Consider the following 72089-nt stretch of genomic DNA (forward strand, 5'->3'; position numbering starts at 1 on the left):
CATTGCGTTGAAAATTACTGAGTTAATGCATACGACAAAGCTTCAGCGTTTTTTATATCTATGAAAAACCTTCAAACACTTAATGATTTGTTGAAAATAATGGCGGGTAAATTCTATCGGTCTGTGTCAGTCAGGACGCATTACCTTGAGATTGATAAAAGCTTCTGTTGTTTATGCTCAACGATTCTCTAGAGATAAGATTTGTTTACATTTTTGTATGAAAAACAGAAACACATTGTTGTAGATAGTTAGTAAACAATGGGTAATATTTGAAGGTATTAAAATGAAGTAGTATTAGGTACTAGTGTAACTTTGAACCAATAATTAGTTGCAGTAGCTAGTAATCGTATCTAGTAGTAGTTGTAGGTGTTACTAGTTGGTAGCAGTAGTAGTAGATACTAATTTTAGATAGTAGTTGTAGGTAGTAGTAGTCAGTAGCAGTAGCAGGTAGCAGTAGAGTTTTGTTAAATTCCAATATGTTCGCCACACTGCTAAACCCAATTATTTGTTGTAAAGACTCTGCTCCTTTTAACTTTAGATTCCTTTGGATTTACCTCTTTCCGATGCTCTATGTAATATCGTTACGGTAATCTCATTTTAGAACGTGGACAGAACAATAGGTAATCAAAAATATTAACACAGGATTACTGAACGCGGTAAATTTGATCCAAGAAGACATTATAATGAACGTTTTTGATTTCTGTTTGCTTGAGGTGCTCTGGTAACCTACTTGCAATGTTCAATAGTTGAATTTATCGGAAGCATTTACTGAAGATGCCTTTCGCTATTGTTTAATATTTCAGTCGCAGCACGCAATATCCATTATTGCTATTACCAATACGCAAACAAGACTTTTACATTTCTGAAGCTGTTTCTAGCAACACCCCACAGATCCATAGTTTGTGTTTGTTCTTGCTTAATTGAAAGAGTGGCTATTTAACTTTTGAAAATTTTAGCGCTTTTTACAGTTCCAGCGCAAACTACTCTTCTTTTACATCATTGCACTTTCTGTCTGATTCAAGCTCTTGATGAATTCCTCTCATTCTACTTTATTTAACTAAAATTTCAGCTGCTCCTGCATATCATAGTTTTCCCATCAACTTTTTCGGTTTTTTACAGAGCTTATTCTTTTTAATTAGCTCAATTTTTGGTTTTTCTCTCAACTATTCATCTCATATATATTTTTCCTGTAAATAATCTTGCTCATTCCTAGAAGGGTAGCTGTAGTGTAGAGAAATCTTTTTCAAAAGAGCATGCTCAGAATACTAAAAAGTTGTTTTTGTCTTGTGTTGCAACATTTTATCATTTTCCTGCCAAGGATTAAAATACTAAGAGCATTAATTTCTTTTCCTTCTGTAAAAAATCTTGATGGTTTTTAATATGGTAGATAGATAGGTGTAAAAAATTCAATTTCCAAAAAAACATGCTCAGAACATCAAAAAAATTTTATCTTCCTCGGTTGTCAGACTTTGCCAATGTTCAAAGGACAGAGTTTATCAACGCTGAATGTGAAAAACTGTTTGCAAGATATAATATTATATGATCGTGGAGACAAACAACAACATTCTTCTAGGCAATTAAATTGATCTCCAGAGACTTATCACCCTCTCTCTCTCTCTCTCTCTCTCTCTCTCTCTCCCTCTCTTTCTCTCTCTCTCGTCTGACTTACAGGCATATAAATACATAAATAAATAAACACATTCAGACATATATACATATATTCCACTGTATACATGTAGAAAAAGATACACACATAAAACCAAGAACGTCTTGACATGTACACACATTTACAATTTCGACACAAATACATAAATTTCTGCTTACAATCATACAAACATATTACTAAACTTAAGCACAGTTATATTTATTATTAAACAAATATACACTTTCATAAATACTTTTATTATTATATACATGAATACGCATAATTTTATACATAAAATTTTCAGTCTTTCCTTTCTTTCAACTGTTCATTCATACATAAAAAGTACAATTTTGAGCACATGCAAGCAAATATACGGACTTGTTTTGATAGAAACATACATAGTTACAAATGTATATAAAATAAACAAAGACAAGCTTTCCACATCATACTGCACATTTGCAAAAGTATTGTCAACAAAAACTGCTTCTGACTGCTCCTTGACTTATTTCAGACTTCTTCGGAAACTGAGTTATTTGGTCCTACATGGTTGAACAAAATGAAGTCCACAAAAATCTCTTTTGAGTGCTCTTTCATAGCGCAAAATCCATTTCAGACCATTTTAGGACTTCAAAAAATTCTTGAGCAAAAAATTTTTGAAAATTATTTAATTTTTTCCAAGAGGCCTTAAAAGAAAATTTTTAGTTCTTTGGAAAATGAGTTTTTGTCGTTGAGCAAATGAGGAACTGCTCTGGGTTGCCTTAACGCCAGCACAGCAGCGACCGTTAGCTGCCATATGACTGGAGGAAGGGGGGTCCGGATAACACCCCTGCAAAGAACTTTACCACCGAAAAACTGATTTTTTCTCAGGGAAATCCAATTTTTATTTAAGTTTCAATAGTATCATAAGAAAAATCTCTCAGACTGGTGAAGCTTAAACAAAAACTTGATTTCACTGAGAGAATATCAGTTTTTCGGTGGTAAAGTTCTTTGCAGGGGGGTGTGTCCGGACCCTCCCCCTCCAGTCATATGGCAGATAAGCATACTAATATCTATTCTAAATTCGTGCTGAATTATTACTGAAAATAAAAATCTCTCTGAAATCGTTCTGATTCAGTACTGATATTCTTTGAGCGTTAGGTATGGATTCACTGATTTTGGCGTTTTTGGCATAGATCTTGAAAGGCGCAGCTAGCTTCCAAACGTATATCTTCAAAAGTTTGTTTTTCTAAGCGTACATACAGATTTTTGGCGCTACTTAGCGTAGATTGTATTTAAGTTTGTTGTATCTAAGCATTGATAATTCATGTTTTTCTTTTTCAAATAAACCTGTACTAGACATTTTTTTTGCAAACTAACTGTTTAGTCCCTTAGAGTCAGTATTAAACAAAAAAATTCCAGAAAAAAAAGAATTTATCTTAATACCATAAAGATTGATTATGAAACTGATTATGGAGAAAATTGCAACTTCTTTTAATGAAATCAAAATTTTTCAAATAAACGTATTTTGACCAAATTTTTTGCAGATATACTGTTCGCAGAGCATCTTCTATTGATCTTGCAAAGCTCGTATTATACGAAAAATCCCAGAAAATTGCAACATTTCATATAACCATCAGGACCCGTTGAAAAAATTTATTATAGAGGATTTTGAATCTTCATTAGCACAACAACTTTTTTCAAATAAACGTAATCTAGCAAAATCTTTTGCAAAACTACTTTTCACTTTGCCCCTGCAGTCAGTACTAAAACCAAAGTGCCAGAGAAAAAAACAATTGTGACAATGCCACAAAGACTGATTATGAAACCGATTATAGAAAAACATTGCAATTTTTTTCAAAAAAAAAACATTTTTTTTCAATTGAACCTACTCTTACCAAATGTTTGCAGGTTCTCAGTCCACAGATCACACAGTCCACAGATCTTTATGAAGACAATTTTTTTGCGAATTGACGTATTCTAGACTAATATTTTTCATATTCCAGGAACTCTACCAAGAGCCAATATCAAATTGTTTTGCAATACCAGTATATATCCACAAAGACGCTATTCCTTTATTTCGGCTGGAGATGATGGCGTTTTGTTCCAAAAACTAGATAAACCGCTCAAAATATTGATGCAAACATTTTGTCTCACTGCTGGGCTAAAAAAATACATTTTTTTATCCTGATTCAGAGACAATTCAGAAACGCTTTCTGAATTTTCTGATTCAGTGGAAATTCGGAGATCTCAGAATTTGACTTTTGCTCTGATTCAGAAAAGCTTCAGAACCCATGGAGAAACCATTGTGAAATCGCGCAGAAGTAGTATTGAAAGTCAGAATGTCTTTGAAATCTTTCTGATTCGGTACTCATGTTCTCTGAGCTTTATATACGGATTAACTAAATTTGAGGTTTTTGGCGTATATCTTGAAAGGCGTAGCTCGCTGTTGGTATGCAAGCGCATACCATTAAAGGTTTCGTGTTTCCAAGCGTATTTACAGATTTTGGTGCTACTGAGCGTAGGTTGCATTGAAGTTTGGCGTATCTAAGCATAGATATTATGTATCTTAACGGCTTCTATGCTTCAGCTTTTAATAAACTGGACCCTTAAGTTATAGCGTTTTTAGAATCTTACACAAGTAAGCAAATTTTTCGATGTTCTGAACATATTTCTCACCTGCTTCTTATATGAAAAACTGAAATAAGCAAATCACTTTTGATTAACTCAACTGCAGACAATATTAGGACTTAAACAGATTTTTATTTTTTTTCAGAAAACTTTGAATTTTTCAAAGGTCTGAGGGTTCTGTTGTCTGAGATGTTTTTCTTCCGGCAAAAAATGATAAATGATTTATCCGTCAACTTAACACTGGTTTCTCCTCCACTGATTAAATTTAACCAAAATGATAGATTTGCGTTGTAGAAACCTTTTTGTGCGGGGGGGGGGGTTTGGATTCGCCCCCATTCTGCAGTCAAATGTCAATATAAAATATACCGCTGACAAACGGGCCTTTACCAGACCAAAACTGACATCTTTGACCTAAAAACCAAAAATATAGAATTGTTATGATATATTATGAGGGTTCAAAAAAGTTTGCGAAGGAACCATTTTCGAGCTCTTATTGGTCACATCAAGAATAAACGTAATAGCCCGCATTGGCATAATTGAATTAAAAGTCGATTTCGTTGCGATTTTCTTTTTAAAAAAGGTTATTAACAAAAAACGTTCTACGGCATCAATCAGGGATATTTTTAACGATATAAATCCTCTTAAATCTATTTAATTCCGTTGGAAAAATGGATTATAATATTTTTGAAAAACCTATGAAATGGATTCAAATTTGAGCTACGAAAACTCCATTAAATCAATAGTTACTCCGCTCAGTGAAAACTGTTATATAGTTTTAAGTTTAAATCAACAATTCATGTATATTGAAATTTTTAATTTAACATTTCGAGCCCATCAGTTTTCTATCAGTTTCAGTTCATCTACATCATGCAGTACCATCGCAACAGTAATTCTATCGGCTCAACAGGTACTCATATGAAGAAAACGAAGATGTGCATCTAAAATAGAGAACAAAATGCTTCAGAATCTTCAAAAAATTTTCAAATAAATTAAAATTAGCAAAATTTTTGGATAAAATTATAAACTATACCTACATAGAAGAAGTCAAATGTAGATTTAATGTGCTCATTCTTTGAAATTGATTTTGGACTCTATTAAAATTTGGCAAACCCAACAAAAATGAATTGAACGTGAACTCACCGAACAGCAGAAGAACCATATAAACTCGAAAGCTCAGATTGTTTGAAGTGTCATATATCACATAAAATAATCGTTGCTTGAAAATGCTCAGCTATGTCATTAGGTTAACAAAACAGAAAAACAGAAAACAGTCTTTATAACATAACGCATAACAAGTCGCTAAATCACCGTCTCTATAAAACTTTCTGACTTGGATTAAAACAAGGAGTCTCGGAAATGTGCGGACGCACAAATTCTTCCGACCCCGATGAACCAAATTCTTGACCTAACTGGCAAGATGGAGAGACATATTATTCGACCTAATTTCGACTAATTTTTGTAAATTCGTCGAACTTTTTTCGGCTAATATAGTCGTTTTCTTAGAATAAATCGTTGAATAACTTTCGTTTTTTTTCCAAAAGTGCTGACTTACTGTTGTCCAGGTTTTTTTGGAGATCGTTTGTCTGAAATCAAGGATAATGGAATTAGTTGATTTGAAACCTAAAAAAACCAAATTGAATTAACTCATTTTTAGGCTTTTGGTGTTGATTTGGGCTGTTACTTGTTGTAAAGAAATCTGGAAACTCTGAAACAAATCTCAATTTGAATCTGGAAAGCAAACAATTTGAAGCCAAAAAATGTAGAGCCAAATTTGTTGACTTGAGATTACAAACCTCTGTAAACGTTTGCCTGAATTCAAGGATTACTGAATTAGTTGAAGTAAAACCTAAAAAAACCAAATTGAATTAACCCATTTTTAGTTTTTTGGTGTTGATTTGGACTGTGATTGGTTCTAAAGGAATCGGGAAACTCTGAAACAAATCTCAATTTGAATCTGAAAAAAGCATTGTGAAGCCAAAAAATGTAAAGCCAGAAAGTTGAATTGGAATTACAAACCTCCGTAAAGGACGAAATCAAGCGTGGTTGTGATGTGTTTTAGCAGTTGTGTAGCAGTTGTGTTTTCGCACAGCTAAATTTTGCTCAATTCTGATAGGCTAAAAATCGGTCGCGAGAAAATAAGACAACACTTAAATTGCTTTAAATCTGTTTAAAATTTTTTTGCTATCGTAGTTGCACGCTTCTTAAAATATACCCCATATATTCGAAAATGTAGTCTTAGCCTAAGAAAATCTCAATAAAATCGATTGCTTGCTTAAGTTTTACAAACCGTGAGGGAACCCCGCTTAGAGTTAACAGACATTTTAGTGATTACAATGATCTCTACTCAAACTGGCAGCGGAGTTAATGGCTCAAATGGCGCTCAATACGAGTTTATAATCAATTTTATTCTATATCCGATGATCACAGATCAATACAGCTATTGTTCTTTGGGTTATCTGGACAACGGGGAAGAAGATCAGCGGACGATAGGAAAGTAAGTAGTTATAACCAATTAACTTTTCTGGGTAGCAGCTAAGGTTATTTTTGACATATGAAACGTCGGCTGTGGCTACAAATCCAGTATACCCTAGTAAAACGCGAAATGAAACCTTGCAAGAATCTTGCAAGATTTTGAATTCACTTGGAAGACGATGCCATATTAGTAGTATCCATATCTGCCATGTTACTGGAGTGGGGGGGTCCGGACCCCCCCTACAAAAACTCTCACCACCGAAAAACTGATTTTCTCTTAGTGAAAGCAAGTTTTTTGGTTAAGTTTCGCCAGCCTGAGAGAAGTTCTTGGGTTAAGTTGACTGGCGAAACTTGACTGACCAGCCCACCCAGGCCACCACATTATAACCAGGCCGAACCCCCCCAGACTCATAAAAGAATCATTGCACACCCATTACAACAGGTATATCGAACCATACCTTGATGAAACTGAAGATAAAGACAAGATAACATCCAAAGAATACCGAAAGATTCTGAAGAACATGCATACAACAGAAGTCAAAGACGCCATCAACAACTATGAGCCGTCCAGGGTACTTGCCACTGCTGCCCCCATGAAGATACATGACAGTGAGAAAACACTCCCCAGAGGCAGTAGAAGGCAACTCGCGCAACTCCGCTCTGGTTTCAGTCCGCTTCTCATGACCTACTCGGCTAGGATCAACAATGATGTGTCTGAGACGTGCCCCGACTGTAAACGAGAGCCACACACAACACAACATCTTCTTAAGTGCCCGATGAAACCCACCAATCTCTCCGTGAAGTCACTTTGGACAAGACCTGTGGAAGCAGCTAAATTTCTCTCGCTCCCACTCAACGACAACACCGCAACATCGGACTGAGGCAAATAACAACAACAACAACTGGCGAAACTTAACCAAAAAACTTGCTTTCACTAAGAGAAAATCAGTTTTTCGGTGGTGAGAGTTCTTGTAGGGGGGGGGGGGGGGTGTCCGGACCCCCCGCCCTCCAGTAACATGGCAGACACCGGCTGCTCCAATGTGTATTTCAGAAGAAAGAATGCGTAGTACTGAGTGCTTAGACTATGGTTATAGCCTGTTGTAGTAACTTTAATTTTTTTTATCTTTGAGACCATGAGAGGCATACTTGAAAAACTTTGAAAAATTTTCAAATTTTTTTTCGAAAAATTTTCAAAGTTTTTCAAAGTCCTAAAATGGTCTGAAATGGATTTTGCGCTATGAAAGAGCACTGAAAAGTGATTTTTTGTTGACTTCATTTTATTCACCTATGAAGTATGGGGGGTCGAAACATACAAAAATTTCCTTATTTTTCTGAAAAAAATTCTTTGAAGCCCTAAAATGGCATGAAATGGATTTTTCGCAATGAAGGAGCTTTCAAAAATGATTTTTGTGGACTTCATTTTGTTCAACCAAATAGGACATGAAGTACTCAGTTTTTGAAGTAGTCTGAAAGAAGTCAAAGAGCAGTCAGAAGCAGTTTTTGTTGACAATACTTTTGCAAATGTTCAGTGTGATGTGGAAAGCTTGGCTTTATTTTTTTTATATACATGTGTAACTATGTATATTTCTATCAAAACAAGTACGTATATTTGCTTACATGTGTTCAAAATTGTAATGTTTATGTAGGAATGAACAATTGGAAGAAACGAAAGAATGAGAGTTTTATTTATATAATTATTCGTATTCATGTGTATAATGAAAGTATATATGAAAGTGTATATCTGTTTATAAGTAAATATAATTGTGCTTAAGTTTAGTAATATGCTTCTATGAGTATAAGCTGAAGTGTATGTCTGTGGGTAGAATTGTAAATGTGTGTATATGTCAAGACGTTCTTTTTTTATGTGTGTATGTTTTTCTATATCTATACAGTGAAATGTATGTATATATGTCTGAATGTGTTTATGTATTTATGTATTTATATGTTTGCAATCCGATGAGAGAGAGAGAGATAGAGAGAGGGAGAGAGATAGAGAGAGGGGGGAGATAAGTTCCTGGAGGGCAATTTAATTGCCTTGAAGAATGTTGTTATTTGTCTCCACGATCCAATAATATTATATCTTGCACACGGATTTTGACCTTCAGCGTAGCTAAACTCTGTCCCATTAAGCATTGGCAAGCAAAATGTCACAAACGAAGACGACAACAAGTTTTTGATGTTCTGAGCATGCTTTGTTGAAAACTGAATTTTCTACACCTATCTAGCTACCATATTAAAAACTATCAAGATTTTTTACGAAAAAAAAATTCATGCTCTTTGTCTTTTAATCCTAGGCAAGAAAATGATAAAATGTCGCAACACAGAAGACAAAAACAACTTTTTGATGTTCTGTGCATGCTTTGTTGAAAACTGAAATTTCTTCTCCTATCTAGCTACCGTAATAAAAAACTATTAAGATTTTTCTTAAAAAAAAACAAATTCATGCTCTTTGTCATTTACTCCTTGGCAAGAAAATGATAAAATGTTGCAACACAGAAGACAAAAACAACCTTTTGATGTTCTGGGCATGCTTTTTTGAAAACAAATTGCTCTATACGCATTCAGCTACCCTTCTAGGATTGAGCAAGATTATTTACAGGAAAAAACTATTTGAGATAAATTGTTGAGAGATAAACAATGAATTGAGCTAAGTAAAAAGATTAAAATCTGTAAAAAACCAAAAAATTTGGTGGAAAAACTATGATATGCAGGAGCAGCTGAACGTGTTAGTTAAATAAAGTAGAATGATAGGAATTCATCAAGAGCTTGAATCAAACAAATAGTGTAATGATGTACAAGAAGAGTAGTTTCCACTGGAACTGTAAAAATAGCTAAATTTTCAAAAGTTAATTAGCCACTTGATCAATTAAGCAAGAAAGAACACAAGCTTTGTATCTGCGGGGGGTTGCTAGAAACAGCTTCAGTAGCGAATAAGTCTTGTTTGCGTATTGGGAATAACACTAACGGATAATGCGTGCTTTGACTGAAATCTTAAACAAAAGCGAATCGCTTCTTCAGTAAATGGTTCCAGCATACTGAATATACATATACTCAACTATTAAACACTGGAAGTAAAATATCAGAGCGAGCACCTCAAGCCAATAAAAATCGAATGAGTTCATTATTGTTCTTTCTTGAATCCAATTTTCTGTGCATTCAGTAACCCTGTGTTAAAATTTTGGATTACTTATTGTACTGTCGACGTTTTAAAATAACGTCACCGTAACGATATTTGATAGAGCATCGGAAAGAGTAACACCCAAAGGAATTTGAAATTTAAAGCGACAGAGTCTGTATAACATATTGGGTTATGAAACCTGGGGAACATTTCGGAATTGAACACAACACTACTGCTACCTACTACTGCTACTGCCTACTACTACTATCTACAACTACTATCTACAATTAGTACCTACTACTACTACTGCTACCTACTAGTACTACCTACAACTACTACTAGATACTATTAATATCTACTACAACTACTTATTGGTTCTAAGTTACACTAGTGCCTACTACTACTACTTCCTTTTAATACCTTCAAATGTTACCATTTGTTTACTAACTATCTACAAAAAGCTGTTTCTGTTTCTCTAAAAAAATGAAAACAATTCTTATCTCTAGAGGAGACTCGCTGAGCATAAACAACAGAAGCTTTTCTCTATCTCAAGGTAATGTGTCCTGACTGACACAGACCGATAAAATTTAGCCGCTAATATTTTCAACAATTCATTAAGTGTTTGAAGTTTTTCCGAAGATATAAAAAACGCTGAAGCTATGTTGTATACGTTAACTCAGTAATTTTCAACTCAATGTTAATTTCTTAATTAACAATTAAGAAATCCATGGTATTGTATATCAAGTGGTACTTAATTAATTAAATCAAGGTAGGGTTTTATTGTTTAGCGAACCAGTCTAATTTTTAGGAGTTTTTTTTGATATGTTCTTTTTTTGAAGTGCAACTTTTTTTATACTTTATTCAAAAATTGCTTGCTTCAAAAATTCTATAGTGTGCACCTTAATGGAAACAAACACTTTACAACGTACCTACATTATCAAGAAAAAACAGGTTTTACACTATATAGTTGTTTTCGTATGTTTATTCAGAGCCACCTGTTGTTTCAGTTGTCAGGAATTACACAAATTTTCCGAATCCCTACGTTTCAAAAACTTGTATAGACAGAAAACTGCTGGGATAGCTTGCCAGAAGGACAATGCGTTTGTTGAGTTTGATGTTAACCTTAGCTTCGGCTCACGATGTGTTCAAAGCTGAGACTGTAATTGTGAACTTGCTATGCATCAAAAGTTTAGCGCTACATGATCTTGCAATTTTTGTTATATTAACTTCTTCCTAATTTGTTAAATTTCATTTGGTCATTGTTTATCTGAAGCAAAATTCTTCTTTATTAGTGTTCAAAACACAACCGGAGACAGTATGGCTTTGGATAAGCAAGTAGAATAAAAATGTGAAACATGGTCGATCACTTTACCTAAAAGTAGAACCATTGTGTTCGATTTCGAGTTTGTGATTTAAACAGTATTCGAGGATAATTGACTTTTAAGAAAAAGGCTTCTTTTTTAGTATTCAAAACTCAGAGGCGGCATGGATTTCGATAAGCAAGTTTATTAAAATGGTGATTTTGGTCAATTGCTCTACAGAAAAATGGAAGTCTTGAGTTTGTGTTTGAATTTTTGATATAAAAACACTATTCAAGGATAATTGACTTTGAAGAAAGGTTACTTTTAGTATTAAAAACACAAAAATCGGTGACCGCTTAACTTTGAATTACCAAATATAATAAAATGCGAAAACTTGGCCTATCCCTCTAATTTAAAGTCAAAGTTTGAGTTTGAGTTTGAGTTTGTGATCTAAAAATAGTATTCAAGGGATAACTACGTCATAATAGTTGTTATGTTATATAGTTGTGAACGCAAAACATTTGAAATACGTTCTCACAATCTATTTAGACTACAGCTATATATGTGTCAAAAAAGTGAAGGAGACCTTCTGGTTTTAGTAAGCTTTTTGATAAAATTTACTATATTATATAGACTATATTCACGTGGTCTATTATGCAATCTTTACTGCACGACTTCTGCAAGCATTCTAAGCTGAAGATTATAATTTTGCATTGTTCTATAGAAAAAAACAGAAAAAACACAAGATTTTCCTGGTGCTAGGAAAATTGGCGGACAGGTCGTTTAGCCGACAAGGAAAAAATGAGAAATTTAGACGACAGTTTTTATCTTAATTGGTAATAAAAGTCTAATTGGTTTATAAATCAGTAGTTCGGTTGTGATAGATTCATATCAACTCCCACAGACCGTTGAGGCATGACCATGGCCCGCGAGGCATGGCCAGATGCGGTTAAATGCAGTCCAGCCACGTAAAGCCCTCCGTTACACTAGTTGATGAAAAAACTAAGGTATACTTGTCCGCTTACAGAATAGTGTTTTAAATTGGCCAATCACAGCTTCAGAATAAGATTTATTGCTCATTTTACTTAAATTGTCGGTAAAAATGTTCATTTTTTTGGTGTGTTGACATATTTTACCAGTAATTTTTGAAAAGATAGGTCAGTGCAACTCTTTAAATGATTAAATTTCTCTGAAGAATATTCGGCTAATGAACAATAAATATTGTAAAATAACTAATGTGGAGATACCTTTAAGTCATGGCCACATTAAGTAACAGTTAACACAACTAATTTTGATTTTTGCTACCATAAAAACCAACAACACAGACAGTAGAAATCAGATTAGGAGCTTCGATACCATAGTCAAAGTGACAAGTATACTTCTACATTCATTTGGCCGATTTGGAAAATTTCCAGTGTTAAAACCCTGTAACCCATAGTGCATCAAGTTCAAAGTTTAAAGTATTCAAAATTTTTGGAAATTAGTGTTTCACTTTTCTATGTGGTAATATTGTATTATAATACTAGTATTCTTGGCTTTGTGTACTTCGTTTTGATGTTATCTTTCCAAAAGGGTTTCTATGTTTTCAAACGTTTGTTTGTTATGGATCCTATGAAGAGTCGATTTGAGTTCTTTCAACTGAGTCAAAGACAAAAAACAACTGTCAAAAGGCAAATCCTGATTATAGAGGCAATTGAGCTAATAAGATTTCCAGATTTTTTAATGCAGTATTTTAATTTCCTCTGAGCTTAAAAATTGTGAGAAATAAGTTAAAATGTCTCTTGGAAAAAATCTCCAGGTGGAATTTTACTACTGCGTGTTTTGCTTATTGCCACTATTGTCAATAGAGACCATTGTAATTTAACATGATTTTTGTCCTCATGAAAATTTGTAGCCTCTATAACAATAAATGGTTGAATCATTATGTACATGAAAAAGTTGTTTTTCAAGAGTAATCATATAGCAAAACCTTAATTTTCAATAAAGCTTTATTGATCGGCAATTTACGCTATGAAAATGAATCAGCGGTCTCACAGGTAGTATGAAAATACTTTTTTTTCATGGCGCTCAAAAAAAGGAAACCTCTAACAGAACTGCAAAATTAACAACGGTAAGAAAAGAAACGCTTTTTAATGTCAACTTTGCTTTTAATTTGAAAGACTTAATATAAAACAATGCCTAGCTGAAATAAAAAAAAGACTTAGATTGTGCAAAGCAAAAATTTATAAGATGTCCTTGTCAAACAAATATTTATGTACAAGCTGATTTTTCCTTACTCCTTTAACAAATTTGTTTTTTTACGACCTCAATAGTTTGCCTTGAGAAAACTCATAGGAGAACGGAGAAGTATTCACTTCTTGCATCTATTGGAACTTTCGTTGTGATACGTTAAATGCTTACTATTCATGATACCATAGCTTTATGGATTAAAGAAGTTTTAAGTTCGCGTTAATGAATACTTAGGTTTTAAATTTTTATGAGTTACTTGAATAACATTCTGAAATACTTCAAATTGACACATAGCTCTAAAAGCTACTGAAGGAATTCTGTGAAAACCAAATGTTCTAAGAAAAACACAAGTCGTTGCACATGTATACAGAAAACAGTAGTGCATACTTACGTCTATGGTTCAAATTGAGCCTTTGAGCAAAACATTTTTGTTATCTACTAACGTTAGCAGGGAACTTCTTATCGTTCCTTACAATAAACCACGTCAATACTATGCAAAATCAAAAGTATTATACAAATAACTTAATACTAAACGTACGACATAGAACCAGTTACTATATAAACTAGAAGCAATTGTAACCGTGAAAATCAAACAATAAGGCCAATAGTTGAGTTTAAATGTATTTGATTTGTCCATTGCTTTTTCCATTGTTTTATATAAGTTAACGTTATTTTGTTCAAATTCAGCACAGTGGGGGGTCGAAATGTACTCCCAAATAAAGAATGGCAAGCCTATGTACTCACTCTCTATTTATCACAAGTTTTGCTGCAACACAGTAGAGTACATGTATATATACGCCTTCTTGATCAGAGACAAGCGAATACTTAAGCAAACTAATAAAAGTGCTTTTAGCTGAAAATATTATGCAACAATTTTGCAGAGAAGACTGAACTTCTCATACGCACAGTGCAATTCCTCAGCTTCATACGTAGCAATCAGATCAAAACCTTGAAATGTTAATGTCTGAGGTACTTAGGAGAAACTTCAATTCTTTTTACAACTGAAAAGGAATAAGAATTAGTCTAACTCATTTAACAACTGAGTTCTCCTCGAAAAGTTATAGGTCTTCATTGGAAACTATTTGGCTAATTAGGCTAATAGAACGAGTGCTAACATTCCAGCGAACGGCTTATATTTACTTTTAACTGAATGAATTGCTTCTCAAATTAATATTTTAGCGTTTTCATTCTTGACTTGTATTTCATTCAGTTAGTGTGTGCCAGAATCCAAACTCAACTGCCGGTTTATAACCTATAATGTATCATATCCTAACGCAATTTGAAGGCTCATTTCAGCGCACAATTGTCTATCAAACCCGTTATGAAAACAATATTGCCTTTATACAACAAAGGAAGGGCAGCTCAATTTCAAGCTGGACTACCTTCGATCATTGTCTCATACCCAAAAAATTTATTGACTTTTTTACTACATTACCTAATATAACCGAAGAGGAAGACTTTATCAACAACTCAACCCCCTCAGAAAGGGGAGTAACTTCTCAGAATATACCTAATCCTTTGACTTCTGACATATGGTCACTTCCTATGGACATAAAGAGGATCTTGCGCAGTTATGATTTCGAAAGTATGCCACTCTTCAGGAGCCATGAAGAATATTTCGCTGCTTTAGAAGGTTTGGAAAATATGTGGAAAAAGCTCGAATCATGCAAAATTGAAACAAAACTAACCACCATTCACGATAAAATTGATCATACAACATCATCCACACCCTATGATAACAGAAAGACTGTGATATCTTCCATCTTAGAACGATTCCCTAGTCTTCTTGAAGAAAACTCGAAAATTGAAGAAAACTTCCAGAAACTTAGCACTGAGCCATCGGCTAACAATGCTCTACGAAAAAGGAGCCAATCTCGTGTTGTTGGAGGATGTGTAATTCACAGTGGAAATTTTCCAAAAAGAATGAGATTCGATGAAAATGTGAGGTGTTCATGCGGCAATAACAACTAGAACTGAAAAATTCTTGTCGATTAAAGCTTATGAACTAGACGTTGGTATCCAGTATTTTCCATTTATAACCTGTTATTTTGAAATGCTGTGCTTTATTAAAATCCGTTGTGTATGCTTATTATCCAAATTTTAGTAGTTGAAAAACCACTACTTTAAACTAACGTATGTTGGTTGAACATTATCCAAGTCAGAGAAACAGGAAACAGGCTTCGACCTGTTTAAAGAACTAGAAAGTCAGAAATTTGTTGTAGAGTAGGATCCCCAAACCGTAGATTATTGTTCTGAAATATTGAAATGGATACGCGCAAGAGTCGACGTTATAAAGAGCTGACGTTAGAATACGCCGCAACTTGTTTTGATTTAAGTAGAGCCGAAACCAAAAAGTTGCCCTTAATTACCCTAAATTGTTAGTTGATTATTAAAAAAGTACCTGAGTGGGTTAATTGGTCTCATGTTCGGTTATGATAGTTTCATATCAAGTCCCAACAGCCGCTGAGGCATGGCCATGGTCCGCGATGATTTCAAGATAATTATTTTTTTTTAATTTGCTTTCAGTGTCTTATGCTAGAAGATACTAAATATTATTTTTTCCAATACTCGAATGTAGTAGTCTCATTTAAGAGCCAAATTAATTTATCGCAAAATTTACTGTAAATTATCAACTTATAATTTAAATAAAATGTCGGTTCTCTTGAATCGGCTCTTTTCACTTCGGCTCTCTTACAAGTCACGGGTTTAAACAAAAAATTCAACATGACCACTTGCTTTTTATGAATAAAAAAACCTATATTGTGAGAAGTTCAGTCTTCTCTGCAAAATTGTTGCATAATATTTTCAGCTAAAAGCAACTTTTATTAGTTTGCTTAAGTATTCTCTTGTCTCTGATCAAGAAGGCGTATATATACATGTACTCTACTGTGTTGCAGCAAAACTTGTGATAAATAGAGAGTGAGTACATAGGCTTGCCATTCTTTATTTGGAAGTACATTTCGACCCCCCACTGTGCTGAATTTGAACAAAATAACGTTAACTTATATAAAACAATGGAAAAAGCAATGGACAAATCAAAGACATTTAAACTCAACTATTGGCCTTATTGTTTGATTTTCACGGTTACAATTGCTTCTAGTTTATATAGTAACTGGTTCTATGTCGTACGTTTAGTATTAAGTTATTTGTATAATACTTTTGATTTTGCATAGTATTGACGTGGTTTATTGTAAGGAACGATAAGAAGTTCCCTGCTAACGTTAGTAGATAACAAAAATGTTTTGCTCAAAGGCACAATTTGAACCATAGACGTAAGTATGCACTACTGTTTTCTGTATACATGTGCAACGACTTGTGTTTTTCTTAGAACATTTGGTTTTCACAGAATTCCTTCAGTAGCTTTTAGAGCTATGTGTCAATTTGAAGTATTTCAGTATGTTATTCAAGTAACTCATAAAAATTTAAAACCTAAGTATTCATTAACGCGAACTTAAAACTTCTTTAATCCATAAAGCTATGGTATCATGAATAGTAAGCATTTAACGTATCACAACGAAATTTCCAATAGATGCAAGAAGTGAATACCTCTCCGTTCTCCTATGAGTTTTCTCAAGGCAAACTATTGAGGTCGTAAAAAAACAAATTTGTTAAAGGAGTAAGGAAAAATCAGCTTGTACATAAATATTTGTTTGACAAGGATATCTTATAAATTTTTGCTTTGCACAATCTAAGTCTTTTTTTTATTTCAGCTAGGCATTGTTTTATATTAAGTCTTTCAAATTAAAAGCAAAGTTGACATTAAAAAGCGTTTCTTTTCTTACCGTTGTTAATTTTGCAGTTCTGTTAGGGGTTTCCTTTTTTTTGAGCGCCATGAAAAAAATAATATTTTCATACTACCTGTGAGACCGCTGATTCATTTTCATAGCGCAATAAAGCTTTATTGAAAATTAAGGTTTTGCTATATGATTACTCTTGAAAAACAACTTTTTCATGTACATAATGATTCAACCATTTATTGTTATAGAGGCTACAAATTTTCATGAGGACAAAAATCATGTTAAATTACAATGGTCTCTATTGACAATAGTGGCAATAAGCAAAACACGCAGTAGTAAAATTCCACCTGGAGATTTTTTTCAAGAGACATTTTAACTTATTTCTCACATTTTTTAAGCTCAGAGGAAATTAAAAAACTGCATTAAAAAATCTGGAAATCTTATTAGCTCAATTGCCTCTATAATCAGGATTTGCCTTTTGACAGCTGTTTTTTGTCTTTGACTCAGTTGAAAGAACTCAAATCGACTCTTCATAGGATCCATAACAAACAAACGTTTGAAAACATAGAAACCATTTTGGAAAGATAACATCAAAACGAAGTACACAAAGCCAAGAATACTAGTATTTTAATACAAAATTACCACATAGAAAAGTGAAACACTAATTTCCAAAAATTTTGAATACTTTAAACTTTGAACTTGATGCACTATGGGTTACAGGGTTTTAACACTGGAAATTTTCCAAATCGGCCAAATGAATGTAGAAGTATACTTGTCACTTTGACTATGGTATCGAAGCTCCTAATCTGATTTCTACTGTCTGTGTTGTTGGTTTTTATGGTAGCAAAAATCAAAATTAGTTGTGTTAACTGTTACTTAATGTGGCCATGACTTAAAGGTATCTCCACATTAGTCATTTTACAATATTTATTGTTCATTAGCCGAACATTCTTCAGAGAAATTTAATCATTTAAAGAGTTGCACTGACCTATCTTTTCAAAAATTACTGGTAAAATATGTCAACACACCAAAAAAATGAACATTTTTACCGACAATTTAAGTAAAATGAGCAATAAATCTTATTCTGAAGCTGTGATTGGCCAATTTAAAACACTATTCTTTAAGCGGACAAGTATACCTTAGTTTTTTCATCAACTAGTGTAACGGAGGGCTTTACGTGGTTGGACTGCATTTAACCGCATCTGGCCATGCCTCGCGGGCCATGGTCATGCCTCAACGGTCTGTGGGAGTTGATATGAATCTATCACAACCGAACTACTGATTTATAAACCAATTAGACTTTTTTTACCATTTAAGATAAAAACTGTCGTCTAAATTTCTCAGTTTTTCCTTGTCGGCTAAACGACCTGTCCGCCAATTTTCCTAGCACCAGGAAAATCTTGTGTTTTTTCTGTTTTTTTTCTATAGAACAACGCAAAATTATACTCTTCAGCTTAGAATGCTTGCAGAAGTCGTGCAGTAAAGATTGCATAATAGACCACGTGAATATAGTCTATATAATATAGTAAATTATATCAAAAAGCTTAGTAAAACCAGAAGGTCTCCTTCACTTTTTTGACACATATATAGCTGTAGTCTAAATAGATTGTGAGAACGTATTTCAAATGTTTTGCGTTCACAACTATATAACATAACAACTATTATGACGTAATTATCCCTTGAATACTATTTTTAGATCACAAACTCAAACTCAAACTCAAACTTTGACTTTAAATTAGAGGGATAGGCCAAGTTTTCGCATTTTATTATATTTGGTAATTCAAAGTTAAGCGGTCACCGATTATTGTGTTTTTAATACTAAAAGTAACCTTTCTTCAAACTCAATTATCCTTGAATAGTGTTATTAGATCAAAAATTCAAACACAAACTCAAGACTTCCATTTTTCTGTAGAGCAATTGACCAAAATCACCATTTTAATAAACTTGCTTATCGAAATCCATGCCGCCTCTGAGTTTTGAATACTAAGAAAGAAGCCTTTTTCTTAAAAGTCAATTATCCTCGAATACTGTTTAAATCACAAACTCGAAATCGAACACAATGGTTCAACTTTTAGGTAAAGTGATCGACCATGTTTCACATTTTTATTCTACTTGCTTATCCAAAGCCATACTGTCTCCGGTTGTGTTTTGAACACTAATAAAGAAGATTTTTGCTTCAGATAAACAATGACCAAATGAAATTTAACAAATTAGGAAGAAGTTAATATAACAAAAATTGCAAGATCATGTAGCGCTAAACTTTTGATGCATAGCAAGTTCACAATTACAGTCTCAGCTTTGAACACATCCTGAGCCGAAGCTAAGGTTAATATGAAACTCAACAAACGCATTGTCCTTCTGGCAAGCGATCCCAGCAGTTTTCTGTCTATACAAGTTTTTGAAACTTAGGGATTCGGAAAATTTGTAATTCTTGACAACTGAAACAACAGGTAGCTCTGAATAAACATACGAAAACAACTATATAGTGTAAAACCTGTTTTTTCTTGATAATGTAGGTACGTTGTAAAGTGTTTGTTTCCATTAAGGTACACACTATAGAATTTTTGAAGCAAGCAATTTTTGAATAAAGTATAAAAAAAGTTGCACTTCAAAAAAAGAACATATCAAAAAAACTCCTAAAAATTAGACTGGTTCGCTAAACAATAAAACCCTACATTGATTTAATTAATTAAGTACCACTTGATATACAATACCATGGATTTCTTAATTGTTAATTAAGAAATTAACATTGAGTTGAAAATTACTGAGTTAACGTATACAACATAGCTTTAGCGTTTTTTATATCTTCGAAAAAACTTCAAACACTTAATGAATTGTTGAAAATATTAGCGGCTAAATTTTATCGGTCTGTGTCAGTCAGGACACATTACCTTGAGATAGAGAAAAGCTTCTGTTGTTTATGCTCAGCGAGTCTCCTCTAGAGATAAGAATTGTTTTCATTTTTTTAGAGAAACAGAAACAGCTTTTTGTAGATAGTTAGTAAACAAATGGTAACATTTGAAGGTATTAAAAGGAAGTAGTAGTAGTAGGCACTAGTGTAACTTAGAACCAATAAGTAGTTGTAGTAGATATTAATAGTATCTAGTAGTAGTTGTAGGTAGTACCAGTAGGTAGCAGTAGTAGTAGTAGGTACTAATTGTAGATAGTAGTTGTAGATAGTAGTAGTAGGCAGTAGCAGTAGTAGGTAGCAGTAGTGTTGTGTTCAATTCCGAAATGTTCCCCAGGTTTCATAACCCAATATGTTATACAGACTCTGTCGCTTTAAATTTCAAATTCCTTTGGGTGTTACTCTTTCCGATGCTCTATCAAATATCGTTACGGTGACTTTATTTTAAAACGTCGACAGTACAATAAGTAATCCAAAATTTTAACACAGGGTTACTGAATGCACAGAAAATTGGATTCAAGAAAGAACAATAATGAACTCATTCGATTTTTATTGGCTTGAGGTGCTCTGATATTTTACTTCCAGTGTTTAATAGTTGAGTATATGTATATTCAGTATGCTGGAACCATTTACTGAAGAAGCGATTCGCTTTTGTTTAAGATTTCAGTCAAAGCACGCATTATCCGTTAGCTATTTTTACAGTTCCAGTGGAAACTACTCTTCTTGTACATCATTACACTATTTGTTTGATTCAAGCTCTTGATGAATTCCTATCATTCTACTTTATTTAACTAACACGTTCAGCTGCTCCTGCATATCATAGTTTTTCCACCACATTTTTTGGTTTTTTTACAGATTTTAATCTTTTTACTTAGCTCAATTTATTGTTTATCTCTCAACAATTTATCTCAAATAATTTTTTCCTGTAAATAATCTTGCTCAATCCTAGAAGGGTAGCTGAATGCGTATAGAGAAATTTGTTTTCAAAAAAGCATGCCCAGAACATCAAAAGGTTGTTTTTGTCTTCTGTGTTGCAACATTTTATCATTTTCTTGCCAAGGAGTAAATGACAAAGAGCATGAATTTGTTTTTTTAAGAAAAATCTTAATAGTTTTTTATTATGGTAGCTAGATAGGAGAAGAAATTTCAGTCTTCAACAAAGCATGCTCAGAACACCAAAAAGTTGTTTTTGTCTTCTGTGTTGCAACATTTTATCATTTTCTTGCCTAGGATTAAAAGACAAAGAGCATGAATTTTTTTTTCGTAAAAAATCTTGATAGTTTTTAATATGGTAGCTAGATAGGTGTAGAAAATTCAGTTTTCAACAAAGCATGCTCAGAACATCAAAAACTTGTTGTCGTCTTCGTTTGTGACATTTTGCTTGCCAATGCTTAATGGGACAGAGTTTAGCTACGCTGAAGGTCAAAATCCGTGTGCAAGATATAATATTATTGGATCGTGGAGACAAATAACAACATTCTTCAAGGCAATTAAATTGCCCTCCCGGAACTTATCTCCCCCCCCCTCTCTCTATCTCTCTCCCTCTCTCTATCTCTCTCTCTCATCGAATTGCAAACATATAAATACATAAATACATAAACACATTCAGACATATATACATACATTTCACTGTATAGATATAGAAAAACATACACACATAAAAAAAGAACGTCTTGACATATACACACATTTACAATTCTACCCACAGACATACACTTCAGCTTATACTCATAGAAACATATTACTAAACTTAAGCACAATTATATTTACTTATAAACAGATATACACTTTCATATATACTTTCATTATACACATGATTACGAATAATTATATAAATAAAACTCTCATTCTTTCGTTTCTTCCAATTGTTCATTCCTACATAAACATTACAATTTTGAACACATGTAAGCAAATATACGTACTTGTTTTGATAGAAATATACATAGTTACACATGTATATAAAAAAAATAAAGCCAAGCTTTCTACATCACACTGAACATTTGCAAAAGTATTGTCAACAAAAACTGCTTCTGACTGCTCTTTGACTTCTTTCAGACTACTTCAAAAACTGAGTACTTCATGTCCTATTTGGTTGAACAAAATGAACTCCACAAAAATCATTTTTGAAAGCTCCTTCATTTCGAAAAATCCATTTCATGCCATTTTAGGGCTTCAAAAAATTTTTTTCAGAAAAATAAGGAAATTTTTGTATGTTTCGACCCCCCATACTTCATAGGTGAATAAAATGAAGTCAACACAAAATCACTTTTGAGTGCTCTTTTATAGCGCAAAATCCATTTCAGACCATTTTAGGACTTTGAAAAATTTTGAAAATTTTTCAAAGTTTTTCAAGTATGCCTTCATGGTCTCAAAGATAAAAAAAATTAAAGTTACTACAACAGGCTATAACCATAGTCTAAGCACTCAGTACTACGCATTCTTTCTTCTGAAATACACATTGGAGCAGCCGGTGTCTGCCATGTTACTGGAGGGCGGGGGGTCCGGACACCCCCCCCCCCCCCTACAAGAACTCTCACCACCGAAAAACTGATTTTCTCTTAGTGAAAGCAAGTTTTTTGGTTAAGTTTCGCCAGTCAACTTAACCCAAGAACTTCTCTCAGGCTGGCGAAACTTAACCAAAAAACTTGCTTTCACTAAGAGAAAATCGGTTTTTCGGTGGTGAGAGTTCTTGTAGGGGGGGGGGGTCCGGACCCCCCCCCCTCCAGTAACATGGCAGATATGGATACTACTCATATTTATTTTTTTGCAACTCAGTTTAATAATTCCATTAAGCCAAAAATTGCAAAATCTTTCTTATCAAAACTTCTTGTGGGGGAAATACACTATAAGGGAAGTTAATGAACTAATTCAAAACAGTAATTTAGGAAATTTTTTGCTCGTTAATTGGCACTGAAAGTAAGTTTTAGTTAATACTAATTGAAACTACTAACGAAACTGAATTGCTAATTTTGGAGAAAAAATAAAACACCCTTCCAAATGAAATCAAAATCTTGAGAGACTCTTGCAAATTATGATTTTTTGCATAACCAGGGTAATTTTTCCATAGGGAAAAATTCTACTGTTTAATCATTTCGGATGGCCAAACTATTAACTCTGGATTGTACACCTATATAGAAATTGATTTTAATGTTAAAAGTCACAAATTATGAGCACCAATGTGTATAACCTGGCTGGTTTTAGGGCGTATCTAATTTTTGCTCATATACATAAAACGCAAAAAGTATACAAAAATCGTTAGAAACAGTTCTGGAAAAATATGAGAAAGCGCTCCAAAATGTTTAGAGAAAGCACAACTTTCAAATTAGATTTTTTAGCCAATTGCTCCAAAGTGATGATTTTATTTATAGGAAACTTTTTTTTTGTAACAAATTTCGGTCGCAGAAAAGATTTTTTGTAAACATTTTCAGTTACAGAACAGATTTTTTTAAACTAATTTTAGTTACAGAAAATATTTTTTGTTACTAATTTTAGTTACAGAAAAAAAATTTCGCAAGAAAAGATTTAATGGATACTAAGTATGAAAATAGCCACACTGATAGCCCTTTCTGAATTCTTTAGAGGGGGGAGGGTTGCAATTTTAAACAGAAATATCGTACTTTTTAATCAGTGGCTAATCAAATTCGTAGGAGATCCCAAAGTGTAGCCGGCCAATCGTTCAGAATAAGTTCAGAAATAAAAGTAGCTGGAGAAACGAAAACATGGCGTCCAATTGACCATCAAAATTGGCTCTAGAACAAAGAAAAAACCTGATCCTCAGCCAAACGAAATGCCAAAATCACAGAAAAGCCTGAAAAACGCAACAAATGGCTCTGGAAAAAGTAAAAATACTCAACGAATATCCAAAATATGCCCAGAGAACGCGGAAACCTCAATTTTAAAAAATTTCAAACAAATGAGGGTCCGTTACTTTTTTGCTGCAAAAGATGGACAACTATTTTGCTAGAATTTCTGCATATCAATAAAGAGAATGCATAACAATTATATTCGAAGTTTACGCATAAGCTGGACAGAGGAGCTCCGAATGTTGACCGTGCTTTTCTTACCTCTTAATTGAGAACATAATTTTGATGTTTAATGCAAAAAATGGCATTTACACAGCCAATACCTGCCTTCAGAAAAATAGAACTTAACTCATTTATCTAGACGCAACTCTTCAGTACAGAGTATTGCGATAATAATTGCACTACGGGATCGTTTGTCTGATTGCAGAGTTGTGCTCGGCACAAAAATCAGAAATCTCTTATCAACAAAATGAAACACGCATTTGCAGGGCGGAATAGATGAATGATTTCTAGTACAGCTTATTAGAATGTCACAGTATTATCGTTCATAGAAATCAGCTCATTGTACACCTGCAATTTATGCAAAAATCTTGAAATCAACGAATTATTGTTACGAGTCGAAAAAACCGACAAATTTTTTAAAATGAGTCCGCAATATTTTTAAAATTATCCGAAAACGAATCCTGTAAAAAGCAAAACATTGCTGGCAAATCGTCAAAAGACAGCCGAGGTAATGAGGCAATAAGTTGTTTTCCATCACTTTTTTCCAAACTAGACCTAGAGAAGGCACTGGAAGAACTTTTATATTATTTTAGTTAAATGATGAACTTGAAATTTTCCATTAAGAGAAAAAGTTGAAAGTTGATTTCGACAAAAATTATGTAACAGAAACCAGAACTAAAAATTGCCACGCTATTACCACTTCTGGAAATCATCCGGGGGAATGGGCAGGAATTTCATCAGATTTTCATCAGGAATTTCAACTTAGTCAGAGGACGCACATATTGAAACTTTTTTTGGCTATTCCTGAAAAAAAATATATGAATTTAACAAATTTCATTTACATTGACCAAAATTGCAGTTCCGAGTTGTACTTTCAACCCGGGTATATCAGTCGAAATTTAGTGAAATTTAGTTTCGTTAAACGCTTAAAATGTACAAATTAAGTGCGTGTAAAGCAAATTTCAGATGGAAAACTTTTTAAACATGGTCTGAAAATATAAGGCTGCCAAACAATCTTCACAGAGATGTAATGAGAACATAGCAGAAAATTGTCCAAATTAGGTAACTAGTTTTTTGATAAGTTAAAGCCAGAGCTCAGCGTTTTTCTGCTAGAAAGCAATCAAGAGAACCATGCAAGAAAGCAATGAAAGATATGTTTGTCAATAATGATGTATAAGAAACAAAATACTTTACATCGCCAAGCTTTTGGATCTTTTTGAAGCAACTAAAGAGATCGCGCGACAAGTTCAACCGAATCCCCTGAAACTTAAGAATTTTTGTCATGTAAGATATTGCAAATTTCTTACAAAATTCTCTTATAAGTACTTATACGATTAAGCGTCGCCTGACTAAGACTTTGTAAGACAATTTATCAGGTCTAGCACAATTAAAATTTTTATCAGTTCTGATAAGATCTCACACGATAAAAGTTCATTTGTGTCAGATCTTACAAAATAAAAATTCTGCCCTATAAGATCTTACACGATAAAAGATCTGCCTGACAAAAATGTTTATTGTGTATGATCTTAAACGAGTCGTATAATATCTTTTAAGATAAACATTCAGAGAGCTACGACTCATCTTTTTGATAAGGTTTGTATCAGATCCTATAAGATATTATACTGTAAGAAATTCTTTAATTATGACATGTTCTTCATATTGAAAAATATTCAGGGATACTTTCAAGCAGTAGCCAAAAAACTACAGCATGCAATACTTAAGTGTCCGAGCAACAAAGAGAAAATTATCTTATATTGTCATTTGAGACTTATAAGATATTGTGTAAAAAAGTTATTCGAGTGTTAGGGACTTTTTCTGAGGCAGTAACTACCAAACTAGGCTGTAAAAATTTCTTCAAAGACCAAAACTATCTCGGACAGCTAAGTTTAGCCATAGTATAAAAATGCGCTGAAAAAACGTGCAGAAGTTTATGAGTTCGATTTTAATCACACGTATAAAAACGTTTTAGGAACCGACAGAACTTCATATAAACTTGGCGTGCAGGTGACAGTAATGCTATATCGGGCCAGCCCTGCTATGTGTCTAGGCTGAGTGTTTTTTGTGGGTACTTTGGCAACACTCGCGTATAAATCTAAGAACAGACAAAACTTTGTTTTCATTCTCTTTTTCTGCCTGTCGGAAAAAACCCTTGAATGAGTACGGAAACTACGCATGATAATTTCAGGATCTCGGAAGCGATATTTTGGCAAATCTTAGTTTAATCTGGCGTCGACTTGGTAATGATACACTGGAGTCCGCGATCTGGCGTAAAGCCAGGGTTTCAAGTCAACGGAGGGTTTGACTGGTCTCCTAAATTTCTGATTGGTCAGAGAACCCAGTATACAGATTTCTATCGGTTGCTTTTATTTTAACAATTCGACTCTGATTTTCAAAGGACCGATGTCTATTACCCCAACATGTGGCAGTGCCCGTCTCATGAATCTTCTCCCGCCTTCGTTCTGGATGGCATCTCCGAGCTCTATCCATACATCAGCATAAAGAACATGGACCAGAATGGCTGGCGTCCTACCGAAGTGAGTTCAGTATACGCCGCCAATTTTACATTTTTTTTAAAAAAAATAAATGTTTTCAAAAACCTCTGCATTTTTTCATATTTTTTCAAAATTAAAAGTACCGGAGTGTGTGAACGAACAATAATGGCAATCAGAAGATGTCTGCTTCGGTCTTAAAAACCTTCCGTATTATCATTCCATGAAACGTATTTATGAATAAACGTAGAAATTATTCGCCCGTACCTAAGGCTCAGTGACAATCAGTACTGGTTCAGAACATGTTCAGAGAAATTTCAAGTTTAAGTACTGATTCGGAACATTTTCAGAGAATTTTCAAGCTTAAGTATTGATTCAGAAGGATTTCAGAACCAACTGTAACGTGATTTCGGAGTTTCTCTGAATTAGAGCAAAACTCAGTAAATTATTCTTTGTTCTTCTGAATCAGAGGATAATTCAGAATGAATCACTGATATAGCTCTGAATCAGAAAAATTCAGAGCAAAATGTGACCTGAATTAGACTCTGACTCAGTACTGAATTTGCCTGACAGTTAGGTACGGGATAAAGGGTGGAAACTTGTAAGGGCTTGTGCTTGTATGATAAAGTTACAAGGACTTGAAATTGTTTTGCGGAAAAGCTCGTCAGACGATACTTCTCGTTACAAGAGCTTGTAATATAATAAGATATAATAACGAGATCCAATACAAAAACTATCCCGTATCGACCCGGGGATATCAGCTCACTAGCGAGCTCAGTGGGAGAGAGACACATGTTTCTAGATAACTTAACTAGCCTTTAACTCTAGATTAAAGAATTTATTTTTTTGAATTTAAGATAAAGATTGACTAATTTCAGCTGAAAATTCAACTGAACAATATGGTAGAGGCAACATACGCAGGAGGCGACAACATTACGTTCGCAATCAACCGACTGGGTGTTCAGGGATGGTTACCCTTCAAATCGGTCCAAAAGGTTGGAATAATGCCTTATTGGCGGAAAGATCTCAATCTATTTTAAAAAGTTTAACTTGTTTTAGTTTACAAAATATCATTATGGTTCAATCATTGACACATAATGTCTTAGTTAGAACAGCAACAGGCAATTAGTACACTTAACTAGCTTATGGAAACCGAACTCGCTCAAAAGTTTACTGCTTTCATAATGCAGTTCTTAAAATAAATCTGGGCATTTTTTTTTATAAGTGTACCCTATTTCAAATTTGATTATTTAAAAAACCAAAAAAGTATCCATATAATTTAGATTGAGGTCAAACGTGGTTGTAAATTATTCTCAGGCTCAAGCATTGACTTAAAATTGAAAAAAAAATCATGTATCATAATTGCAAAATTATAATAAACAAATGGTTTTTCTACCCATCCTGAGACTCCGTTACAAATTTATTAAGAATTGATAAAAAAAGGAAGGCTGCTAATGCGGATAGCAGGAAAACAAAATTGTTCTTAAGAGGAGACAAAAAATGGAAGGAGTATAACAGTGAAATGAGATCAAAGATTTTCAGAAGAAGAGCAGAAAAGATTTTCACAACCCGGACTGCACTGAATTCTTTTTTCAGCGCTGAATCATGATAACTTTTCTTCTGAATTTTGTCCTGCCAAGTATCATGATCATGTCAGAAATTACGATGATCAGAGTAAAAATTCAGGACAACCAAGTTTCTCTGAATTTGTTCTGAACTACATGACAAAATCAGACTGGCATTACTGACAAGAACAAAATTCCAGCCTGAAAAAAATTTCGGAAAGAAACTCAGCAAGCCTTATTTAAATGAGTTTCAATAAAGTTGCTCAATAAATTCTCAAAATCTTAAAAACTAAGCGAAAAAGTTGTTTGTCAAAGTGAACAATTCAGTTTTACTGTAAATATAAACGCTATCTACTCATCTCACAAGCTGTATCTCAACAAATCTTTATTTTCTGAGTATAAAATACGCCTTGTGCCGAACCCTAAGTAATCTAAAGATGAAGTAAACTGACAAAAATACAGCTAGTCACTTATGTACAGCTTCATTTTCGTAGCCTCAAAGCTCGTTCATCGGCTCGCCATAGTCAAACTGTATTATAGCTGTAATTTTGGTTTAACTAACATATCTTTCAATAAAAGTCAATTCGGCTCGCTTGACCGACACCAAATTTGAAAAATGGAAAAAATTGACTAGTTGAAATTGAAAGAATAAAAGAATTAAGAAATTGAAATGTGCGCGAGGCTTGTTGGTGGAAGCAGCATAAGCATAAATAAACAATAAAGGCGAGTTAGGAACATTTAAACATCTCCAAAACTTTCTCTGCTTTTATCACAAATAGATCTCTAAGGTGCTAAAAGTAACTAAAAATTCCCTGAACAATTTACAATTTTCCATTTCCCGAGTTGAGAATTTCGTCGGATTCAAACATAAGAAATCACGGTTTTCGTCGCTTTTACTTCGCCAAAACCGATCAAAGCCCTTACGTTTTTTTCGTCGTTTTGATCGGTTTTCGTCGGTATTTAAACATAAGAAGCGTCGGTTTTCGTCGGTTTCAAAACGTAAGAAGCGTCGGTTTTCGTCGGTTTCAAAACGTAAGAAGCGTCGGTTTTCGTCGTTTTCCAAACGTAAGAAGCGTCGGTTTTCGTCGGTTTCAAAACGTATGAAGCGTCGGTTTTCGTCGTTTTCCAAACGTAAGAAGCGTCGGTTTTCGTCGGTTTCAAAACGTAAGAAGCGTCGGTTTTCGTCGTTTTCCAAACGTAAGAAGCGTCGGTTTTCGTCGTTTTCCAAACGTAAGAAGCGTCGGTTTTCGTCGGTTTCAAAACGTAAGAAGCGTCGGTTTTCGTCGGTTTCAAAAGGTAAGAAGCGTCGGTTTTCGTCGTTTTCAAAACGTAAGAAGCGTCGGTTTTCGTCGGTTTCAAAACGTAAGAAGCGTCGGTTTTCGTCGGTTTCAAAACGTAAGAAGCGTCGGTTTTCGTCGTTTTCCAAACGTAAGAAGCGTCGGTTTTCGTCGGTTTCAAAACGTAAGAAGCGTCGGTTTTCGTCGGTTTCAAAAGGTAAGAAGCGTCGGTTTTCGTCGTTTTCCAAACGTAAGAAGCGTCGGTTTTCGTCGGTTTCAAAACGTAAGAAGCGTCGGTTTTCGTCGGTTTCAAAACGTAAGAAGCGTCGGTTTTCGTCGGTTTCAAAACGTAAGAAGCGTCGGTTTTCGTCGGTTTCAAAACGTAAGAAGCGTCGGTTTTCGTCGTTTTCCAAACGTAAGAAGCGTCGGTTTTCGTCGGTTTCAAAACGTAAGAAGCGTCGGTTTTCGTCGTTTTCCAAACGTAAGAAGCGTCGGTTTTCGTCGGTTTCAAAACGTAAGAAGCGTCGGTTTTCGTCGGTTTCAAAAGGTAAGAAGCGTCGGTTTTCGTCGTTTTCCAAACGTAAGATGCGTCGGTTTTCGTCGGTTTCAAAACGTAAGAAGCGTCGGTTTTCGTCGGTTTCAAAACGTAAGAAGCGTCGGTTTTCGTCGTTTTCCAAACGTAAGAAGCGTCGGTTTTCGTCGGTTTCAAAACGTAAGAAGCGTCGGTTTTCGTCGGTTTCAATACGTAAGAAGCGTCGGTTTTCGTCGGTTTCAAAACGTAAGAAGCGTCGGTTTTCGTCGGTTTCAAAAGGTAAGAAGCGTCGGTTTTCGTCGTTTTCCAAACGTAAGAAGCGTCGGTTTTCGTTGGTTCCAAAACGTAAGAAGCGTCGGTTTTCGTCGGTTTCAAAACGTAAGAAGCGTCGGTTTTCGTCGGTTTCAAAACGTAAGAAGCGTCGGTTTTCGTCGGTTGCAAAACGTAGGAAGCGTCGGTTTTCGTCGTTTTCCAAACGTAAGAAGCGTCGGTATTCGTCGGTTTCAAAACGTAAGAAGCGTCGGTTTTCGTCGGTTTCAAAACGTAAGAAGCGTCGGTTTTCGTCGTTTTCCAAACGTAAGAAGCGTCGGTTTTCGTCGGTTTCAAAACGTAAGAAGCGTCGGTTTTCGTCGGTTTCAATACGTAAGAAGCGTCGGTTTTCGTCGGTTTCAAAACGTAAGAAGCGTCGGTTTTCGTCGGTTTCAAAAGGTAAGAAGCGTCGGTTTTCGTCGTTTTCCAAACGTAAGAAGCGTCGGTTTTCGTTGGTTCCAAAACGTAAGAAGCGTCGGTTTTCGTCGGTTTCAAAACGTAAGAAGCGTCGGTTTTCGTCGGTTTCAAAACGTAAGAAGCGTCGGTTTTCGTCGGTTGCAAAACGTAGGAAGCGTCGGTTTTCGTCGTTTTCCAAACGTAAGAAGCGTCGGTATTCGTCGGTTTCAAAACGTAAGAAGCGTCGGTTTTCGTCGTTTTCCAAACGTAAGAAGCGTCGGTTTTCGTCGGTTTCAAAACGTAAGAAGCGTCGGTTTTCGTCGGTTTCAAAACGTAAGAAGCGTCGGTTTTCGTCGGTTTCAAAACGTGAGAAGCGTCGGTTTTCGTCGGTTTCAAAACGTAAGAAGCGTCGGTTTTCGTCGGTTTCAAGACGTAAGAAGCGTCGGTTTTCGTCGGTTTCAAAACGTAAGAAGCGTCGGTTTTCGTCGGTTTCAAAACGTAAGAAGCGTCGGTTTTCGTCGGTTTCAAAACGTGAGAAGCGTCGGTTTTCGTCGGTTTCAAAACGTAAGAAGCGTCGGTTTTCGTCGGTTTCAAAACGTAAGAAGCGTCGGTTTTCGTCGGTTTCAAAACGTAAGAAGCGTCCGTTTTCGTCGGTTTCAAAACGTAAGAAGCGTCGGTTTTCGTCGGTTTCAAAACGTAAGAAGCGTCGGTTTTCGTCGGTTTCAAAACGTAAGAAGCGTCGGTTTTCGTCGGTTTTAAAACGTGAGAAGCGTCGGGCGTCGGTTTTCGTCGGTTTCAAAACGTAAGAAGCGTCGGTTTTCGTCGTCTTCCAAACGTAAGAAGCGTCGGTTTTCGTCGGTTTCAAAACGTAAGAAGCGTCGGTTTTCGTCGGTTTCAAAACGTAAGAAGCGTCGGTTTTCGTCGGTTTCAAAACGTGAGAAGCGTCGGTTTTCGTCGGTTTCAAAACGTAAGAGGCGTCGGTTTTCGTCGGTTTCAAAACGTAAGAAGCGTCGGTTTTCGTCGGTTTCAAAACGTAAGAAACGTCGGTTTTCGTCGGTTTCACAACGTAAGAAGCGTCGGTTTTCGTCGGTTTCAAAATGTAAGAAGCGTTGGTTTTCGTCGGTTTCAAAACGTAAGAAGCGTCGGTTTTCGTCGGTTTCAAAAGGTAAGAAGCGTCGGTTTTCGTCGTTTTCCAAACGTAAGAAGCGTCGGTATTCGTCGGTTTCAAAACGTAAGAAGCGTCGGTTTTCGTCGTTTTCCAAACGTAAGAAGCGTCGGTTTTCGTCGGTTTCAAAACGTAAGAAGCGTCGGTTTTCGTCGGTTTCAAAACGTAAGAAGCGTCGGTTTTCGTCGGTTTCAAAACGTGAGAAGCGTCGGTTTTCGTCGGTTTCAAAACGTAAGAAGCGTCGGTTTTCGTCGGTTTCAAGACGTAAGAAGCGTCGGTTTTCGTCGGTTTCAAAACGTAAGAAGCGTCGGTTTTCGTCGGTTTCAAAACGTAAGAAGCGTCGGTTTTCGTCGGTTTCAAAACGTGAGAAGCGTCGGTTTTCGTCGGTTTCAAAACGTAAGAAGCGTCGGTTTTCGTCGGTTTCAAAACGTAAGAAGCGTCGGTTTTCGTCGGTTTCAAAACGTAAGAAGCGTCCGTTTTCGTCGGTTTCAAAACGTAAGAAGCGTCGGTTTTCGTCGGTTTCAAAACGTAAGAAGCGTCGGTTTTCGTCGGTTTCAAAACGTAAGAAGCGTCGGTTTTCGTCGGTTTTAAAACGTGAGAAGCGTCGGGCTTTGGTTTTCGTCGGTTTCAAAACGTAAGAAGCGTCGGTTTTCGTCGTCTTCCAAACGTAAGAAGCGTCGGTTTTCGTCGGTTTCAAAACGTAAGAAGCGTCGGTTTTCGTCGTTTCAAAACGTAAGAAGCGTCGGTTTTCGTCGGTTTCAAAACGTGAGAAGCGTCGGTTTTCGTCGGTTTCAAAACGTAAGAAGCGTCGGTTTTCGTCGGTTTCAAAACGTAAGAAGCGTCGGTTTTCGTCGGTTTCAAAACGTAAGAAACGTCGGTTTTCGTCGGTTTCACAACGTAAGAAGCGTCGGTTTTCGTCGGTTTCAAAATGTAAGAAGCGTTGGTTTTCGTCGGTTTCAAAACGTAAGAAGCGTCGGTTTTCGTCGGTTTCAAAAGGTAAGAAGCGTCGGTTTTCGTCGTTTTCCAAACGTAAGAAGCGTCGGTTTTCGTCGGTTTCTAAACGTAAGAAGCGTCGGTTTTCGTCGGTTTCAAAACGTAAGAAGCGTCGGTTTTCGTCGGTTTCAAAACGTAAGAAGCGTCGGTTTTCGTCGGTTTCAACACGTAAGAAGCGTCGGTTTTCGTCGGTTTCAAAACGTAAGAAGCGTCGATTTTGCGTCGGTTTCAAAACGTAAGAAGCGTCGGTTTTCGTCGGTTTCAACCGACAAAAACAGTCGAAAACCGACGCCTTTTACAAGCAAAACCGACTATTTCAACAAAACCGACAAAAACCGACAAAAACTGTCAAAAACCGACGCTTCTTACAAGAAAAACCGATGAAACCGACGAAAACCGACAGAAACCAACGCTTCGTACGTCGTTTTTGTCGGTATTTCTCAACACGGGTTACATTTGCGTTGAGCAACAATTTTTCTTGACTGAGTTTTTATCAAGCTGTTGAGTGCCACTCTTGAATTCTCTTTCATAATGAAGTGAAAAGAAGTAACTATTCGTAAGTCCCTGATCTTCTTGTGGAAGCTGCTGCACTATGAGAACTGTTTGCTTTTTGTAGACTGGGTATAATCGATTACTGCTATGAGTCATTCTTTTGCTCTTCAGAATATAACAACAAGAACCTTATACAAAAATAAATTAAAAATCTAATATCAATTTTCGAAAACACGAAGTTTCAAAGTTTTTTTCGAGAGATTTACTAAATATCACAAATGAACATTTTTACAAATACCCAGCTTGCCCGAACTTGGAAAACTTGGTAAGGCCGTAGTACGGCACCGTATAAGTCTTTGATCAAAACCGTACTAGGATCTTGTTAAGTTTTCTACGGGCCGTAGTAAGGCCGTACTAAGATTTCTAAGGTACCGTACTAAGGCCGTACCAAGATTAATAAGGTGCCGTACTAAGGCCGTACCAAGATTAATAAGGTTTTAAAGGTGAAATAATAGCTGGAAAATTGTCGGAAAAGGCTCCAGTCAAGTTGAAAAACCGACTTTTTGAGACTTTTCCAGTATGTTCTGGGTTTGTTTCTCTCCTCCTTATCTCAACCGGGCTGGGGACCGGCTATGGCGGAGTTACAAACAAACAACTATAGGAGATTTTGAGCAGAGCATTCGGTATAAAAAAACCGGGCTCAAGCTCCATCTCCAAAAATAAAACAAATTAAAATAAATCAAATTAAAATAAAACAAATTAAAATAAAACAAATTAAATCACCTCAACTAAGAGTCGAACTTTTTTTCTATACATGCTAAACCAAAAATTCTTTTTGCACCTGGACCCACACAAAACCAGGGAATACTAGGTTGCTTTTGGTTATCTTTCGACAACTCTAAGACCCGATTGCAAAAAAAAGACGTTTTAAAATAAAATATTTAAATAAGCGAAAAACCTCAACTAAGAGACGAACTTTTTTTCGATAAAAGCTAAGCCAAAAATTCTTTTTGCACCTTGACCCACACAAAAATTGGGACTCCTAGGTTGCTTTTGGTTAGCTTTCGACAACTCTAAGACCCGATTGCCAAAAAAAGACGTTTTAAAATAAAATATTTAAATAAGCGAAAAACCTCAACTAAGAGCGAACTTTTTTTCGATAAAAGCTAAGCCAAAAATTCTTTTTGCTCCTGGACCCACACAAAATGTGGGACTCCTAGGTTGCTTTTGGTTAGCTTTCGACAACTCTAAGACCCGATTGCCAAAAAAAGACGTTTTAAAATAAAATATTTAAATAAGCGAAAAACCTCAACTAAGAGCGAACTTTTTTTCGATAAAAGCTAAGCCAGAAATTCTTTTTGCTACTGGACCCACACAAAATGTGGGACTCCTAGGTAGCTTTTGGTTAGCTTTCGACAACTCTAAGGCCCGATTGCAAAAAAAGACGTTTTAAAATAAAATTTTCAAATAAGCGAAAAACCTCAACTAAGAGACGAACTTTTTTTCGATACAAGCTAAGCCAAAAATTCTTTTTGCACCTGGACCCACACAAAAACAGGGAATGCTAGGTTGCTTTTGGTTAGCTTTCGACAACTCTAAGACCCGATTGCAAAAAAAGACGTTTTAAAATAAAATATTTAAATAAGCGAAAAACCTCAACTAAAAACGAACTTTTTTTCGATAAAAGCTAAGCCAAAAATTCTTTTTGCACCTGGACCCACACAAAAGGTGGGACTCCTAGGTTGCTTTTGGTTAGCTTTCGACAACTCTAAGACCCGATTGCCAAAAAAAGACGTTTTAAAATAAAATATTTAAATAAGCGAAAAACCTCAACTAAGAGCGAACCTTTTTTCGATAAAAGCCAAGCCAAAAATGCTTTTTGCTCCTGGACTCACACAAAATGTGGGACTCCTAGGTTGCTTTTGGTTAGCTTTCGACAACTCTAAGACCCGATTGCAAAAAAAGACCTTTTAAAATAAAATATTTAAATAAGCGAAAAACCTCAACTAAGAGCGAACCTTTTTTCGATAAAAGCTAAGCCAAAAATTCTTTTTGCTTCTGGACCCACACAAAATGTGGGACTCCTAGGTTGCTTTTGGTTAGCTTTCGACAACTCTAAGACCCGATTGCAAAAAAAGACGTTTTAAAATAAAATATTTAAATAAGCGAAAAACCTCAACTAAGAGCGAACTTTTTTTCGATAAAAGCTAAGCCAAAAATTCTTTTTGCACCTGGACCCACACAAAAATTGGGACTCCTAGGTTGCTTTTGGTTAGCTTTCGACAACTCTAAGACCCGATTGCCAAAAAAAGACGTTTTAAAATAAAATATTTAAATAAGCGAAAAACCTCAACTAAGAGCGAACTTTTTTTCGATAAAAGCTAAGCCAAAAATTCTTTTTGCTCCTGGACCCACACAAAATGTGGGACTCCTAGGTTGCTTTTGGTTAGCTTTCGACAACTCTAAGACCCGATTGCCAAAAAAAGACGTTTTAAAATAAAATATTTAAATAAGCGAAAAACCTCAACTAAGAGCGAACTTTTTTTCGATAAAAGCTAAGCCAGAAATTCTTTTTGCTACTGGACCCACACAAAATGTGGGACTCCTAGGTAGCTTTTGGTTAGCTTTCGACAACTCTAAGACCCGATTGCAAAAAAAAGACGTTTTAAAATAAAATTTTCAAATAAGCGAAAAACCTCAACTAAGAGACGAACTTTTTTTCGATACAAGCTAAGCCAAAAATTCTTTTTGCACCTGGACCCACAAAAAAACAGGGAATACTAGGTTGCTTTTGGTTAGCTTTCGACAACTCTAAGACCCGATTGCAAAAAAAAGACGTTTTAAAATAAAATATTTAAATAAGCGAAAAACCTCAACTAAGAACGAACTTTTTTTCGATAAAAGCTAAGCCAAAAATTCTTTTTGCACCTGGACCCACACAAAAGGTGGGACTCCTAGGTTGCTTTTGGTTAGCTTTCGACAACTCTAAGACCCGATTGCCAAAAAAAAGACGTTTTAAAATAAAATATTTAAATAAGCGAAAAACCTCAACTAAGAGCGAACTTTTTTTCGATAAAAGCTAAGCCAAAAATGCTTTTTGCTCCTGGACCCACACAAAATGTGGGACTCCTAGGTTGCTTTTGGTTAGCTTTCGACAACTCTAAGACCCAATTGCAAAAAAAGACCTTTTAAAATAAAATATTTAAATAAGCGAAAAACCTCAACTAAGAGCGAACCTTTTTTCGATAAAAGCTAAGCCAAAAATTCTTTTTGCTTCTGGACCCACACAAAATGTGGGACTCCTAGGTTGCTTTTGGTTAGCTTTCGACAACTCTAAGACCCGATTGCAAAAAAAAGACGTTTTAAAATAAAATTTTCAAATAAGCGAAAAACGTCAACTAAGAGACGAACTTTTTTTCGATACAAGCTAAGGCAAAAATTCTTTTTGCTCCTGGACCCATACAAAATGTGGGACTCCTAGGTTGCTTTTGGTTAGCTTTCGACAACTCTAAGACCCGATTGCAAAAAAAAGACGTTTTAAAATAAAATATTTAAATAAGCGAAAAACCTCAACTAAGAGCGAACTTTTTTTCGATAAAAGCTAAGCCAGAAATTCTTTTTGCTTCTGGACCCACACAAAATGTGGGACTCCTAGGTTGCTTTTGGTTAGCTTTCGACAACTCTAAGACCCGATTGCAAAAAAAGACGTTTTAAAATAAAATATTTAAATAAGCGAAAAACCTCAACTAAGAGCGAACTTTTTTTCGATAAAAGCTAAGCCAGAAATTCTTTTTGCTACTGGACCCACACAAAATGTGGGACTCCTAGGTAGCTTTTGGTTAGCTTTCGACAACTCTAAGACCCGATTGCAAAAAAAGACGTTTTAAAATAAAATTTTCAAATAAGCGAAAAACCTCAACTAAGAGACGAACTTTTTTTTCGATACAAGCTAAGCCAAAAATTCTTTTTGCACCTGGACCCACACAAAAACAGGGAATACTAGGTTGCTTTTGGTTAGCTTTCGACAACTCTAAGACCCGATTGCAAAAAAAAGACGTTTTAAAATAAAATATTTAAATAAGCGAAAAACCTCAACTAAGAGCGAACTTATTTTCGATAAAAGCTAAGCCAAAAATTCTTTTTGCACCTGGACCCACACAAAAGGTGGGACTCCTAGGTTGCTTTTGGTTAGCTTTCGACAACTCTAAGACCCGATTGCCAAAAAAAGACGTTTTAAAATAAAATATTTAAATAAGCGAAAAACCTCAACTAAGAGCGAACTTTTTTTCGATAAAAGCTAAGCCAAAAATGCTTTTTGCTCCTGGACCCACACAAAATGTGGGACTCCTAGGTTGCTTTTGGTTAGCTTTCGACAACTCTAAGACCCGATTGCAAAAAAAGACGTTTTAAAATAAAATATTTAAATAAGCGAAAAACCTCAACTAAGAGCGAACCTTTTTTCGATAAAAGCTAAGCCAAAAATTCTTTTTGCTTCTGGACCCACACAAAATGTGGGACTCCTAGGTTGCTTTTGGTTAGCTTTCGACAACTCTAAGACCCGACTGCAAAAAAAGACGTTTTAAAATAAAATTTTCAAATAAGCGAAAAACCTCAACTAAGAGACGAACTTTTTTTCGATACAAGCTAAGGCAAAAATTCTTTTTGCTCCTGGACCCATACAAAATGTGGGACTCCTAGGTTGCTTTTGGTTAGCTTTCGACAACTCTAAGACCCGATTGCAAAAAAAAGACGTTTTAAAATAAAATTTTCAAATAAGCGAAAAACCAACTAAGAGACGAACTTTTTTTCGATACAAGCTAAGCCAATAATTCTTTTTGCACCTGGACCCACACAAAAACAGGAAATCCTAGGTTGCTTTTGGTTAGCTTTCGACAACTCTAAGACCCGATTGCAAAAAAAGACATTTTAAAATAAAATTTTCAAATAAGCGAAAAACCTCAACTAAGAGACAAACTTTTTTTCTATACAAGCTAAAACTCTTTTTGCACCTGGACCCACACAAAAAGTGACTGCTACCTTGCTTTTGTTTCGCTTTCGACAACTCTAAGGCCCGATTGCAAAAAAAGACGTTTTAAAATAAAATTTTCAAATAAGCGAAAACCTCAACTAAGAGACGAACTTTTTTTCTATAAAAGCTAAACCAAAAATTCTTTTTGCACCTGGACCCACACAAAAAGTAGGCCTCCTAGGTTGCTTTTGGTTAGCTTTCGACAACTCTAAGGCCCGATTACAAAAAAAAAGACGTTTTAAAAGAAAATTTTCAAATTAGCGAAAAACCTCAACTAAGAGACGAACTTTTTTTCTATACAAGCTAAACCATAAATTCTTTTCGCACCTAGACACACATACAAAGTGGGACTCTTACGTTGCTTTTCGTTAGCTTTCGACGACTCTAAGACCCGGTTGGAAAAAAAGAGGTTTTAAAATAAAATTTTTAAATAAGCGAAAAACCTCAACTAAGAGACGATATTTTTTTCTATACAAGCTAAACCAAAAATTCTTTTCGCACTTAGACCCACATAAAAATTGGGACTCCTACGTTGCTTTTCGTTAGGTTTCGACAACTCTAAGGCCAGATTGCAAAAAAAGACGTTTTAAAATAAAATTTTCAAATAAGCCAAAAACCTCAACTAAGAGACGAACTTTTTTTCTACACAAGCTAAATCAAAAATTCTCTTCGCACTTAGACCCAAATAAAAAGTGAGACTCCTACGTTGCTTCTCGTTAGCTTTCAACAACTCTAAGACCCGATTGGAAAAAAAGACGTTTTAAAATAAGATTTTCAAATAAGCCAAAAACCTCAACTAAGAGACGAACTTTTTTTCTATACAAGCTAAACCATAAATTCTTTTCGCACCTAGACACACATACAAAGTGGGACTCTTACGTTGCTTTTCGTTAGCTTTCAACAACTCTAAGACCCCATTGGAAAAAAGACGTTTTAAACTAGAATTTCCAAATAAGCGAAAAACCTCAACTAAGAGAAAAATTTAACTCGAGGGCTAGAGTATATATAACTTTTGAATCATAATTATTGAAAGATGAACAAAAAACAAGGTATATCAACTTTAATCGTGTTCAAAATGATCAACAATAACAGACATAAAAATTCTATTATCGAGATCGATGCGAAGAAGCTTGTTGCAGATATCACTGGTGAAGATTTCTTTTTGGTAGCCAGCATACTCGACCTCAACAAAACTCAAAATTTCAGTTTCTTTGCTGGAATCTTTATGTGAGACACATTTGACGATTCGGAACACGTTTAATAGACAAGTAGTTACTGCTGACTTCTGGAAGAACACAATTTCACCATACTCTTTCTGATCCGCGTGCTTGAAACTGACGTAAGCGTTATTGTTTGTTGAATATGCAAGTCAATCCAAATTGAACGTGCGCGTGGACATGGTTGAATATAAAGTTGTATCTGTGGGATCAAAGTGTATTGGTAGTGCTGTTTCATCAATTATCTTATGCTCGGGGAACGTTTTCTTTGAAAGGCAAATGCTCTGCGCAAAAGGAAGCAAATCATCGTTTTTCAAATCAGTTAGCACTAACTTTTTACGCCGAACATAGCGCTCTACTATCAGATCCAGATGATTAACTGTGCCTGTGAAAGGCCTGCTGAGCAAATGGTTAGCAGACTCGATAATGAATGCTGACGTCGACCACAACGGACCAAAGTTTCCGACCTGCCAGCTCAAGTGAGACAAAAAGTGGACATTGATTGTGAAACAATATTCATCATATTGTGATTCCGTCATTCTTGCAAATCGCTTGAGAAGTTTTCCAGCTTCCTCAGTATGATTTGTGTCTGTTAGAAGGAGTCGAATTGCATAGCTCAGACACATGAACCGTTCATAACTTTCGGGGCAAATATTCAATTGGAAAAATACAGGACCAAAATACAGAAGCCAGTCTTTACACTCGCTTGCTTTGAAATAAGGTAGATCGGAAAGACTCCTGGGGGAACGTTTGATTTCATGAGGAACCTATGAAAACAATCGAACAACCAAGCAATCAACAAATTGAAAAAAAATTATATACAATAAACTTACTTTAAGATTTTTAACTGCTCTTCGTAACTCCTCTTTGCAGATACCTTTGATTTCTGTCGAAATCAGATCGAGAACTGTTCGCGCAACCCCAAGTGCAATCTGATGCATATAGTCGATAGGCATGGATAGGGGCAAATTTGGCAAAATAAAACTCGCAGCACTGAAACCTTTCACACCTTCCCAATTCTTTAAAGAAGGATGCTTTCGGACGAACTTCACGTTATCTTCATATTCTTTAGTCGTTCTCATTTTGGTCTCTATGTTGGGATAGAAATGAATTTTTCCGTATCGCTTCCCTTCGTTGTAGCAATAACAACAACCATAATAACCATTGAAAGAAGTCCAATTGAGAAGGGAGTAGCGTGCAGGAGTATCGGCGACAAGGAAAACAGGCTTTAAAACCACGGTATATTGAGTTCCTGCAAGCTTGAAAGTTGTCGGTTTTAACTGCTCACTGATTGCTTTGAGAAAAGATGTCCAAGGAGGCTTATCAGTGCCAAACCACAACCCCGCAAGAATTATATTCTTGAAAGCAGACCGCAAAATAGGAGGCAAATTTGCAATAGCAATCCATACAGGCCAAAGCGAGTTGTGGCGACATTGAATAACTTTAACACCGTCGGCATTTAAAATCAGAAAAATGTTCAATTTCCCCGAGCCTTTTTCGACGGTATTAGGCAATTTCAAGTCTCTGCTGGCATCTTTGTTCTCATTGTATTTGACGATTACATCAATATTGCGCTTCAGAAGATTTTCGATGTCCTCCACGAAGTTCAGAACACACCATTCTCCTTCTTTTGACGCTTCCGATTTCAGAACCCGCCGACGGGCTTCAAGAACATTTCGCTTTTTCAGCGTTTTGAAAGAAGGAATTGAAGTGTTTGGATGAGTTAGACGGCACAAGCGCAGCCAACTTCCCGCTTCCTTATCGGAAGTTCCATGAAGTGTCGCAAGGCTTTCAACGCAGAAAATGAAATTATCAACTGATATCTTTGTACTGTTGTTGATTGGCTCAAAATCCATAATATCAAATATTTCATTTTCTGGTGAATTCGGAGCTTTTGATTCTGCAAGTCTTCGGCTTTCAGGGGCTTGGTTAACAGTAGTTGCTGGTGATGAAGAAAATTCGTTTTCCAATACAGCCGTAGAAGTCTGGGTACTTTCCTCACTTGAATGATCACTTTCGCTACATGAATGATCACTTATTTCACCATCAGGAAGCCTCAGATCAATCCAGCTAGTTTTTTTGGGAGTCACCGGAAGATTTGGATGGCGATATTGCCGCTTAAAATTCCTCATCCTAAAGATAACTTGAGTTGTTGTTACATTTGAGTTACCTGCAATAGGCGACAATTCAACGGAAGCTTCTGGTGCATTAGTGGCAGGCGTGCTTACACTTACATGAAAACTCTCGTTAGGGCATTTGCAATCTCGATTACCAGGTCCAAAAAAGTCAGTTCCATAGAAACAGAGCAGCTCTGTTCCCGTCAAAATCTGCTGTCGCATAACAATTTGAACAGCTTTTTTCCCATTAATTTCAACTGCCTGATAATCACAATTTGGTCTGCAACTATGATTTACGAAACGTGCGGGACCCACCATTACGCGGCTCAATTTTGAGCCTTCTCTTGGAGCCATTACGGACAGGTTTGAAAAGTCGGGCTCGTCTTTCTTTGGAATTTTTTCCAAATAGCCCAAAATCGAAATCCTCTGCCTTTTTTCAAGAGTTTTCTTTCCTTGGTAGAACAAACCATGACCGTCAAAAAAGTCTGGCCGTATGACGCAGTTCTCAACCTTCATTTGATGATAAGCTTTCATTAATAAATTGTGAGTCGATTCGACTGATGGAATTGTGTTCTTCAAATCATCGTATTCTTCTTCCGAGATCAAAGCAACAAACGATTTTATATCCGGATTTGAAAAACCAAAAGTGCGACATAACCAAAAGTGCGTCCATCTACTTGACAAAGTAAACTGTGTTTTTGACTTCTCGCCAAAAAATTAAAACTCATGACTCTGAAATCAAAAAAAAAAAATAAAAGGAACACTTGTATAAAACGTTTTACAGTAGAATAGAAAATGAGAGTAAGAAAAACTTCCGGTACACTTTTTGAAAAAAAAATTACTGTGACGCAATTTCAAAACCAAGTTCATTATCAGTGAAAAAAAAATCTGGTACTGCTAACCTAAATGCATTCAAGCCTACAAAACTGTTTCTCAGCAAACAAAACTTGGGAGACCAATATTTCTTGAGAAAACATTTGCAACATTGATAACAAGCATGAACGAATAACAGAGCAAAATCAGAAGTACGGAACTCAAAGCACGTAGTATTAGAGCAAAGTAGAGGTATAACGTACAAATGATACAGATAAAACTCGCTTCAGAAGATTTTCGATGTCCTCCACGAAGTTCAGAACACACCATTCTCCTTCTTTTGACGCTTCCGATTTCAGAACCCGCCGACGGGCTTCAAGAACATTTCGCTTTTTCAGCGTTTTGAAAGAAGGAATTGAAGTGTTTGGATGAGTTAGACGGCACAAGCGCAGCCAACTTCCCGCTTCCTTATCGGAAGTTCCATGAAGTGTCGCAAGGCTTTCAACGCAGAAAATGAAATTATCAACTGATATCTTTGTACTGTTGTTGATTGGCTCAAAATCCATAATATCAAATATTTCATTTTCTGGAGAATTCGGAGCTTTTGATTCTGCAAGTCTTCGGCTTTCAGGGGCTTGGTTAACAGTAGTTGCTGGTGATGAAGAAAATTCGTTTTCCAATGCAGCCGTAGAAGTCTGGGTACTTTCCTCACTTGAATGATCACTTTCGCTACATGAATGATCACTTATTTCACCATCAGGAAGCCTCAGATCAATCCAGCTAGTTTTTTTGGGAGTCACCGGAAGATTTGGATGGCGATATTGCCGCTTAAAATTCCTCATCCTAAAGATAACTTGAGTTTTTGTTACATTTGAGTTACCTGCAATAGGCGACAATTCAACGGAAGCTTCTGGTGCATTAGTGGCAGGCGTGCTTACACTTACATGAAAACTCTCGTTAGGGCATTTGCAATCTCGATTACCAGGTCCAAAAAAGTCAGTTCCATAGAAACAGAGCAGCTCTGTTCCCGTCAAAATCTGCTGTCGCGTAACAATTTGAACAGCTTTTTTCCCATTAATTTCAACTGCCTGATAATCACAATTTGGTCTGCAACTATGATTTACGAAACGTGCAGGACCCACCATTACGCGGCTCAATTTTGAGCCTTCTCTTGGAGCCATTACGGACAGGTTTGAAAAGTCGGGCTCGTCTTTCTTTGGAATTTTTTCCAAATAGCCCAAAATCGAAATCCTCTGCCTTTTTTCAAGAGTTTTCTTTCCTTGGTAGAACAAACCATGACCGTCAAAAAAGTCTGGCCGTATGACGCAGTTCTCAACCTTCATTTGATGATAAGCTTTCATTAATAAATTGTGAGTCGATTCGACTGATGAAATTGTGTTCTTCAAATCATCGTATTCTTCTTCCGAGATCAAAACAACAAACGATTTTATATCCGGATTTGAAAAACCAAAAGTGCGACATAACCAAAAGTGCGTCCATCTACTTGACAAAGTAAACTGTGTTTTTGACTTCTCGCCAAAAAATTAAAACTCATGACTCTGAAATCAAAAAAAAATAAAAGGAACACTTGTATAAAACGTTTTACAGTAGAATAGAAAATGAGTGTAAGAAAAACTTCCGGTACACTTTTTGAAAAAAAAATTACTGTGACGCAATTTCAAAACCAAGTTCATTATCAGTGAAAAAAAAATCTGGTACTGCTAACCTAAATGCATTCAAGCCTACAAAACGGTTTCTCAGCAAACAAAACTTGGGAGACCAATATTTCTTGAGAAAACATTTGCAACATTGATAACAAGCATGAACGAATAACAGAGCAAAATCAGAAGTACGGAACTCAAACGCCAGACGCCAGTAAAAGACGCTATAAACATATGACAGATATCCGCACCGCTTTTGATTAAAACGCATATTGCTTTTAAGCAGGAAATAAATAGCTTGAATCTCAGATCATCAAACATCAAAATGCTATTATGATTCGAAACTTTGTTGAAAAAGTTCAACTACCAGACGTATAATGCAAAATTGAGTATCATGTTAAAAACTCATAATTGATGTTCAGGAGGTTTTAGATGGCTTAGGTTTCCTCGTTTTCATTTTCCTCAGCATTATTGTCCGCAATTGCTTTATCTCTTATAATCTTTGATGCACTTTCAACACCATGTCTTACTTTTTGATCAAGCCCATATTGGTTGGCAGCGTCGCGTGCATTGGCAAAAGCAGTTTCTGGGGCTCGAGGATATTTTCTTGCGACACACTCTAAACAAATTCTAATCATATAAGTCTCCATAATTATAAAAACCATTGACATAAAATTCTTAAATATCGTAAGGTTTTTGAAATCTTGTTGGACAGCAAAAGTTGGTTAGTGACCTCAAGTTAGTTGGGAGTGCAGTCTTATAATATTATTTTGGGGCCCATTTACACCTTTAAAACTTATCAATGATATTAGCAAAATTGAAGATACAAAAAGTCCATAAAATATTCCTTATATAATGATTGTCAAACACGATTGTTTATCTATATTCGTTTGTCTTGCTTGAAAATAAAAATACGCAATACCATACTAAACCTTTGAAAAGCTGATATCTAAAATCATCGCACGGCTTTCTTCCAGTCTCACGGCTGGTTTTCTTTCCTATGATGAGAAGAACTAATTCACACTTCTCTCCTACTCCAAAGAGGCGACGCGCAAGCTCACGGCCCAAGATACTTGGCTTTTCGGGTGCGTAAAGCATCATCAAGTCGAACTCTTTATATATGAGCGGAGGATGAGAACTCTCCGTATTGTTGGCAATTTCTGCTCCACTGGTGTTAAGAGATGGGCTGCCCAGATGTTGAGAAACTCTCTTTTTTCAGCTTTACGAATTTTCAACATCTGGTCACAGAACTTTCGCTGGTTATCCAACATCATCTCATTTTGTTTCTTCTGGTCAGCAACCAATTCCCTCAGAACAGCCAAGACCTTCAAAAAACCAAAAACGGTCTTACAAAAGCGGGACCAAATTTAAAGCATTTTGCAGACCTGTACATACCATATTTAGAAATTGGAATTATAGCACAAGAAATAGATGAAATTTTGGGATGAAAACTTTTATTTGGTGCACAAAATTGTTCAACTCATCTCCAAAAATAAAGAAAAACGAAGTGAAGAAAAACATTATACCTCATCATCTTTGTTTGAATCCTGAACTAAAGGGGACAAAGCTGTAACAGGACTTGCATTGTCGTCTACTGGATTATACAGTTCCTCTCCTAGCGACAAAACCGGCTCTCCAAGCCTCTTTCGCGCCTTTGGAGGCGGCGCATCTTCTTCATCATCATAATCAGCCAACGTGGCTTTCCTGCCCTTCTTCTTTCTCTGAGTACTTGTCAGAGGTGATGCATCGTTTTCAACAAACAGATCTGCTACCTGTTTCCCATTAGATTCAGGGTCAATATTTTCACTTTCTTGATCACTGAAATAGAGAATAAAAGAGGGAATTCTTAATGAACTCTCATAATTTCCATCATAAACAAAACTTCCACTTATATTAGAAAATATCAGTTTTCATCAGACTTTGGGTCTAAGAATCAAGTGATTTGATTCAATCTACTTTTGAAAGAAATTGAGAAAGGAGCCGATAAATCTTCAGACATCGTTAGCATTACAATTTAATTATTCATTTTTGACTTTTCTCAACCAATTGTCATCAAACACAGACGCAACCTAGTTTGCAAATATCTTCCAAAGTAGACCTACGAATAAAAATTTTTAGTTGATTGATTGAACCTGCTGCCTAGAAACTAAGTTATAGAAAAACCACTAACTCTAGGGACATTGTCAGCTCTGCAATGGAGATGTTATTCAACTTCGCTTTCTCAAGTATTCTCATCGCTCGCACTGATCGGGCATTATAGTCCTTCTGCAAACACGTCTCCACAAATTGGCAGTCGAAAATTCCATCTTCCGTTTTCAGAGAGAGGACAGTCCCTTTCTCAATATTTACCTTGTCATGAAACCCAAAGTTGGTGGGCCAGGCATAATGATTGAGGTACAATGGCAATACAGACTTGTCATACCGGCAAAAGAACACCCACCGCAACTTGAGAGCCCTGTTGTATTCCGCATCAGTGAACACTTCTTTTCTGTTGACACCGCGATTTTCTCTCATTTTAGGATCAAGCAATTGTGAACTCAGCTGACTCATAATCAAAAAGATCTGAAGTTCAGAAAAATTTCAACCTCAATTTAGGGGAGAAAACTTAATGAAGAAACAGACAAGCAAAAATCTGTCTACTTTTTGCTTTAAAAGCAGAGGAGAGAGAGAGAGAGAGAGAGAGAGAGAGAGAGAGAGAGCGCAATTATTCATATAAACAAATAAACTGAACAATATACTAAAAATAATTGACTAACAAACAACCGCATTACAATTTTATTTTGGAGAGCACGCAGGGCACTATGTCTTCAGATGGGAACATACTTTGATCAGATGGGTGAACAAATTCCATTTTTCACTCGGTTTTGTATATTTAGAAACGATCCTAGTTGATTCTCTCCACTTGCAACAGATGAGATCAACTCGTATCGCTTATCATAGAACGACAGTCAAGGACAACCACCCAGGTGAGAATTCTAAGACCTCCACTTTAGTCAGGTAGTCGGATAACTCTTGCTCAAAAATGAGCAAGAGTTCTTCGACTATCTGACTAAAGTGGAGGTCTTAGAATTCTCACCTGGATGGTTGTCCTTGACTTTCGTTCTATGATAAGCGATACGAGTTGATCTCATCTGTTGCAAGTGGAGAGAAACAACTAGGATCGTTTCTAAATATACAAAACCTAGTGAAAAATGGAATTTGTTCACCCATCTGATCAAAGTATGTTTCCATCTGAAGACATATAGTACCCTACATGCTCTTCAAAATAAAATTGTAATGCGTTTGTTTGGTAGTCAATTACTTTGAGTATATTGTTCAGTTTATTTGTTTATATGAATAATTTTTTTACTGCGCATAAATGAAAAGAGGTTCAATCCCTCCACTTTGATCACATGGGTGAACCAATGCCATTTTTGACTCTACCTTTTGTACAGTTAGCAATGGTACTAGCTGATTCCCTCCACTTGAATCAGATGAGATCAGCTCGCATCGTTTTTTGTAGAACAAAAGTCAAGGGCAACCATCCAAGTAAGAAAGCTAAGACCTCCACTTTAGTCAGATAGTCAAAGATTTCTTGCTCAAATTTTTTACAGCGCAAATTAAAAAAGGCTCATTCCCTCCAATTTGACCAGAGGGGTGAACCAATTCCATTTATCACTCTAATTTGTATATTTAGAAACGATACTACTTGATTCTCTCCACTTGAATCAGATGAGATCAACTCGCATCGCTTTTCATAGAATGAAAGTCAAGGACAACCATCCAAGTAAGAAAGCTAAGACCTCCACTTTAGTCAGATAGTCAAAGAATTCTTGCTCAAATTTTTTACAGAGCAAAAATAAAAAAGGCTCATTCCCTGCAATTTGACCAGATGGGTGAACCAATTCCATTTATCACTCTATTTTGTATGTTTAGAAACGATACTACTTGATTCTCTCCACTTGAATCAGATGAGATCAACTCGCATCGCTTTTCATAGAACGAAAGTCATGGACAACCAGCCAATTATGAAATCTAAGACCTCCAATTTAGTCAGATAGTCAAAGAATTCCTGCTCAGTTTTTTTTTAAAGCGCAAAAATGAAAACAACTCATACCCTCCGCTTTGATCAGATGGGTGAACCAATTCTGTTTTTTAGTCCTTATTGTTAAATTAGCTACGATACTTGTTGATTCCCTCCACTTGAATCAGATGAGATCAACTCGCATCGCTTTTCATAAAATGGAAGTCACGGGCAACCATCCAAGTACGAAAGCTAAGACCTCCACTTTAGTCAAAAAGTCACAGAATTCTTGCTGAAATTTTTTAAAGCGCAAAAATGAAAAAAAGTTCATTCCCTCCACTTTGATCAGATGGGTGACCCAATTCCATTTATCACTCTATTTTGTATATTTAGAAACGATAATAATTGGTTCTCTCCACTTGAATCAGATGAGATCAACTCACATCGCTTTTCATAGAACGGAAGTCGAGGGCAACCATCAAAGTACAAAAGCTAAGACCTCCACTTTAGTCAGATAGTCAAAGAATTCTTGCTGAAGTTTTTTACAGCGCAAAAATGAAAAAAGTTCATTCCCTCCAATTTGATCAGATGGGTGAACCAATTCCATTTATCACTCTAATTTGTATATTTAGAAACGATACTACTTGATTCTCTCCACTTGAATCAGATGAGATCAACTCGCATCGCTTTTCATAGAATGAAAGTCAAGGGCAACCATCCAAGTACAAAAGCTAAGACCTCCACTTTAGTCAGATAAAGAATTCGTGCTGAAAATTTTTACAGCGCAAAAATGGAAAAAAGTTCTTTCCCTCCACTTTGATCAGATGGGTGAACCAATTCCATTTATCACTCTATTTTGTATATTTAGAAACGATACTAGTTGGTTCTCTCCACTTGAATCAGATGAGATCAACTCGCATCGCTTTTCATAGAACGGAAGTCAAGGGCAACCATCCAAGTACGAAAGCTAAGACCTCCACTTTAGTCAGATAGTCAAAGAATTCTTGCTGAAATTTTTCACAGCGCAAAAATGAAAAAAGGTTCATTCCCTCCACTTTGATCAGATAGGTGAACCAATTCCATTTATCACTATTTTGTATATTGAGAAACGATACTAGTTGATTCTCTCCACTTGAATCAGATGAGATCAACTCGCATCGCTTTTCATAGAACGAAAGTCATGGACAACCACCCAAGTAAGAAATCTAAGACCTCCACTTTAGTCAGATAGTCAAAGAATTCTTGCTCAGTTCTTTAAAGCGCAAAAATGAAAAAAACTCATACCCTCTGCTTTGATCAGATGGGTGAACCAATTCTGTTTTTCAGTCTTTTTTGTTAAATTAGCTACGATACTTGTTGATTCCTTCCACTTCAATCAGATGAGACCAACTCGCATCGTTTTTTTATAGAGTAAAAGTCAAGGCCAACCATCCAGGTAAGAATTTTAAGACCTCCACTTTAGTCAGATAGCCAAAGAATTCTTGCTTTAATTTTTCACAGCGCAAAAACGAAAAAGTTTCATTCCCTCCACCTTGATCAGATGGCTGATCCAATTCTATTTTGGAACCTATTTTTGTAGAATTAGCAAAAACCCAATTCTGTGTGCTACAATTAGGATCATTTAAGATTTAATATTTAACTGCTGTAATTGCACGACCTACAGTAGTTTTCTTGATATAAACTTGCTGTTATCGAAAAAAAAAGGCAGCAAATTAAAATTTCACAAGAAACAAATCTGCACATTAAACAACATTTTGCCTACTCAAATTAGCGAGCTCGGGACGCGCCAAGGGTGGAGTTGCTACAAATTCCAAAATATCAAGGCAAGCTGATTCATAGCTTTCAGAAGTAAGATGAATATCATCATTAGAGAGAATAGGATGAAAACTAAATCTTCTATAATTCGGTTTCAGAGTTTTGTTCTGTAGACGCCCATTGAGTTTCCGGATTGGATCAAACACACTTTCCAGAGAACTTTTTCTATTGAAAACTTCGCATATGATGAGACTGGTACTGGCAAAATTGCAGAAGTTCCTTAGTTCAACGAAGCTTTCCATCGTAGTCTTCAGACTTTCCTTGGACTGCAGAGGGTCCCAAGGCTTGGCAGTGACATTGTTGCCTCCTGCCACTATCACCAGAATATGATTGCTCCTAATTTCATCCTCGAAATTTTCCCAAATTTGAACTTTGCCCCCGGATATGCCCACCACATCAAACCAATCAGGGAATCTGAAGTTCTCCCCCATTCGTTTCAGATGAGAGTCACCAAGAATTAGAACTGTATTGTCCATGTTACTAAAACAAAAAACGCTTGAACAAAAGGTAACCCCTAAGTAATAGTTCCCCTGATACCCGGGGCTGGGTGGTCCCACATAAACCTGTGGTGGTGGTCCCAGTTTACACTTGGTGGTGTCCCCTGATACCCGGGGCTGAGTGGTCCCAATTTTATCGCTGGTACGAATTAAAATTTGACTAAACAGAAGCCCTCCGTGCGGCTCTTCTTTTTGCTGTATCGTTTTTTTGCTCTAATGTCGAAGAAACGATTTGACTATTAGTTGATAATTCATTTGAAAATTTTCTCCAAAAACTAGCAAATGTCACCAAAGTTATTAGAGGACTTTTTGGTTAGTTAGGAATCTCAGTTAACCCATGCCATCGACAAAAAGAGACTACCCAACCCTGATTACCAAAGCGAACTTCCAAGTTTATTTTATAAAACAATGAGAAAACCAAATATTAGCCTAAAAATGATAGTAAATCAATAACCAAATCAGGATATAAATCCCAAACTTTGTGCAAACAATATTGGTATCAATACGGATCTTATGAACTAAAAATTACTTCAAATTCTAGACTACAACAGGTTTGGGAGCCGGAAACATCTCCCAAAATTAATACTATTAAGTCAAAATAGGGGTCCGCCTAACGATGTTTAGGAGTGTCAAAACCCTAATAGGTGCCGAAATTGAGTTAATTGTTGATCTAGCTGGTCTGGGGAAAAAAGAACTTAATACGTTGTCAAATTTCGAGCTCAAGATTATTCTTGTGCGTTTTCATAAAAAGTGAATTTCAGTATAGCCAAGGACTTGTTCAAATGATTTGAGGGTCTATGTAGGAGTGTCATAGTCCTAGTAGGTTCTACTGGAGGCCTAATTGTTGATCTAGGTGGTCTGAGAAAAAAGTACTTAATAGGTTGTCAAATTTCGAGCTCAAAAAATATTCTTGTGCGTTTTCATTCAAAAAGAATTTCAGTATAGTCAAGGACTTGTTCAAATGATTTGAGGGTCTAGGTAGGAGTGTCTAGTCCTAGTAGGTTAGGTTATGCTGGAGGGCTAATTGTTGATCTAGGTGTTCTGAGAAAAAAGTACTTGATAGGTTGTCAAATTTCGAGCTCAAACTATTCTTTTGCGTTTTCATAAAAAGTGAATTTCAGTATAGCCAAGGACTTGTTCAAATGATTTGAGGGTCTATGTAGTAGTGTCATAGACCTAGTAGGTTCTAACAAGTCCTTGACTATACTGATAATCACTTTTTATGAAAACGCACAAGAAACTTTTGAGCTCGAAATTTGACAACGTATTAAGTACTTTTTTCTCAGACCACCTAGATCAACAATTAGCCCTCCAGTAGAACCTACTAGGACTATGACACTCCTACATAGACCCTCAAATCATTTGAACAAGTCCTTGACTATACTGATAATCACTTTCTTTGAAAACGCACAAGAATAAATTTTGAGCTCGAAATTTGACAACGTATTAAGTACTTTTTTCTCAGACTACCTAGATCAACAATTAGCCATCCAGTAGAACCTACTAGGACCATGACACTCCTACATAGACCCTCAAATCATTTGAACAAGCCTGACTATACTGAAAATCACTTTTTATGAAAACGCCCAAGAACAACTTTTGAGCTCGAAATTTGACAACGTATTAAGTACTTTTTTCTCAGACCACCTAGATCAACAATTAGCCCACCAGTAGAACCTACTAGGACTGTGACACTCCTACATAGACCCTCAAATCATTTAAACAAGTCCTTGACTATACTGATAATCACTTTTTATGAAAACGCACAAGAATAACTTTTGAGCTCGAAATTTGACAACGTATTAAGTACTTTTTTCTCAGACCACCTAGATCGACAATTAGCCCTCCAGTAGAACCTACTAGGACTATGACACTCCTACATAGACCCTCAAATCATTTGAACAAGTCCTTGACTATACTGATAATCACTTTTTATGAAAACGCACAAGAATAGCTTTTGGGCTCGAAATTTGACAACGTATTAAGCACTTTTTTCTCAGACCACCTAGATCAACAATTAGCCCTCTGGTAGAACCTACTATGACTATGACACTCCTACATAGACCCTCAAATCATTTGAACAAGTCCTTGGCTATACTGATAATCACTTTTTATGAAAACGCACAAGAATAACTTTTGAGCTCGAAATTTGACAACGTATTAGGCACTTTTTCTCAGTCCACCTAGATCAACAATTAGCCCTCCAGTAGAACCTACTAGGACTATGCCACTCCTACATAGACCCTCGAATCATTTGAACAAGTCCTTGACTTTACTGATAATCACTTTTTATGAAAACGCACAAGAATAACTTTGAGCTCGAAATTTGACAACGTATTAAGTACTTTTTTTCTCAGACCACCTACATCAACAATTAGCCCTCCAGTAGAACCTACTAGGACTATGACACTCCTACATAGACCCTCAAATCATTTAAACAAGTCCTTGACTATACTGATAATCACTTTTTATGAAAACGCACAAGAATAACTTTTGAGCTCGAAATTTGACAACGTATTAAGTACTTTTTTCTCAGACCACCTAGATCAACAATTAGCCCTCCAGTAGAACCTACTAGGACTATGACACTCCTACATAGACCCTCAAATCATTTGAACAAGTCCTTGACTATACTGATAATCACTTTTTATGAAAACGCACAAGAATAACTTTTGGGCTCGAAATTTGACAACGTATTAAGTACTTTTTTCTCAGACCACCTAGATCAACAATTAGCCCTCCAGTAGAACCTACTAGGACTATGACACTCCTACATAGACCCTCAAATCATTTGAACAAGTCCTTGACTATACTGATAATCACTTTTTATGAAAACGCACAAGAATAACTTTTGAGCTCGAAATTTGACAACGTATTAAGTACTTTTTTCTCAGACCACCTAGATCAACAATTAGCCCTCCAGTAGAACCTACTAGGACTATGACACTCCTACATAGACCCTCAAATCATTTGAACAAGTCCTTGACTATACTGATAATCACTTTTTATGAAAACGCACAAGAATAGCTTTTGGGCTCGAAATTTGACAACGTATTAAGCACTTTTTTCTCAGACCACCTAGATCAACAATTAGCCCTCTGGTAGAACCTACTATGACTATGACACTCCTACATAGACCCTCAAATCATTTGAACAAGTCCTTGGCTATACTGATAATCACTTTTTATGAAAACGCACAAGAATAACTTTTGAGCTCGAAATTTGACAACGTATTAGGCACTTTTTCTCAGTCCACCTAGATCAACAATTAGCCCTCCAGTAGAACCTACTAGGACTATGCCACTCCTACATAGACCCTCGAATCATTTGAACAAGTCCTTGACTTTACTGATAATCACTTTTTATGAAAACGCACAAGAATAACTTTGAGCTCGAAATTTGACAACGTATTAAGTACTTTTTTTCTCAGACCACCTACATCAACAATTAGCCCTCCAGTAGAACCTACTAGGACTATGACACTCCTACATAGACCCTCAAATCATTTAAACAAGTCCTTGACTATACTGATAATCACTTTTTATGAAAACGCACAAGAATAACTTTTGAGCTCGAAATTTGACAACGTATTAAGTACTTTTTTCTCAGACCACCTAGATCAACAATTAGCCCTCCAGTAGAACCTACTAGGACTATGACACTCCTACATAGACCCTCAAATCATTTGAACAAGTCCTTGACTATACTGATAATCACTTTTTATGAAAACGCACAAGAATAACTTTTGGGCTCGAAATTTGACAACGTATTAAGTAATTTTTTCTCAGACCACCTAGATCAACAATTAGCCCTCCGGTAGAACCTACTAAGACTATGACACTCCTACATAGACCCTCAAATCATTTGAACAAGTCCTTGACTATACTGATAATCACTTTTTATGAAAACGCACAAGAATAACTTTTGAGCTCGAAATTTGACAACGTATTAGGCACTTTTTCTCAGACCACCTAGATCAACAATTAGCCCTCCAGTAGAACCTACTAGGACTATGCCACTCCTACATAGACCCTCGAATCATTTGAACAAGTCCTTGACTATACTGATAATCACTTTTTATGAAAACGCACAAGAATACCTTTTGAGCTCGAAATTTGACAACGTATTAAGTACTTTTTTCTCAGACTACCTAGATCAACAATTAGCCATCCAGTAGAACCTACTAGGACCATGACACTCCTACATAGACCCTCAAATCATTTGAACAAGTCTGACTATACTGAAAATCACTTTTTATGAAAACGCCCAAGAACAAATTTTGAGCTCGAAATTTGACAACGTATTAAGTACTTTTTTCTCAGACCACCTAGATCAACAATTAGCCCTCCAGTAGAACCTACTAGGACTATGACACTCCTACATAGACCCTCAAATCATTTAAACAAGTCCTTGACTATACTGATAATCACTTTTTATGAAAACGCACAAGAATAACTTTTGAGCTCGAAATTTGACAACGTATTAAGTACTTTTTTCTCAGACCACCTAGATCAACAATTAGCCCTCCAGTAGAACCTACTAGGACTATGACACTCCTACATAGACCCTCAAATCATTTGAACAAGTCCTTGACTATACTGATAATCACTTTTTATGAAAACGCACAAGAATAACTTTTGAGCTCGAAATTTGACAACGTATTAAGTACTTTTTTCTCAGACCACCTAGATCAACAATTAGCCCTCCGGAAGAACCTACTATGACTATGACTCTCCTACATAGACCCTCAAATCATTTGAACAAGTCCTTGACTATACTGATAATCACTTTTTATGAAAACGCACAAGAATAAATTTTGAGCTCGAAATTTGACAACGTATTAGGCACTTTTTCTCAGACCACCTAGATCAACAATTAGCCCTCCAGTAGAACCTACTAGGACTATGCCACTCCTACATAGACCCTCAAATCATTTGAACAAGTCCTTGACTATACTGATAATCACTTTTTATGAAAACGCACAAGAATAACTTTTGAGCTCGAAATTTGACAACGTATTAAGTACTTTTTTCTCAGACCACCTAGATCAACAATTAGCCCTCCAGTAGAACCTACTAGGATTATGACACTCCTACATAGACCCTCAAATCATTTGAAAAAGTCCTTGACTATACTGATAATCACTTTTTATGAAAACGCACAAGAATAACTTTTGAGCTCGAAATTTGACAACGTATTAAGTACTTTTTTCTCAGACCACCTAGATCAACAATTAGCCCTCCAGTAGAACCTACTAGAACTATGACACTCCTACGTAGACCCTCAAATCATTTGAACAAGTCCTTGACTATACTGATAATCACTTTTTATGAAAACGCACAAGAATAGATTTGAGCTCGAAATTTGACAACGTATTAAGTACTTTTTTCTCAGACCACCTAGATCAACAATTAGCCCTCCAGTAGAACCTACTAGGACTATGACACTCGTGCATAGACCCTCAAATCATTTGAACAAGTCCTTGACTATACTGATAATCACTTTTTATGAAAACGCACAAGAATAACTTTTGAGCTCGAAATTTGACAACGTATTAAGTACTTTTTTCTCAGACCACCTAGATCAATAATTAGCCTTCCGGTAGAACCTACTATGACTATGACACTCCTACATAGACCCTCAAATCATTTGAACAAGTCCTTGACTATACTGATAATCACTTTTTATGAAAACGCACAAGAATAAATTTTGAGCTCGAAATTTGACAACGTATTAGGCACTTTTTCTCAGATCACCTAGATCAACAATTAGCCCTCCAGTAGAACCTACTAGGACTATGCCACTCCTACATAGACCCTCAAATCATTTGAACAAGTCCTTGACTATACTGATAATCACTTTTTATGAAAACGCACAAGAATAACATTTGAGCTCGAAATTTGACAACGTATTAAGTACTTTTTTCTCAGACCACTAGATCAACAATTAGCCCTCCAGTAGAACCTACTAGGACTATGACACTCCTACATAGACCCTCAAATCATTTGAACAAGTCCTTGACTATACTGATAATCACTTTTTATGAAAACGCACAAGAATAACTTTTGAGCTCGAAATTTGACAACGTATTAAGTACTTTTTTCTCAGACCACCTAGATCAACAATTAGCCCTCCGGTAGAACCTACTAGGACTATGACACTCCTACATAGACCCTCAAATCATTTGAACAAGTCCTTGACTATACTGATAATCACTTTTTATGAAAACGCACAAGAATAACTTTTGAGCTCGAAATTTGACAACGTATTAAGTATTTTTTTCTCAGACCACCTAGATCAACAATTAGCCCTCCAGTAGAACCTACTAGAACTATGACACTCCTACATAGACACTCAAATCATTTGAACAAGTCTTTGACTATACTGAAAATCACTTTTTATGAAAACGCCCAAGAACAACTTTTGAGCTCGAAATTTGACAACGTATTAAGTACTTTTTTCTCAGACCACCTAGATCAACAATTAGCCCTCCAGTAGAACCTACTAGGACTATGCCACTCCTACATAGACCCTCAAATCATTTGAACAAGTCCTTGACTATACTGATAATCACTTTTTATGAAAACGCACAAGAATAACTTTTGAGCTCGAAATTTGACAACGTATTAAGTACTTTTTTCTCAGACCACCTAGATCAACAATTAGCTCTCCAGTAGAACCTAATAGGACTATGACACTCCTACATAGACCCTCAAATCATTTGAACAAGTCTTTGACTATACTGAAAATCACTTTTTATGAAAACGCCCAAGAACAACTTTTGAGCTCGAAATTTGACAACGTATTAAGTACTTTTTTCTCAGACCCCCTAGATCAACAATTAGCCCTCCAGTAGAACCTACTAGGACTACGCCACTCCTACATAGACCCTCAAATCATTTGAACAAATCCTTGACTATACTGATAATCACTTTTTATGAAAACGCACAAGAATAACTTTTGAGCTCGAAATTTAAAAAACGTATTAAGTACTTTTTTCTCAGACCAACTAGATCAACAATTAGCCCTCCAGTAGAACCTACTAGGATTATGACACTCCTACATAGACCCTCAAATCATTTGAAAAAGTCCTTGACTATACTGATAATCACTTTTTATGAAAACGCACAAGAATAACTTTTGAGCTCGAAATTTGACAACGTATTAAGTACTTTTTTCTCAGACCACCTAGATCAACAATTAGCCCTCCAGTAGAACATACTAGAACTATGACACTCCTACATAGACCCTCGCACCATTTGAACAAGTCCTTGACTATACTGATAATCACTTTTTATGAAAACGCACAAGAATAACTTTTGAGCTCGAAATTTGACAACGTATTAAGTACTTTTTTCTCAGACCACCTAGATCAACAATTAGCCCTCCAGTAGAATCTACTAGGACTATGACACTCCTGCATAGACCCTCAAATCATTTGAACAAGTCTTTGACTATACTGAAAATCACTTTTTATGAAAACGCCCAAGAACAACTTTTGAGCTCGAAATTTGACAACGTATTAAGTATTTTTTTCTCAGACCACCTAGATCAACAATTAGCCCTCCAGTAGAACCTACTAGGACTATGACACTCCTACATAGACCCTCAAATCATTTGAACAAGTCTTTGACTATACTGAAAATCACTTTTTATGAAAACGCACAAGAATAACTTTTGAGCTCGAAATTTGACAACGTATTAAGTACTTTTTTCTCAGACCACCTAGATCAAAAATTAGCCCTCCAGTAGAACCTACTAGGATTATGACACTCCTACATAGACCCTGAAATCATTTGAACAAGTCCTTGACTATACTGATAATCACTTTTTATGAAAACGCACAAGAATAACTTTTGAGCTCGAAATTTGACAACGTATTAAGTACTTTTTTCTCAGACAACCTAGATTAACAATTAGCCCTCCAGTAGAACCTACTAGGACTATGACACTCCTACATAGACCCTCAAATCATTTGAACAAGTCTTTGACTATACTGAAAATCACTTTTTATGAAAACGCCCAAGAACAACTTTTGAGCTCGAAATTTGACAACGTATTAAGTACTTTTTTCTCAGACCACCTAGATCAACAATTAGCCCTCCAGTAGAACCTACTAGGACTATGACACTCCTACATAGAACCTCAAATCATTTGAACAAGTCTTTGACTATACTGAAAATCACTTTTTATGAAAACGCACAAGAATAACTTTTGAGCTCGAAATTTGACAACGTATTAAGTACTTTTTTCTCAGACCACCTAGATCAACAATTAGCCCTCCAGTAGAACCTACTAGGATTATGACACTCCTACATACACCCTCAAATCATTTGAAAAAGTCCTTGACTATACTGATAATCACTTTTTATGCAAACGCACAAGAATAACTTTTGAGCTCGAAATTTGACAACGTATTAAGTACTTTTTTCTCAGACCACCTAGATCAACAATTAGCCCTCCGGTAGAACCTACTAGAACTATGACACTCCTACATAGACCCTCAAATCATTTGAACAAGTCCTTGACTATACTGATAATCACTTTTTATGAAAACGCACAAGAATAACTTTTGAGCTCGAAATTTGACAACGTATTGAGTACTTTTTTCTCAGACCACCTAGATCAACAATTAGCCCTCCAGTAGAACCTACTAGGACTATGACACTCCTACATAGACCCTCAAATCATTTGAACAAATCCTTGACTATACTGATAATCACTTTATATGAAAACGCACAAGAATAACTTTGAGCTCGAAATTTGACAACGTATTAAGTACTTTTTTCTCAGACCACCTAGATCAACAATTAGCCCTCCAGTAGAACCTACTAGGACTATGACACTCCTACGTAGACCCTCAAATAATTTGAAGAAGTCTTTGACTATACTGATAATCACTTTTCATGAAAACGCACAAGAATAACTTTTGAGCTCGAAATTTGACAACGTATTAAGTACTTTTTTCTCAGACCACCTAGATCAACAATTAACCCTCCATTAGATTCTACTAGGACTATGACACTCCTACATAGACCCTCAAATCATTTGAACAAATCCTTGACTATACTGATAATCACTTTATATGAAAACGCACAAGAATAACTTTGAGCTCGAAATTTGACAACGTATTAAGTACTTTTTTCTCAGACCACCTAGATCAACAATTAGCCCTCCAGTAGAACCTACTAGGACTATGACACTCCTACGTAGACCCTCAAATAATTTGAAGAAGTCTTTGACTATACTGATAATCACTTTTCATGAAAACGCACAAGAATAACTTTTGAGCTCGAAATTTGACAACGTATTAGGTACTTTTTTCTCAGACCACCTAGATCCACAATTAGCCCTCCAGTAGAACCTACTAGGACTATGACACTCCTACATAGACCCTCAAATCATTTGAACAAGTCCTTGACTATACTGATAATCACTTTTCATGAAAACGCACAAGAATAACTTTTGAGCTCGAAATTTGACAACGTATTAAGTACTTTTTTCTCAGACCACCTAGATCAACAATTAACCCTCCATTAGATTCTACTAGGACTATGACACTCCTACATAGACCCTCAAATCATTTGAACAAGTCTTTGACTATACTGAAAATCACTTTTTATGAAAAAGCCCAAGAACAACTTTTGAGCTCGAAATTTGACAACGTATTAAGTACTTCTTTCTCAGACCACCTAGATCAACAATTAGCCCTCCATTAGAACCTACTAGGACTATGACACTCCTACATAGACCCTCAAATCATTTGAAAAAGTCCTTGACTATACTGATAATCACTTTTTATGCAAACGCACAAGAATAACTTTTGAGCTCGAAATTTGACAACGTATTAAGTACTTTTTTCTCAGACCACCTAGATCAACAATTAGCCCTCCGGTAGAACCTACTAGAACTATGACACTCCTACATAGACCCTCAAATCATTTGAACAAGTCCTTGACTATACTGATAATCACTTTTTATGAAAACGCACAAGAATAACTTTTGAGCTCGAAATTTGACAACGTATTGAGTACTTTTTTCTCAGACCACCTAGATCAACAATTAGCCCTCCAGTAGAACCTACTAGGACTATGACACTCCTACATAGACCCTCAAATCATTTGAACAAATCCTTGACTATACTGATAATCACTTTATATGAAAACGCACAAGAATAACTTTGAGCTCGAAATTTGACAACGTATTAAGTACTTTTTTCTCAGACCACCTAGATCAACAATTAGCCCTCCAGTAGAACCTACTAGGACTATGACACTCCTACGTAGACCCTCAAATCATTTGAAGAAGTCTTTGACTATACTGAAAAACACATTTTATGAAAACGCCCAAGAACAACTTTTGAGCTCGAAATTTGACAACGTATTAGGTACTTTTTTCTCAGACCACCTAGATCCACAATTAGCCCTCCAGTAGAACCTACTAGGACTATGACACTCCTACATAGACCCTCAAATCATTTGAACAAGTCCTTGACTATACTGATAATCACTTTTCATGAAAACGCACAAGAATAACTTTTGAGCTCGAAATTTGACAACGTATTAAGTACTTTTTTCTCAGACCACCTAGATCAACAATTAGCCCTCCATTAGATTCTACTAGGACTATGACACTCCTACATAGACCCTCAAATCATTTGAACAAGTCTTTGACTATACTGAAAATCACTTTTTATGAAAACGCCCAAGAACAACTTTTGAGCTCGAAATTTGACAACGTATTAAGTACTTCTTTCTCAGACCACCTAGATCAACAATTAGCCCTCCATTAGAACCTACTAGGACTATGACACTCCCACATAGACCCTCAAATCATTTGAACAAGTCCTTGACTATACTGATAATCACTTTATATGAAAACGCACAAGAATAACTTTTGAGCTCGAAATTTGACAACGTATTAAGTACTTTTTTCTCAGACCACCTAAATCAACAATTAGCCCTCCAGTAGAACCTACTAGGACTATGGCACTCCTACGTAGACCCTCAAATCATTTGAAGAAGTCTTTGACTATACTGAAAAACACTTTTTATGAAAACGCCCAAGAACAAATTTTGAGCTCGAAATTTGACAACTTATTAGGTACTTTTTTCTCAGACCACCTAGATCCACAATTAGCCCTCCAGTAGAACCTACTTGGACTATGACACTCCTACATAGACCCTCAAATCATTTGAACAAGTCCTTGACTATACTGATAATCACTTTTCATGAAAACGCACAAGAATAACTTTTGAGCTCGAAATTTGACAACGTATTAAGTACTTTTTTCTCAGACCACCTAGATCAACAATTAGCCCTCCAGTAGAACCTACTAGGACTATGACACTCCTACATAGACCCTCAAATCATTTGAACAAGTCTTTGACTATACTGAAAATCACTTTTTATGAAAACGCCCAAGAACAACTTTTGAGCTCGAAATTTGACAACGTATTAAGTACTTTTTTCTCAGACCACATAGATCAACAATTAGCCCTCCAGTAGAACCTACTAGGACTATGACACTCCTACATAGACCCTCAAATCATTTGAACAAGTCTTTGACTATACTGAAATTCACTTTTTATGAAAACGCCCAAGAACAACTTTTGAGCGCGAAATTTGACAACGTATTAAGTACTTTTTTCTCAGACCACCTAGATCAACAATTAGCCCTCCAGTAAAACCTACTAAGACTATGACACTCCTACATAGACCCTCAAATCATTTGAACAAGTCCTTGACTATACTGAAAATCACTTTTTATGAAAACGCCCAAGAACAAATTTTGAGCTCGAAATTTGACAACGTATTAAGTACTTTTTTCTCAGACCACCTAGATCCACAATTAGCCCTCCAGTAGAACGTACTAGGACTATGACACGCCTACATAGACCCTCAAATCATTTGAACTAGTCCTTGACTATACTGATAATCACTTTTTATGAAAACGCACAAGAATAACTTTTGAGCTCGAAATTTGACAACGTATTAAGTACTTTTTTCTCAGACCACCTAGATCAACAATTAGCCCTCCAGTAGAACCTACTAGGACTATGACACTCCTACATAGATCCTCAAATCATTTGAACAAGTCTTTGACTATACTGAAAATCACTTTTTATGAAAACGCCCAAGAACAACTTTTGAGCTCGAAATTTGACAACGTATTAAGTACTTTTTTCTCAGACCACCTAGATCAACAATTAGCCCTCCAGTTAAACCTACTAGGTCTATGACACGCCTACATAGACCCTCAAATCATTTGAACAAGTCCTTGACTATACTGATAATCACTTTTTATGAAAACGCACAAGAATAAATTTTGAGCTCGAAATTTGACAACGTATTAAGTACTTTTTTCTCAGACCAGCTAGATCAAAAATTAGCCCTCTATCAGAACCTACAAGGACTATGACACTCCTACGTAGACCCTCAAGTCATTTGAACAAGTCCTTGACTATACTGATAATCACTTTTTATGAAAACGCACAAGAATAACTTTGAGCTCGAAATTTGACAACGTATTAAGTACTTTTTTCTCAGACCACCTAGATCAACAATTAGCCCTCCAGTAGAACCTACTAAGACTATGACACTCCTACGTAGACCCTCAAATCATTTGAAGAAGTCTCTGACTATACTGAAAATCACTATGAAAACGCCCAAGAATAACTTTTGAGCTCGAAATTTGACAACTTATTAAGTACTTTTTTCTCAGACCACCTAGATCAACAATTAGCCCTCCGGTAGAACCTATTAGGACTATGACACTCCTACATAGACCCTCAAATCATTTGAACAAGTCCTTGACTATACTGAAAGAGACTTTTTATGAAAACGCCCAAGAACAACTTTTGAGCTCGAAATTTGACAACGTATTAAGTACTTTTTCTCAGACCACCTAGATCAACAATTAACCCTCCGGTAGAACCTGTTAGGACTATGACACTCCTACATAGACCCTCAAATCATTTGAACAAGTCCTTGACTATACTGAAAGAGACTTTTTATGAAAACGCCCAAGAACAACTTTTGAGCTCGAAATTAGACAACGTATTAAGTACTTTTTTCTGAGACCACCTAGATCAACAATTAGCCCTCCGGTAGAACCTATTAGGACTATGACACTCCTACATAGACCCTCAAATCATTTGAACAAGTCCTTGACTATACTGAAAGAGACTTTTTATGAAAACGCCCAAGAACAACTTTTGAGCTCGAAATTTGACAACGTATTAAGTACTTTTTCTCAGACCACCTAGATCAACAATTAACCCTCCGGTAGAACCTGTTAGGACTATGACACTCCTACATAGACCCTCAAATCATTTGAACAAGTCCTTGACTATACTGAAAGAGACTTTTTATGAAAACGCCCAAGAACAACTTTTGAGCTCGAAATTTGACAACGTATTAAGTACTTTTTTCTGAGACCACCTAGATCAACAATTAGCCCTCCGATAGAACCCATTAGGACTATGACACTCCTACATAGACCCTCAAATCATTTGAACAAGTCCTTGACTATACTGAAAGAGACTTTTTATGAAAACGCCCAAGAACAACTTTTGAGCTCGAAATTTGACAACGTATTAAGTACTTTTTTCTCAGACCACCTAGATCAACAATTAGCCCTCCCGTAGAACCTACTAAGACTATGACACTCCTACGTAGACCCTCAAATCATTTGAAGAAGTCTTTGACTATACTGAAGGAGACTTTTTATGAAAACGCCCAAGAACAACTTTTGAGCTCGAAATTTGACAACGTATTAAGTACTTTTTTCTCAGACCACCTAGATCAACAATTAACCCTCCGGTAGAACCTATTAGGACTAAGACACTCCTACATAGACCCTCAAATCATTTGAACAAGTCCTTGACTATACTGAAAGAGACTTTTTATGAAAACGCCCAAGAACAACTTTTGAGCTCGAAATTTGACAACGTATTAAGTACTTTTTTCTCAGACCACCTAGATCAACAATTAGCCCTCCAGTAGAACCTACTAAGACTATGACACTCCTACGTAGACCCTCAAATCATTTGAAGAAGTCTTTGACTATACTGAAAATCACTATGAAAACGCCCAAGAATAACTTTTGAGCTCGAAATTTGACAACGTATTAAGTACTTTTTTCTCAGACCACCTAGATCAACAATTAGCCCTCCGGTAGAACCTATTAGGACTATGACACTCCTACACAGACCCTCAAATCATTTGAACAAGTCCTTGACTATACTGAAAGAGACTTTTTATGAAAACGCCCAAGAACAACTTTTGAGCTCGAAATTTGACAACGTCATAAGTACTTCTTTCTCAGACCACCTAGATCAACAATTAACCCTCCGGTAGAACCTATTAGGACTATGATACTCCTACATAGACCCTCAAATCTTTTGAACAAGTCCTTGACTATACTGAAAGAGACTTTTTATGAAAACGCCCAAGAACAACTTTTGAGCTCGAAATTTGACAACGTATTAAGTACTTATTTCTGAGACCACCTAGATCAACAATTAGCCCTCCGGTAGAACCCAATAGGACTATGACACTCCTACATAGACCCTCAAATCATTTGAAAAAGTCCTTGACTATACTGAAAGAGACTTTTTATGAAAACGCCCAAGAACAACTTTTGAGCTCGAAATTTGACAACGTATTAAGTACTTTTTCTCAGACCACCTAGATCAACAATTAACCCTCCGGTAGAACCTATTAGGACTAAGACACTCCTACATAGACCTTCAAATCATTTGAACAAGTCCTTGACTATACTGAAAGAGACTTTTTATGAAAACGCCCAAGAACAACTTTTGAGCTCGAAATTTGACAACGTATTAAGTACTTTTTTCTGAGACCACCTAGATCAACAATTAGCCCTCCAGTAGAACCTACTTGGACTATGACACTCCTACATAGACCCTCAAATCATTTGGACAAGTCCTTGACTATACTGATAATCACTTTTTATGAAAACGCACAAGATCAACTTTTGAGCTCGAAATTTGACAACGTATTAAGTACTTTTTTCTCAGACCACCTAGATCAACAATTAGCCCTCCGGTAGAACTTATTAGGACTATGACACTCCTACATAGACCCTCAAATCATTTGAACAAGTCCTTGACTATAATGAAAGAGACTTTTTATGAAAACGCCCAAGAACAACTTTTGAGCTCGAAATTTGACAACGTATTAAGTATTTTTTTCTCAGACCACCTAGATCAACAATTAGCCCTCCGGTAGAACCTATTAGGACTATGACACTCCTACATAGACCCTCAAATCATTTGAACAAGTCCTTGACTATACTGAAAGAGACTTTTTATGAAAACGCCCAAGAACAACTTTTGAGCTCGAAATTTGACAACGTATTAAGTACTTTTTTCTCAGACCACCTAGATCAACAATTAGCCCTCCGGTAGAACCTATTAGGACTATGACACTCCTACATAGACCCTCAAATCATTTGAACAAGTCCTTGACTATACTGAAAGAGACTTTTTATGAAAACGCCCAAGAACAACTTTTGAGCTCGAAATTTGACGACGTATTAAGTACTTTTTTCTCAGACCACCTAGATCAACAATTAACCCTCCGGTAGAACCTGTTAGGACTATGACACTCCTACATAGACCCTCAAATCATTTGAACAGGTCCTTGACTATACTAAAAGAGACTTTTTATGAAAACGGCCAAGAACAACTTTTGAGCTTGAAATTTGACAACGTATTAAGTACTTTTTTCTGAGACCACCTAGATCAACAATTAGCACTCCGGTAGAACCCATTAGGACTATGACACTCCTACATAGACCCTCAAATCATTTGAACAAGTCCTTGACTATACTGAAAGAGACTTTTTATGAAAACGCCCAAGAACAACTTTTGAGCTCGAAATTTGACAACGTATTAAGTACTTTTTTCTCAGACCACCTAGATCAACAATTAGCCCTCCGGTAGAACCTATTAGGACTATGACACTCCTACATAGACCCTCAAATCATTTGAACAAGTCCTTGACTATACTGAAAGAGACTTTTTATGAAAACGCCCAAGAACAACTTTTGAGCTCGAAATTTGACAACGTATTAAGTACTTTTTTCTCAGACCACCTAGATCAACAATTAGCCCTCCGGTAGAACCTATTAGGACTATGACACTCCTACATAGACCCTCAAATCATTTGAACAAGTCCTTGACTATACTGAAAGAGACTTTTTATGAAAACGCCCAAGAACAACTTTTGAGCTCGAAATTTGACGACGTATTAAGTACTTTTTTCTCAGACCACCTAGATCAACAATTAACCCTCCGGTAGAACCTGTTAGGACTATGACACTCCTACATAGACCCTCAAATCATTTGAACAGGTCCTTGACTATACTAAAAGAGACTTTTTATGAAAACGGCCAAGAACAACTTTTGAGCTTGAAATTTGACAACGTATTAAGTACTTTTTTCTGAGACCACCTAGATCAACAATTAGCACTCCGGTAGAACCCATTAGGACTATGACACTCCTACATAGACCCTCAAATCATTTGAACAAGTCCTTGACTATACTGAAAGAGACTTTTTATGAAAACGCCCAAGAACAACTTTTGAGCTCGAAATTTGACAACGTATTAAGTACTTTTTTCTCAGACCACCTAGATCAACAATTAACCCTCCGGTCGAACCTATTAGGACAATGACACTCCTACATAGACCCTCAAATCATTTGAACAAGTCCTTGACTATACTGAAAGAGACTTTTTATGAAAACGCCCAAGAACAAGTTTTGAGCTCGAAATTTGACAACGTATTAAGTACTTTTTTCTCAGACCACCTAGATCAACAATTAGCCCTCCGGTAGAACCCATTAGGACTATGACACTCCTACATAGACCCTCAAATCATTTGAACAAGTCCTTGACTATACTGAAAGAGACTTTTTATGAAAACGCCCAAGAACAACTTTTGAGCTCGAAATTTGACAACGTATTAAGTACTTTTTTCTCAGACCACCTAGATCAACAATTAACCCTCCGGTAGAACCTATTAGGACTATGACACTCCTACATAGACCCTCAAATCATTTGAACAAGTCCTTGACTATACTGAAAGAGACTTTTTATGAAAACGCCCAAGAACAACTTTTGAGCTCGAAATTTGACAACTTATTAAGTACTTTTTTCTGAGACCACCTAGATCAACAATTAGCCCTCCGGTAGAACCCATTAGGACTATGACACTCCTACATAGACCCTCAAATCATTTGAACAAGTCCTTGACTATACTGAAAGAGACTTTTTATGAAAACGCCCAAGAACAACTTTTGAGCTCGAAATTTGACAACGTATTAAGTACTTTTTTCTCAGACCACCTAGATCAACAATTAACCCTCCGGTAGAACCTATTAGGACTATGACACTCCTACATAGACCCTCAAATCATTTGAACAAGTCCTTGACTATACTGAAAATCACTATGAAAACGCCCAAGAATAACTTTTGAGCTCGAAATTTGACAACGTATTAAGTACTTTTTTTCTCAGACCACCTAGATCAACAATTAGCCCTCCGGTAGAACCTATTAGGACTATGACACTCCTACATAGACCCTCAAATCATTTGAACAAGTCCTTGACTATACTGAAAGAGACTTTTTATGAAAACGCCCAAGAACAACTTTTGGGCTCGAAATTTGACAACGTATTAAGTACTTTTTTCTCAGACCACCTAGATCAACAATTAACCCTCCGGTAGAACCTATTAGGACTATGACACTCCTACATAGACCCTCAAATCATTTGAACAAGTCCTTGACTATACTGAAAGAGTCTTTTTATGAAAACGCCCAAGAACAAATTTTGAGCTCGAAATTTGACAACGTATTAAGTACTTTTTTCTGAAACCACCTAGATCAACAATTAGCCCTCCGGTAGAACCCATTAGGACTATGACACTCCTACATAGACCCTCAAATCATTTGAACAAGTCCTTGACTATACTGAAAGAGACTTTTTATGAAAACGCCCAAGAACAACTTTTGAGCTCGAAATTTGACAACGTATTAAGTACTTTTTCTCAGACCACCTAGATCAACAATTAACCCTCCGGTAGAACCTATTAGGACTATGACACTCCTACATAGACCCTCAAATCATTTGAACAAGTCCTTGACTATACTGAAAGAGACTTTTTATGAAAACGCCCAAGAACAACTTTGAGCTCGAAATTTGACAACGTATTAAGTACTTTTTTCTGAGACCACCTAGATCAAAAATTAGCTCTCCGGTAGATCCCATTAGGACTATGACACTCCTACATAGACCCTCAAATCATTTGAACAAGTCCTTGACTATACTGAAAGAGACTTTTTATGAAAACGCCCAAGAACAACTTTTGAGCTCGAAATTTGACAACGTATTAAGTACTTTTTTCTCAGACCACCTAGATCAACAATTAACCATCCGGTCGAACCTATTAGGACAATGACACTCCTACATAGACCCTCAAATCATTTGAACAAGTCCTTGACTATACTGAAAGAGACTTTTTATGAAAACGCCCAAGAACAACTTTTGAGCTCGAAATTTGACAACGTATTAAGTACTTTTTTCTGAGACCACCTAGATCAACAATTAACCCTCCGGTAGAACCCATTAGGACTATGACACTCCTACATAGACCCTCAAATCATTTGAACAAGTCCTTGACTACACTGAAAGAGACTTTTTATGAAAACGCCCAAGAACAACTTTTGAGCTCGAAATTTGACAACGTATTAAGTACTTCTATCTCAGACCACCTAGAACAATAATTCCTTCTCATTTCGAACCCATTTGGACTTTCCCACTCCTACTTAGGCCCTCAATTGATTTGAACAAGTCCTTCACTATATTGAAAACAACTTTTTGTTAAACTGTATAAAGATGGTATTTTGAGTGCGAAATCTGACAAAGTGTTGAGTACTTCTATCTCAGACCACCTAGAACAATAATTTCTTCTCATTTAGAACCCATTTGGACTTTCCCACTCCTACTTAGGCCCTCAATTGATTTGAACAAGTCCTTCGCTATATTGAAAAACACTTTTTGTTAAACTGTATAAAGATGGTATTTTGAGTGCGAAATCTGACAACGTGATTAGTACTTCTATCTCAGACCACCTAGAACAAAAGTTCCTTCTCATTTAGAAACCATTTGGACTTTCCCACTCCTACTTAGGCCCTCAATTGATTTGAACAAGTCCTTCACTATATTGAAAACAACTTTTTGTTAAACTGTATAAAGATGGTATTTTGAGAGCGAAATCTGACAACGTGTTAAGTACTTCTATCTCAGACCACCTAGAACGATAGTTCCTTCTCATTTAGAACCCATTTGGACTTGCCCACTCCTACTTAGGCCCTCAATTGATTTGAACAAGTCCTTGACTATATTGAAAAACACTTTTTGTTAAACTGTAAAAAGATGGTATTTTGAGAGCGAAATCTGACAACGTGATTAGTACTTCTATCTCAGACCACCTAGAACAAAAGTTCCTTCTCATTTAGAACCCATTTGGACTTTCCCACTCCTACTTAGGCCCTCAATTGATTTGAACAAGTCCTTCACTATATTGAAAACAACTTTTTGTTAAACTGTATAAAGATGGTATTTTGAGAGCGAAATCTGACAACGTATTAAGTACTTCTATCTCAGACCACCTAGAACGATAGTTCCTTCTCATTTAGAACCCATTTGGACTCTCCCACTCCTACTTAGGCCCTCAAATGATTTGAACAAGTCCTTCACTATATTGAAAACAACTTTTTGTTAAATTGTATAAAGATCGTATTTTGAGTGCGAAATCTGACAACGTGTTAAGTACTTCTATCTCAGACCACCTAGAACGATAATCCCTTCTCATTTAGAACCCATTTGGACTTTCGCACTCCTACTTAGGCCCTCAATTGATTTGAACTAGTCCTTCACTATATTGAAAAACACTTTGTTAAACTGTATAAAGATGGTATTTTGAGAGCGAAATCTGACAACGTGTTAAGTACTTCTATCTCAGACCACCTATAACGATAGTTCCTTCTCATTTAGAACCCATTTGGACGCTCCCACTCCTACTTAGGCCCTCAATTGATTTGAACAAGTCCTTCACTATATTGAAAACAACTATTTGTTAAACTGTACAAAGATTCTATTTTGAGTGCGAAATCTGACAAAGTGTTAAGTACTTCTATCTCAGACCACCTAGAACAATAATTCCTTCTCATTTAGAACCCATTTGGACTTTCCCACTCCTACTTAGGCCCTCAATTGATTTGAACAAGTCCTTCGCTATATTGAAAAACACTTTGTTAAACTGTATAAAGATGGTATTTTGAAGGCGAAATCTGACAACGTGTTAAGTACTTCTATCTCAGACCACCTAGAACGATAGTTCCTTCTCATTTAGAACCCATTTGGACTTTCCCACTCCTACTTAGGCCCTCAATTGATTTGAACAAGTCCTTCACTATATTGAAAACAACTTTTTGTTAAACTGTATAAAGATGGTATTTTGAGAGCGAAATCTGACAACGTGTTAAGTACTTCTATCTCAGACCACCTAGAACGATAGTTCCTTCTCATTTAGAACCCATTTGGACTTTCCCACTCCTACTTAGGCCCTCAATTGATTTGAACAAGTCCTTCACTATATTGAAAACAACTTTTTGTTAAACTGTATAAAGATGGTATTTTGAGTGCGAAATCTGACAACGTGTTAAGTACTTTTATCTCAGACCACCTAGAACGATAGTTCCGTCTCATTTAGAACCCATTTGGACTTTCCCACTCCTACTCAGGCCCTCAATTGATTTGAACAAGTCCTTCACTATATTGAAAAACACTTTTTGTTAAACTGTATAAAGATGGTATTTTGAGAGCGAAATCTGACAACGTATTAATTACTTCTATCTCAGACCACCTAGAACGATAGTTTGTTCTCATTTAGAACCCATTTGGACTTTCCCACTCCTACTTAGGCCCTCAATTGATTTGAACAAGTCCTTCGCTATATTGAAATACACTTTGTTAAACTGTATAAAGATGGTATTTTGAAGGCGAAATCTGACAACGTGATTAGTACTTCTATCTCAGACCACCTAGAACGAAAGTTCCTTCTCATTTAGAACCCATTTGGACTTTCCCACTCCTACTTAGGCCCTCAATTGATTTGAACAAGTCCTTCACTATATTGAAAACAACTTTTTGTTAAACTGTATAAAGATGGTATTTTGAGAGCGAAATCTGACAACGTGTTAAGTTCTTCTATCTCAGACCACCTAGAACGATAGTTCCTTCTCATTTAGAACCCATTTGGACTTTCCCACTCCTACTTAGGCCCTCAATTGATTTGAACAAGTCCTTCACTATATTGAAAACAACTTTTTGTTAAACTGTATAAAGATGGTATTTTGAGTGCGAAATCTGACAACGTGTTAAGTACTTCTATCTCAGACCACCTAGAACGATAGTTCCTTCTCATTTAGAACCCATTTGGACTTTCCCACTCCTACTCAGGCCCTCAATTGATTTGAACAAGTCCTTCACTATATTGAAAAACACTTTTTGTTAAACTGTATAAAGATGGTATTTTGAGAGCGAAATCTGACAACGTATTAAGTACTTCTATCTCAGACCAC

General features: G+C 36.1%; 1 protein-coding gene across 1 annotated transcript; it reads left to right on the forward strand.

The window, feature by feature from the left end:
- The first annotated feature begins 6585 nt into the window (after positions 1 to 6585).
- On the forward strand, positions 6586 to 39608 carry LOC142348513 (uncharacterized). The gene is made up of 4 exons (XM_075399887.1): positions 6586 to 6746; positions 26438 to 26576; positions 27410 to 27526; positions 39459 to 39608. The coding sequence occupies exons 1-4, from the start codon at positions 6586 to 6588 to the stop codon at positions 39606 to 39608; spliced, it is 567 nt and encodes a 188-aa protein (XP_075256002.1).
- The last annotated feature ends 32481 nt before the right edge of the window (positions 39609 to 72089 follow it).

Source organism: Convolutriloba macropyga, chromosome 10 (genome assembly GCF_964194025.1).
Source record: "Convolutriloba macropyga chromosome 10, txConMacr16.3, whole genome shotgun sequence".
NCBI classification, from domain to species: Eukaryota; Metazoa; Xenacoelomorpha; order Acoela; family Convolutidae; genus Convolutriloba; species Convolutriloba macropyga.

Excerpts from the sequence above, each read along its gene's own strand:
- LOC142348513 (XM_075399887.1), top strand. The coding sequence starts at position 6,586 with ATGATCTCTACTCAAACTGGCAGCGGAGTTAATGGCTCAAATGGCGCT. Across the intron at positions 26,577-27,409 it reads ATGGCTGGCGTCCTACCGAA|CTGAAAATTCAACTGAACAA; the intron begins GTGAGTTCAGTA and ends GACTAATTTCAG. Across the intron at positions 27,527-39,458 it reads CCTTCAAATCGGTCCAAAAG|CCAGCATACTCGACCTCAAC; the intron begins GTTGGAATAATG and ends TCTTTTTGGTAG.